Source organism: Castanea sativa, chromosome 5 (assembly GCF_040712315.1).
Source record: "Castanea sativa cultivar Marrone di Chiusa Pesio chromosome 5, ASM4071231v1".
Lineage (NCBI taxonomy): Eukaryota > Viridiplantae > Streptophyta > Magnoliopsida > Fagales > Fagaceae > Castanea > Castanea sativa.
Window position 1 is genome coordinate 76,691,983 of NC_134017.1, and position 71,053 is coordinate 76,763,035.

Sequence of the window (71,053 nt, forward strand, 5' to 3'; positions counted from 1 at the left end):
GAGGCAGAATAGATCCTACTTTTCTCCTATGTCAAGTCTAGAATTAAAATGTATTTCCATGTGAAATACTACTCTTAAATAGGTTCATATTGATCCCAAGTGCCATGCTTTTACCACATATTGTCTCAGCTTTTTGTTTGTCTATTTTTTCCTCTCTCTTTTTTCTGACTTCTTTTTTGTTGACTTTTAAATATGTACTATCACAGTTCAATGCCATGAAAGGAGTAGATAATGTTGGAAGAAAGTAGTTTCTAAAACTTTATCTAATTAGGCGTGCAACATGTGAGTGATGGCTGCAAATGCTTGGTTTAGAAACAGATCACCCTGTTGTTTATTATCACTCTTTATGTAGAACTGAATCCTGTTTTAGTTTAATAAAAATTAATAATAAAAAATCAGTAACTAATCCAAAAAAGAGATCTGCATAAGAAATTTTCAGCAGAGTTTTAACATAGAATGCCAAGTTTTTTAAAGGAGGATTTGATAGGAATTTGATAAGGATTATAAAAGCGCCAAGTTTTCCTGATTTTTAGGCTCTTATTCTTACCTATATGGTTACTGGGGTTTCGGATAGCCAACTTTATATGCACTAGGGACAGATTTGGTTTTAAGTTCTTCAGATTCTAGTCTTATCTTGTGGGTAAGAATTTCAAGGACATAGTTGAAGGGTAGGTTTATCTTCATCAGCAGGTCCAAGTTAGAGACATACACTGTGATATGAAGTCCAGAAATGTTATCCTCGGCAACGACATGACAGCTTTAGTTTCTTATTTTGAGATTGCAAGGTTAGTTATGACAGCCGGAGATAGAAATGTTGCAGCTCTTGAGAACACAGGAAACTCTAGTGCAATATGTTAGGTGGATTTATTGGATACATTACAGATTGGACTAAGTACAAGTTTCTCCCTTACCTTTGCATATGGATAAATTTGATGGTGCAAGAAGAATTCTTTGAGACAACATTTTAATGTATAATATTAGGAGATGGTTACTTTCTTTGATTGTAGCACACATATATTGATGCGTTCCTCACAATAATTTAAAAAATTAAATAAGGGCATATTGCTTCATGTATTTAAAATTTTGAAGTCATTTGCATAATTAATGCATATTAAAAAGCTCCATTCAGCCAATGTCATGCATACACAAGATTAACAACAATAACAATCACAAGCATAATAATATTGACAATCCTTAAGCTAGTTCTTCCAAGCCTTAATACCGTATATATGAACCGTATATGCCATCAATCCATTACCGTTGACAACCTATAATTAAAGCTTATACCTTTCTAGTGCAGACACAAGGTTAGGATTATCGAATCGTTCCCGAAGTCACGTTACAGGTCAAAAAGTCATAGTCCTCAAAGAAGGTAACTTTCATTTTCTTTTCAATCTCTTTTTAGAACACTTCTCCATGCTTACTTGCAAGAATTTCAACTGAGATTCATTCTTAATATGGTTTAGATCTTGATATTGTAGTGTGGCCATATAATCTTTTATACACAGCATTATTTTAGCAAAAGCTGGGTTGTGATCATGGAAGGGAGAAAAACACTGACATTGGTATATAGACTAATTTAGTCTTTGGAGATGCATGGTATTATGAAGATTGATGCAAAATGATCTTTTCAGAAACAAGTGTTGATTGCAATATTATCATACATGTAAAAACAGTTGGTGCTGTACCAGTTATCTTTCTTTTCTTTCTCTTTCCCCTAGCTTAGCTGTCCCAGTTATCTTTCTTTTCTTTTTCTCTTTCCCCTAGCTTGTTTTCCTTTTTTCTATCAGATATGTCTCAGTTTCAATATCAAGAAAGCATGGATTATATTGGAAGAAAAAAGTTATTGAAGTTTTTTCTAATTAGGCAGCTTGAGACTGATTGCCGCAATTGCCTAGTTTAGACTCTCTCTTCTGGTTTTTTGTTTTCTTTTCCTAAATTTATTTGGGAGCTCCTAATTTATCAACACAGCAACTCACAGCAGAGGTCTTAATTGTTAAATCATCCATGACAGCACATACAATTTGCAGTTGTTGGAATTGTTGCTATCCAAAATTAGGTATAAATATAATTAACTAAATATACAAATCTTCTTTGCTAAAGCAATCAGGAGTAAAAAAAATAAAAACACCACCAAAAAAAAAAAAGAAACAAAGACATACATAGTTAAGGGAAACAAATCCAACTTGGAAAATTGAATGCTGCTGTGAATAACTACAATTGAATGCACTTACTATCTATAGCATATAAGGACTATTCTACTCTAAATCTATCAAAATCTGTAAATATATATGATTAAGCTCCAACTGGTACAAATGAAGCAGGAAACTTCAAATTAGCCTGTGTTGCTGCCTTAAATTTATGGTCACCAAATGCAACCCGTTTCCTTTTCTGACGTACAACAGACGCTTCATCATCTAAAATCACAATGAATCCTACTCCAAAATCTTCATCATCCTCTGAACATGAACAAGCGATCAAATCATCATCATCCGAAACTGAAGAACAACTAAGCTGAAAATCATCCTCAGTCCAAGTAGAACTAGGAACAACAGCCAGAAAGGGATGATCCATCAACATCTCAGCCGTGAACCTGAACATGGGATTCCTCACAAGACAAACCTTCAAGAAATCCCTCACCTCGCTCAAAATTTCACTTAGAATTTTAGGAATCCGTGCTCATTGCCTATAAGTCGCAAAAGCTCCTCTGTATCCAACTCTTCCTCTTTATCCCAGATTTCCCAGTAAGCATTTCACACCCCACACACCCTAAAGCCCAAGTATCAGATTTAGGGTCTTGCACATTCTCTATCACAGATTCAGGCGCCATACACAATGCCGTGCCTTTCAAGTAATCCAACCTCCCCTTCTTTCTCTGCCCTGATCTCTTAGCCAACCCTAAAAATCCTGTCTTTGCCACAAAACCTTCATTGGTACTACTCACAAGCAACATGTTCTCAGACTTTAAATCATAGTGCACATAACCACAATCATATATACCATATGTATTTTGCAGTAGGATAATATTTAATCAAAGAGAATATAAAAGATAACAACTTAAAACACAAAACTAAATTGCATCAACCCAAAGTAGAATTTTATTTAACACAAAAATTCATCAACCTAAACAATTGATGCAATAAAAAAAAATCAAACAAAAAACGAAAAACAAATTGAGAGAGAGAGAGAGAGAGAGAGAAGTAACAGTTTTTGTGTGAGAAAACTATACATAGAATGAAAAAGAAAATATCAAATTTATAGTAAGATGTTAAGAATTAGAAAAGTCAAAATAAAGGAAAATAAAAAAGTAGAGAAAGAATGATATTAAGGTAGAAAGTAGCAGGGAGATAAAAAGGTAAAAGGGAGGGAGAGTTTTGGAAAATTAATAATAAAAATAATGGTTAAAATATATTTTAAATTTTAAATTTTAAATAAAGAAGTTTTAAGTCATCTTAAATGATAAAATGTAAAAAAAAATAAGAAAATTTGGAAAAAATAAAATGATGACGTGACTGTTGATGTGGCACAACGTGAACGTAACAATATTAAATGTTACACTTCAGCTTTCAGTAATAAATATATAGATTATTATATATTGTTTGCATAAATTAACTATTCTCCTATAAATCAAGTGAAATAAATCCAATAATCAATTATTTAATAATACATCCGTTCACTTTTTAGTCAATCTCTCATGCATAGTAATCAGTTTGATGAGTTATATTCTTTTTTGATAAAACAAAGTCAACCATCTCAACCATTGGCTTACAACAAACCATGTTAGGAACAAACAAACAACCACTATAATTAGACAACTATAAAAATAAAAATTTATATTCAATCAAAAAAATAATGATCCCTCTTTTAACATATGTATTAAAAATATAAGTTGTATCCCAAACTTATGGAAAGCAGTCTTTAAAAAATCGTCCAATTTTCGTTCACCCCTCAAATTTTGATACCAATTGTATTGGAGCACTCTCCATGATATGGGGAGTGATATACATGAAGGGAGAAAAAAGAGCGTGGAGGAAGAACCTCAACCTACTATAGGTTGATGGATGTAAATGATAACTGGATGATAAAATTTAGGTTTGGATTTTTAATTTGAAATGATGAAGAGTTTAAATCATTTTTATTTTATTTTATGCATGTTTCTCAATGAAAAATATTATCATACACAAGAATGATAAAATATTTCTCAATGATAAAAAATGTTTATCAATGAAAAATGTTATCATATGATGAAAAATGTTTCTCAATGATGAAAAATGTTTCTCAATGATGAAAAATGTTTCTCAATGATGAAAAATGTTTCTCAATGATAAAATATTATCATACACAAGAATGAAATCAGGGCCTTCCCATCATTAAGTGACTGGTGTGAGTGAAGAAGTTCCCCTTCTTGTCTTGAAAGAAAAATAGATGGCTGTTCTTTTTTAGCGTAGCAAGGAAAAAGGTAAAAAATAATTTCTTTTTGAAGGTTCTCCTCTATTCCCAAAAAACCAGGTGTATTAGTACAATGCCAATGTTAGTTAAAGGTTATGCTCTCGATGTAATTATAACTTTATCTTTATCTTCTTTTTCTTTTTCTAAACCTTTTCTACATGCAATTTTCTTCCCACATGTACTCCCCTCAAATCATACACACCTATGAGGTGCTGATTTCTAGACCTCTGCCTATACAAGGTCGCTTAACATTAAATTATTAAATCGAAGAAGGATCTACCATATTTTTCCACCCTTCCATGGCAGTGGCTTAGCCTGCCATCATTTGATCTATTGGCTTATTATACCTCGGGTATTCACATAACAGACCCTTTGCATTAAGGCTAAGAAGATCTAGATTGTGTATTGTTGTTATTATTGGCAGTTAGTATTTAGGTTTAGAAGAGCTAGCTTGAGTATTGTCATTATTATTGTCCATGTCATTGCTGTTGTTGCTTGTCTTGTGTCTGCATAACATTGCTATATTGGACGAATGGAGCTTATAATCTGCTTAAAATGAAAGAATCCATATTCCCTTATTTAATTTTTAAAAATGTTGTGAGGAGCAAATCAATATATGCGTGGTACAATCAAATTAAGTAACAATAATTTTTTTTTTTTTGAGAAGTAACCATTACCGTGGTTTACTATTAATGTTACTTTTATCATGCATCAATCATTACTTATCAAATTTTTTTTTTTTTTTTTTAAAAACTCACAATTTTTTTCCTATTAATAGTTGTGAAAATAATTGGAAAAAAAATTAGGTCTTCTAATCAAAGCGTAAAAAAATTAAATATAAGAAATGAAAAATAAAATCCATAAAAGCATGCACTTTGGTTTGTTTGGCTTAAAATATAGAATTAGTCTAATAGTCCATGAATTTGACCTCAAAAAAATTAAAGAAATGTAGCTTTTTATTTATTTATTGAAAAGTGTTATATCCACAACATTTTTATAATACTTTCACAACAAATAATAGACAGTATGTTATTATTGATTTTAATTTGAATTCAAAATTTAAATTATTTTTTTGGCCAATTATAATAACCAATATCAACTTGACATTTGATATTTGTTATGAAAATGTTGTGAACCATAACATTTTTTTTCCTATTTTTTTAGATAAAAATAAATGAAGTAATCAGTGCAGCCAATTCCGAGTCCAAAGTGAACAAAGCAACGTAAGTGCAGCCAATTCCAAGTCCAAAGTGAACAAAGCAATGTAAGACCGTCAAAACGCATTAGGTACGAATTTAAGTGAGAACTTCGTTTGTACCGCCTTTGCTTCATTTGATAATCAATTGTTTTATAAAAACAACCTCAAAACCCTAGTTGATTCTTTGAAATGTGATGTCTCTAAATTCATACAAAAACCTTTCTTGTGATCAAAGAAACTAACATAAGAATAGAGAGTCAGTGGCAGAGTCAGAGGCAAGTTTGTATGGCAATGGAGACACTTGAGTAAGAGGCCCATGGCTAGGCAAAGGAGCGTTTGGGTCTGTACTTCTTGCCACTTCCAAGAAACCCAATTCACGCTTTCATTGTTTCCCTTCAACCATGGCTATCAAATCCGCCGAGGTTTCCCTTTCTACTTTGCTTCAAAAGGAAAAAGAGGTTCACAACAATGTTCAAGTAAATGAACTAAGCCGATCATGAACAACTCAAACTTGGCTAAATAAAAAACTCATTCATGTTTGTTTTTTTAAAAATAAGTCAAGTTTGAGCCTTTGTTTTAAGCTCGTTTAATGAACAAGCCAATCCCAAGCAAAAAAATTTGTTCACGAACAAGCTTGTAAGCTATCAGGCTTAATACAAAATAATTCAAGTATAAAGTCATTTATAAGTTTATACGTGTTAACTAAATATACTCATTACACATATCTTAATAATGACATGACTAATATAAGATCATTACCTATTACCTTAATTTTTTTCATTCCCTCTAAACTGACCAAAAACCACTTTAGATTATAGTTGCATTTAAAAATAAATTAAGTGGGCCACATATGATCCTTTCTCGTTAGTCATCTAAAGTAAAGTTATGTAACATGTTAGTATTTTTTCATTCATAATAATTACAAACAAGTATTTTTCTAGTTCACTATCTAAAGTGAATGTATAAATTGTATTTTGAATAATTGCCGAAGTAGTAGACAAGGAATGATAAAAGAATAAATTTAATTACATAAAATTTTAATTTGAATAATGAATAATCGAAAGTAGGACTAGACGAATGATAAAATGAGTATACTATTCTTTTTTTCTTCTTAATTTTAGAGATTTAAGTATTTGATAATGTAATTTTTTTAGATTTCAAGCTCAAAATCTTGACCTGAGCTTGAGTTTGAGCTTATTATTAAACTTAAGCTTGACTTGACTAATTAATTAAGTCAGGCCAGGCCAAGCTCAAACTTTTTGGCTTTTCCACGAGCTCAAGCTCAAATCTTATTTTTAGGCTTATCACGAGCTCAAGCTAAGCTTGAGCTTTTGACTTTTCTTAACGAGCTAAACTTGAACATGCACTACTCGACAAAACTCGGCTCGTTTACAACACTACATTCAAGGCTGACCTTTTGTTATTCACTGCATTGGCGAAGAAATCACAACCCAACAAAACGGTGAGAATATGATTTATAACTTGTTGCTTGAGTATGCTTCTGGAGGAACCATATGTGATTTGATCAAGAAATATGGTGGGTCTGGAGTTCCCGAGTCTGATGTTAAAAGGTACACAAAATCGATGTTAAAAGGGCTTAGTTCTCATCTTATTTTATTCAACATTTAAATTACAGTCACATCCTCCATACTATTAAATTATGCAGCACAAATCAAGAAAATGACTAAACACAAACCTATCTTTCTTTACCATTCATCTATTTTCATTTATATATATATATATATATATATATATATATATATATATATATATATATATATATATATATATATTTTAAACTTTAGTTTAGATATTTATAAGTAAAAAATGAAATAAAGATTCATGAATAATACAAAAATATATATTATCTATACATATTTATCTTGTGCGGTTGTAACTTTACATATAATTTTGCATTGATATATTTGTCTACTTTAACTTAGATGTTTATAACTTAATCATGAAATCTATAAACAATATAATTAAAACAACTATATTTCTACAATTCAAATGTCAAAAAAAAATTTTCAAAAAAAGGCCTTTTACATTTCCTTGGAATTTTTAAAAATTTTTTTTTATAAAAACTTTGACATACTACTAACCTAACCACTTCATACATTATAAAGAAAATCAAAAGCTCATTATTACTTCCGTTAATATATTATGGATATCTTAATTGATTGAGACCAAACTAGAGAAATGTCTTTTATATTTCCTTGAAAATCAAAAAAAAAAAAAAAAAAAAAACCTTTGACATAACACTAGCATAACTACATCTATACCTATTTAAGCCATCCATGATATCTATTTCTTATTGATAACCATAAAATTTACAACTATCAAGGAAATATACAAAGTAATAAAGAATAAATGAAGGAATAAAAAAAAAAGAAATGAAATCAAAAGTCAATTAATAACCATTCTTTGGAAAATAAAAAGGTGGTCAAGAGAAGTAAGAAATAAAATAAAGATGGCTACATAGTGGACATTGAAAACTTTATAGTGCAATAGAATCAACCATTACATTCACTTAATTAAATCAATAATCAACAATTAAATATAATAATACAAAATTTAAACTTAAAACTGATCAAACTCTAACTAGGGAATTATATTATCTATCATAACTAAAAATGAGATGTTCTTCAATAATTTAGAAATTATATTAGAAATAAAGTTGGAAAATTTTATAATTAATCTCATTTTTTTGACATTTCATTTAACATTATATATATATATATATATATATAATCATAATCTTCACACATATTACTTAAAAAAATCTAATGAATAGTTCTTCCTCTAATTTAATGTCTATGTTATGCAAATCATCAACTAATAAATATATAATAATGATAAAAAAAAGAAGTTATAGACAAGATTATGAAAAATATGATAAAACTACTTTTTTAAAAAGAAACTTTTTTAAAGTCTAAGGACTAAAATAGTATTTTACCTAAAAAATTATCACGTGCAACACGTGAGTCTACAACTAGTGATCATAATATCAACAAAAATAACATCATTTTAGAATTCTAATGGCATTAGTGAGTATAACCTCATATTTTCTCAATGTTTATATTTAAATAAGAAATAACATATATTTTTTTGTAGAAAATAATACAAAAACATATAAACTCTTGTTTATGTTTATGTTGAAGTTGATTTTATTTATTGTAAAAAAATTATCATCCTTCATAAAAGATGCTATTACTATGCTCATCATTTTGTCTCAAACTAGGAGCGTCATCTAGACTATGGATATCAACACGCTCCTTGGTTCTACATGGAGAATGTTCAATTAAGTTGGAAGTATCCTTTGAATGGAGGATCAGGTTATTGCATATGCTTCTTCTAGAATGCAAGTAGTGTGTGCATTTTTTAGAGCTCAAGGACTTTGTGTCAAATATTGTCCGTGTATCCTCTATTAGCATTCCATTCCTTTAAAAAATAATGAATATAAGGTATGACAAAAATGGAGATAATAATGAAAGAGGAAATGTGATAGCCTTCACATTAATTATTTCGATGAGTTGATTAATTGTATGATTGGACTGCCAATTTTCAATAGTGTCAATACTGCCATCAATACACTTATCTAAATGCATACACATATAACTCAATAATTGGAAGGCCTCGAGTAACGCTGCCACGAAAGTTACCACCGTTGGAGTGTAAAGATATACCTCCATTAATTTGGAACAACTTTCAATTTCAAAATTTTGGACTTTTTCGAATCTAAATAGAAATACACCAATCATTAATGAGGAAGATGAGATTAGACTTAAACGACTTCTGCCTAACCGATCTATGAATAAAACTTCACCAAAGTGCCCACACCATCCAAAGTAGGCAATAGAGATCATTAAGAGAACTACTTATCCAACCTTACCTAAAACAACCAAACATAAATGTATATGAAAGAGAGCATATTATAAAAAAGAACGTAACATTATACAAAGCAAAGACGATAAAATACTTTATGTGATATGATCATATTTAATATTTAATTATTTCCTTTAACAACCTTTACACTTTGAAAATCGAAGGAATATATTACATACTATCAAGATCGAAAATTATAATCTCTTTCTCTCATTTATCCTGGTAACCAATTAGTGGAAATTTTTTTAAAATTTGTATGTTTACGAGTATGTTTATGTTCATTTTCATGTTTATTTCCATATATAGTTATATACTCTTGTGATAATGAATCCAATTCTTAAGATAGTATATTGCCACTTTTTCTGAGACAGTACTCTAAGTGAACATTTTACTATACTGTTTTTGAATTCTAAAAACCTGACATATTTACCAAATAATTATATGCTCCAAGTAATTTAGAGTATATATGTTCCAAACTAGACTAATATTACTTATATGCTCTAGCTTGAGGGAGAGCGTTAGAGGCATAGGAAAAATATTGTAATGGGTTGTAAACTCGTGTTGTGTGGGTAGTGTCCCTCTAGAAAGGGTGAAGAATGTTATAGGAAGTTTCTAAGGGGTCAATTGTCCCAATCTCGATAAATCCTTATTTAATTATAATAAAAATAAATAAATAAATAAAACTCCCTCTATATAATAATAGATAGTAAGGCGGCTAAAACTCAAGCTTTTACCATTTATCTTTTTTTATATAATTATTTATTCTTTTTCCTTTTTCAACATTGATGTTGTTCAAGGATACTAATATTAAGATTCTATCAACAAGAGACACTTCTAACAGGTCCAATTTATCTATTTGATTTGCAAGTGTATAAATTAATTTTAGAAAATGAATTTTATATTGATCCTCCCTCCAAAATGTAATCAGGCTCCCTTTATATAACACGATCCAAAAAATTTCTTCTTAAAAAAAAAATCCCTCTATATAATAATAGATAGTAAGGGGGCTAAAACCCAAGCTTTTACCGTTCATTTTTTTTTTATAATTATTTATTCCTTTTCCTTTTCCTTTTGCAAGTGTATAAATTAATTTTATAAAAAAATGAATTTTGTATTGATCCTCCCTCCAAAACTTAATAATGAGCAATAATTTATAATTTATTTTTTAATATATGCTATTTTTGTTGTTATAAAACTTAAGAAAATTTAAATAATGACCGTATTTTACTATTTCTGATATCTTTAAAAATTAATTAAAGATAAAAATCAAATAAATTTAATAAAATTCTTTAAAAAATTAATAACATATTACCCACACATAGTACTAGTTAAAATAATAATAATAATCATCATCATCATCGAATCATTTATCTTAATGAAGTCAATAGTTATAAAATATGAACATAAAAAACCAGAAGACATGGAGACACCATATAGACTCATCAATGAATCCCTTATTGTTGATGAGACGTTCTCTCCACACAAAGTGGGCAAGAGACAAATTAATACCCAGCCAATTCATGTTCCAACAAAAAATCAGCCTAGTAAAGCAACCAAGAAAAAAGGTCACACCAATATTATGACACCAATAAAATATATGACAATAGTAACCAGTATTTTCAACCTCCTTCCAAACTAGTAGGAAAGGTTTCCGTTAAGGTTAGTACCAATGCATATTAATATTAGCGCATAAGGAAGAGGACCTTTTACAATTTTTTTTTTTTTTGTTTTTGGAAGATAATATAGATAGAAGACATAAGGGATGGAGGAGGAGGGAGTGAGAAGATGAGACTTACAACACTAGTACTTACAAAAGGGCCTAATCTTTATAAGTAATAACGAGGCTGATAAACCAAAAACTCACTCATTAACTAACCCATGTTGTACTTTAGATTACTTATCTTTCTTCTTCTTCTTTTTTTCTTTTTTTGAGATAATATAGACAAAAGACATTGGGAATGGAAAAGGAGAGAGTAGAATGACAAGATTTACAACACTAGTACTTACAAAAGGGTCTAACCTTTATAAGTACTAGTGAGACTTATAAATCGAAGACTTACTAACTAACCGATTAGTACTTTAGACAATTTATCTTTTTTTTTTTTTTAGATAATAGATATATAAGAGGAATACTAAATGGAAGCTATATTTATTATTTATTGTTTATGTTTGTGTTCATGATGCTTTTATTAAATGCTATTTAAAAAAAAAAATAACCATCCTTCATCAAACTCCTCAAGTTCTTGATCTTGTATTGCATCATATGCTGAGTACATAATTCATACCACAACTTCACATCACCTCTATTAATGACTTTGCCAAAATTGAATCCTAATTGGTGAAAATAAATTAGGTCTCTTACTCTTGTGTGGATTTTAAAAATCTTTCAAAAATCCACTTAAATGATTATGCTGTCTCATATATATATATATATATATAAAAGCAGAGACCTCATATGGGAAAGAATAAGGTTCTACCAAATGGCACATTGTATGACATTATTTTCATTTAGGCTTTCACCTCATCTAAATTTAGCATTTATGTTAAACTATTAAGTAATGACAAATGCATTTATTTCAATGTATTAATATAATTCGAAGAATTTGTATGCATTTATATCTTCACATGCTTTGAATAAATACGGACGGATCTAAAAAGTCATGGGAAATGTAAGAATTAAGAAAACATTTCAATTTTCTTGCATAAGACTAACTTCTAATACAGAATTGCAAGAGTCAAATTCAATGAATTGGGTAAATATTATTTGTCTCCATATTTGTCCAATATAAATATTCATTTCTAATGGACTTAAAAATTAAATTTCCATAAGTTTTCTCACAATATCTTTGTTTTTCTTTCTGAGAGGTATGTTAATTTTCAAAAAAATATTATGTTCATCTTAAATATTTTATTTAGAGTTTATGTATATGTTTTTAATTATGTAGCATTGTAATGTATTTAGGCTTATTTTTTCATATTATGTGTCAATTTATATTTTTGGTTTTCTGTATGATGCATATACTTGGTATGAAAGACACGTAGGAACCAACAAGTTTGTAGATGACTATGTGAACTATGATCTGATAACATTTCTTGGTTGCATGAATTAGAGAAATTTTCCCCTAATATATTTAAATTGAATTCAATTTTAGTAGAAAACTGCATAGATTAAGTGTAACTAACAATAATAGTATTCATGAAATCAATGAATCATAAATAATTTCTTACAAAATTTATCAAAATACACCGCGCATCGCGTGAGATATCAACTAGTTATACAAAAGTGCAGCCCCAAAATTCACTATTTTTCAAGAAAAATTTAAGGGGCGTCTAAAATCATTATTAGTTTCTTATAATAGAATTTCAAATTATACAAGTCCATGTTTTTATTGAATTTATTTAGTGACAAATTTATATGTATTTTCTTCCCATTTTAATGTATATTCCTAAGCTTAATTGTATTTGGGGTAGAAAGTATTTGAACCCTATGATCTTTGTGAAAGCTGCATTCTAGGCCAACTCGTGACCATAGATGACCTACTTAGCTCACAAGTGACACATGACAAAAGAACAAGATCAATGTGCTGACTAGGCAAGTTGTGACCATTTCACAACCAGCTAGGTCACCACAAGGCCGTGAACTACACGATTTGACTACTTTATTTTCTGATTTTTCTTTTCCACTGTGATTATGCCAATACACACATTCTCTGAGCATGGAAATAGAGAATAATCTGAGTATAACCAAATATCTATGCATCATTCTTATCCATCCTTGAAGTCACCCTCGTAATAAAAGAGAGAAAGCTTTTAGTTTTGAGCTAAGAAACTCTCCTCCTCTCTTCTCTTTCCCTCTAATCCTTTGAGAGTGATTTTTATTCCCTTCATCTCATACGCACACAAAGATCATTGTGAGATATGAGTGAAGTTGTGGAAATATAGGAAACTATCTCAAATACAATCTTAATGGTGGTTATTTGTTGGTATTGCAATGGAGGTGTCTCCAGCAAGATAGGTGGAGAAAAGACTCAGAGTAGTTTGTTGTTAGCTGGAACTTGGAGGGCTCAAGTACCTTAGGTGTATGGACTTGGAGGGTTCATGATGTCTATTGTACTACAACTGTTTACCTAGTGGAGATTTCTAATGATGTGGTCAAGTGAGAGGTTTTTCCATCCGGGTCTTAGGTTTTCTTCTTCCTAAACACTTCCTTGTATTTGGCCTTAGTTTTCTTTCATTTTCCTTATTTCCATATTGCTAATTACTTGCTTGGTTCACAATAGCTCCGTGTTGGTTAATCACTTATATTTGGCTAATTTGTAGTTTAAGACTAAAAGTGATTAAGCCATAAAAATGAGGTATAATGTTCTAAATATACGCTCGGGTGCTATTAGCATTTTTGCACACATCATGGTAAAAACCAGGGAATGCAACTTGCAAACTCGATATATAGATGTGAGCAGTAGGATATAGATTGGAGCACATGATCCTATGAAGACATCTACAAACTAGTGAAATTATCTGCTACATTTATTGTTAGAGCACCAACACTCGCAAGAAGAAAAAAAATAACTTCGAGTTAATTTTTGTAATTCCTCCATAAAAAGTTTGTGTATAACACATTCATCATATGCTATAATTAGCCAATAACTTTATAGCTAAATTGGCACTTCTGCATACACTAAGTGCTTAGAGGTTTATGGGGGAAAGGATTCGAGATGCAGAGTTAGTAACATATTATCATTATCTCTAAGAAAAACATATGCGATAATTAGCATCCTTTGTGTTTGGAAGCACCAATAGAAACTATTCTTCCTTCACTCTCACCTCACCCCAAATTTATCCACTTTTGTGATTCATTAATATAACTAACTAAATCATTTAGCAAATCTCTATATCACTAAAATTGGTTGGGATCTTGCTCTCACCTCGAGTTGCCTTTATCACCTTCTGTGTTGATGCAAGTAATGGACTTTGCTCCCCTTTTTTTTATAGGTTAGAACTTTATTCCACAATCAAAACAAAGGCAGTAGCCTTAGTAACATCCCGTAGACAATGAGAAAAGACAAAACTACACTGAAATTAACCAATGCAAAAACCCAACCCCACACTACACTAAAACTAGTACTGTAGGCAATATACTGGATTGGAAAGCCTTAATTTCACATAATATGTACAATCCCTAAAAACTCCATTTTGTTAGATCTTTTCAGCCCGGTCATAATCTGGACAAATTGAAAATTCAAAACTTTAATTAGGACCCTTTAACTGCCAAAGCACAAAAGCGCCAACGTAGGTACCCTAATCTTGAAACATAAAAATCTTTAATAGTTTGTCAACCATTTACTATTCTGATTTAATGGTGTTTTAAATATTTAATTTTGGTATTAGATTTCATGGTTTATTGATCAACTGAAAGAAAATATGACTTTAACATAAAAACCCCCAAATGAAGCCCTAAACATATCCTTAACTTTAGTGTTTGTCCTATTTCCAATTAAAACAATAAGATATAAGTAAGATTGAACCTCTAATCAAGAAAAAACATACTTGATTACTTATTATGGAGTGTTTGATTGAATTAAATGTGCGAAGGAACTGAGCTTGGTCTGAAAATGATGAGCTTGGTTAATTCTAGTGGTGGCAACACTGTGGAGGATGGGGAAAAGGTTGATTTGAGTGCAATGGAGGACGAATATCCCTTTTTAGTTCAGAGTCTTATGGATTATAAGCTATGGAGAATGATTCAAGTTACTTACTATTAAAACAGTTATTGAATTGTATCCAGTAACATTCTGGACATGTTTATTTGTCATTAGTGTTATTATGTTTGGAATTTATATTATTGTATGTTTTCCTCTTTGTTGTTGTCTGCATTTATAACATAAAATTTGGGTTAGAAATATAAATGTCAACATTATATATGTTGTATTATTTACTACATGCCTTGTCATAATCACTGTTGTTGGTCATACTCATATAATCGTATGTTGCGTATTCATTATTAGCATTATTCACAAGTATTATTCGACTGCAAAGAATATTGAAGTATGTTCTATTATTTGTTACTTCCATAGTTGAATTATGATGTGATGGAAGTAGAATTGTTTATTTCTTCTGTGAGATTGCAGGTATTGAGCTCAATAAGCTGGTTTTTAAATTTGAATGGACACCAAGGGGTTCTTCCAATTGGTTGAGAAGAAAAAGAAGAGAGCTTCAGAGGAGAAAGAAGATTCTTTAAATTGGGAGCTGAAGCTAGAAGCTGCTTCCAAGGCAAAGGCTTTGGTTTCTTATTTTGAGATTGCAAGGTTAGTTATGACAGCCAGAGATGGAAATGTTGCAGCTCTTGAGAACACAGTATTGCAATATGTTAGGTGGATATAGTGGATACATTGCAGAGTGGACAAAGTACAGGTTTCTCCCTTACCTTTTGTCTGGAAAAATTTGATGGTGCAAGAAGAATTCTTTGAGACAATTAGCAAATATAGTATATTGATGCGTTCCTCACAATAATTTAAAAAATTAAATAAGGGGACATTGCTTCATTTATTTAAAATTTTGAAGTCTTCTGCATATTTAATGCAGATTAAAAAGCTCGGTTAAGCCAATGCCATGATGCATACACAAGATAAACAACAATGACAATGACGAGCATAATAATAATGACAATCCTTAAGCTATCTCTTCTAAGCCTTAATACCATATATATGAATTGTATATGCCATCAATCTATTACTGTTTACAACCTAAAATTAAAGTTTATATCTTTCTATTGCAGACACAAAGGTAGGATTATTGAATCATTTCCAAAGTCAAGTTACAGCTCAAAAAGTCAGAGTCCACAAAGAAGGTAACTTTCATTTCTTTTCCATTTCTTTTTAGAACACTTCTTGCTTACAAGAATTTCAACTGAGATTTGGTCTTAATATGGTTTAGATCTCAATATTTTAGTGTGGCCATATAATTTTTTATAAACAGCATTATTTTAGCAAAACCTTGGTTGAGATCAATGATCATGGAAAGGAGAAAAACACTTACACTTGTATCTGGACTAATATTGTCTTTGGAGATGCATGGTATTATGAAGATTGATGAAAACTTTCTTTTCAGGAACAATTATTGATTGCAATATTATCATACATTTAAAAGCAGTTGTGTGTAGTAAGTCCAGGTATGTATTTGATGCTTGAACCCGTGGCTCTACATCCTTCTGTCTCAGTTATCTTTCTTTTCTTTTTCTCTGTCCCCGTGTTTTCCTTTTTTCTATCAGATATGTCTCAGTTTCAATATCAAGAAAGCATAGATTATATTGGAAGAAAGTAGTAACTGAAGCTTTTTCTAGAGGCAACTTGAGACTGATTGCCACAATTACCTAGTTTAAAAACAGGACCCTTAAGATAAGAAAATAGTGCCCTCTAATACTCCCTCTCTCTCTTGTGTTTTTTCCTTTTACTTTTCCTAAACTTATTTGGAAGCTCCTAATTTAGCAAACAGTAACTCACAGCAGAGATCTTAATTGTTAAATCATCCAAGACAGCACATACAATTTGCAGTTTTTGGAATTGTTGCTATCCAAAATTAGGTATAATTAGCTAAATATTCAAATCCTCTTTACTATCAGGAGTCAAACACCACAAAATAAAAAATAAAAATAAAAAAGAAACAAAACATACATAGTTAAGGAAAAAAATCCGACTTGGAAAATTGGATGCTGATGTATTGAATTATATATCATGAATAAGTACAATTGGATGTGCTTACTTCCTATAGCATGTAAGGACTATTCTACTCTAAATCTATCAAAATCTGTAACAATACACAATTAAGCTCCAACTGGTACTAATGACGCAGGAAACTTCAAATTAGCCTGTGCTGCTGCCCTAAATTTATAGTCATCATCAAATGCAACCCGCTTCCTTTTCTGACCTACAACAGACGCTTCATCATCTGAGATCACAACTAATCCTACTCCAAAATCTTCATCATTTTCTGAACACGAACAAGCGATCAAATCATCATCGTCTGAAAATGAAGAACCACTAAGCTGAAAATTAGCCTCAGTCCAGGTAGGACTAGGAACAACAGCAGGTAGTTCAGCTTCATCCACATCAGCCAGAAAGGGATGATCCATCAACATCTCAGCCGTGAACCTGAACATGGGCTTCCTCACAAGACACGCCTTCAAAAAATCCCTCGCCTCCCTCGAAATCCCACTAGGAATTTTAGGCAACTCTCGCTCATCTCCAATAAGATGCAAAAGCTCCTCTGTATCCAACTCTTCCTCCTTATCCCAAGGAGATTTCCCTGTAAGCATTTCACACACCACACACCCTAAAGCCCAAATATCAGATTTCACGTCTTGCACATTCTCAATCACAGTTTCTGGTGCCATATACAATGCCGTTCCCCTCAAGTAATCCAACCTCCCCTTCTTCCTCTGCCCTGACCTCTTAGCCAACCCTAAATCCCCTATCTTTGCCACAAAATTTTCATCAGTACTGCTCACAAGCAACACGTTCTCAGGCTTCAAATCGCAGTGTACATAACCACGATCATGAACATGACTAAGCCCTTTTAACATCGATTTTGTGTACCTTTTAACATTGGACTCAGGCAATCCAGACCCACCGGAATTCTTGATCAAATCGCTTAAGGTTCCTCCAGAAGCATATTCAAGCAACAAGTTATAAACCATATTCTCACCGTTTTGTTGGGTAGTGATTTCTTCGCCAAAGCAGTGAATAACAAAAGGGGAGCCCTGAACGTTGTTGTGAACCTCTTTTTCCTTTTGAAGCGAAGCAGAAAGAGAAAATTCAGCGGATTTGACAGCCATGGTTGAAGGGAAACAGGGAAAGCGTGATTTGGGTTTCTTGGAATTGGCGAGAAATACAGACCCAAAACCTCCTTTGCCCAGCAATGGCCCTCTGACCCAGGTTTCTCCATTGCCATACAAGCTTGCCTCTGACTCTGTTTTCCTCATGTTTCTTGGATGGCAAGAAAGAAAGATTTCGTGTTTGTTCTCAGAAAAAACACATTACATTTCAAGAACTAGGGTAAAGAAAAGACGTAGGGTTTTGTGGTTTTTATATGGAAGATTTGATAGGGTCTCAGTTCACAACTGAACCTAAGGCGGCACAACAAAAGTGTTACCTGTTATGTATCTCTACTATCAAAACTGACGCGTTTTAACGGTAATATGTTAATGTTGTTGTTTCCAGTTTTCGAGAAAGATTTAGAGTTGAAAATTGGGATCTAATTCGTTTTACTATTGGTGCATTGCAAGTTGCAAACCCAAACAAACCATTTCAAGCACCGGTCAGGATTTCTCACAAACAATTTTATTAAAGTATTTCGTGGACCTGACAAGATTTCAGTTGCTTTTAGAGGTGTGTAAAACGGTTTGTGTAATAAAAAAAATACTCTTAACAATAATGAGGTTAGAAGTTGGAACATATCTCTCAAACAAATTATGACCCATTTTTTAATATAATTTGTGTAATTATTTTTCTAGTGTTAGTTCCTCTATAACATTATTTTGTTTAAAACTCTTTTAACTTCTTAAATTACTTTAACTAAACAAATGCTACCTAAAATTTGTAATTTTAGTTATCATTTTGTTAACTTTAATTCATATTTTAAATAACATAATATGTGCACTTGAAATTTAGTTTTAGAGAAATGTTATGTCTGCAACAATAACAACAAATCCTAAGTACTGATAGGTTATTAATGGCTGTTACTAATGGATAAAAAAATAATTTTAATTGTGAGTTCAAATTAAAACTAATAATAACTTATCTCATAGAATTTGTTATGAAAATGTTGTGCATGTAACACTTCTCTTATTCTTTTTTCCTTTTTTTTTTTGTGATTTATTAGAGTTGGATGATAAAATTAAATTTTTTTTAGTCCAACTCGTTTTTTATCCAAATTTGGTCTTACTCATACCCAATTGGATTGAATCCAAACCCACCCGACCCCAACCAATCTTCCATGTTTAATTACAAGCCAAAGAATTTAGGCCTCTTTTACTGCATCATCATATCATACGATAAGTAATTGGAGCTTAGTATAACCATGAACTAACCCAAGATGAACAAGAAATACTCTAAGTAAACCATTATTGTCCATGGAACTTCTGAACTAATCAATGACAAGAATGTAAAGTAGTATGTCAGAAGAGGCAGATTGACAACACGTTAATACTTAATAGTCGAGACTCGAGAGTATATTGCAAGTTTTAAAAGAGGGACCAATTTAAAAGCGACCTCAAAGTTAAAGATGTAAACAGTAAAGTGCATATTAGCCTAAGTTTTAAGTGTTCTGTACCTTGCGTGTGCATGCGGAAACATGATTAGTATGAGGAATTGTATATAACCATTATTATAGTGACTTATAATCTTTTTCCTTTTTCTTTTTTTGAAAAGATGGTGACTTATAATCACTTTTTGAAAAGTAGGTAACAGATTATATTAACGAAGTAATAATAACTTAATAAGAAAAGTATGCATGAGATACAGCACCACCTCAAAAGTCATATTCATCAAACAAATACGTACCATTCAGGCATTCATCACAAACACTATTAAGCAATTTATGCTGCAAAGTAATCCATTCATTGGGGTACTTAGTAAACAATGGTGTCCCAAACAAGTCATGAATGCAATAGATGTCTCATGCACCAAAAACTAATGATCTTCCATACAAATAATAAATACATGTCTACAAAAGAAGATGAAGTGGGTGGAGGAACAAAAACCAAACAAATGAGAAGCCTAGATGTGTCATGTTTCTTCTCTTCCACTTTTCTTTCGGTAGAAATCTAGTAATATACAATTGTTAAAGCAACTCTTTTTTGAAACTGCCTTCTGTGTTCCTTTTTGTTTAACCAAATAAAGCTTCAATGACATTATATAGACAATTCTGGTAATGATGATTCTGCCCTCCAACAAAAAATATTCTGGCAAGAATTCACTGACAACACCAAATCTAGACTGCAATAGAGCCCTGCAGTTATAGTTACAATTAGCACACGTGATGGAACGAAAGAAATTCAAATGCAACATTTGATACCAAATAAGTATGGTTAATTAGAGAAGATACAAAATCCAATTCATGTTTCCAAATTGTGCATTTGGTTGAACACCTATATCATTAGGGCATGACAAAAAATATAATAGATCAGAACCCTACATGAAAATAGACTTGCAAAGAAATAAAAGCTATCTGCCCATAAATAAGAAGCCTAGGTTTGTCATATGGGTGGACGATAGCCTAAAAGCCCAGAAATACACAAGCACTAAACTCGATCCAACACATTAAGGAAGGCCCTGAATTCATCCACCTGGGAAAAGCACTGAAGTAAAAATTATATACCAAAACTCAGGACTAAATCAAGCTATCACAATAGTCAAATGTATGTACGTAACTACCCCATTCTATTACTGACTCGTACAATGCTCCAAATATAAGGGAGTTGATGTTTCAAACCAACGCTTCATGACCTAGACCTCTTTTATGTGAAGCGGATGGACACATGTAGTACCTCTCGTAAAAGTCTATGATATATACTATGCATAATCCTCAACATGAAAGCAAGCAAATGGAAACTAAAAGACTAATGCAGAACTTGCACTACACATCCCCTGCTACTCAGGGAAACTCATACACGAACATGTTCTTATTTTAAGACCATGAATGCTTGTAATTAAAATTGCAGGTACTGGTTGTAGCAATTAGTAAAGTACCTGTACAAGATATGCACCCAAACAGTTGAACTTTAACCGCTTTGGAGTACCACTTGTGGGTCAAGTTGTCCGCTACAATAACTGGAAGGAACAGCAGATAGCTCCTGCCTTCCTTTCCATTCTTCACCTGGTTTCAATGTAATTGGCGTCTCCACACAAGCAGCTTCAACACACAGCATATGCTTGTACTCATCATCCCCAAAATCAGGAATTGCCTTTGCTTTCTTATCCCATGGATTCCAAACCACTGCAGAGGAAAAGGATTGTGTTAATGACACTAAAATCAATTCCTTTTACATTTGCTTCCTTCAAGACTAGCTGTAGTCTAACTTGATTGTAAGTTAGTGGTTGGATGAATTCATCCATTGTCATCAATAGGACTCCACCCATTTTTCCATGTAAAAAAGGTGAGGATTACATAGCATACAAGAAAGGTATCTAATTTGCACACAGAATCTGGTCATGCAGCACTTCCAAAAGGCATTATAACAAATGCGATATTTTTAGCTAGAAGCCTACTATGTTTATCTATTATCCTGTGTGCTTATTAGTGGAAAACCTCCATTTTCACGTGGGACTTTCTTTATCTCTTTTTTTAAAGAGAGAGAGAGAGAAGGGGTGATGGGGGAGATGGATGAGGCAGCTCAACCAAATAACAGAGATTAAAGCCATTTTCCTTAAATGCTTGACGTTCTATATAATAAGACACAGCCTGAGCTGAATAAAAATACAGCATTACAGATCCAAACTTAGATCTTCTGCAGTTAAATGAAGCAGTAGTAGGTCAACTCTAAGATTTATCAGTTAAAAAAAAAATTCATAAATAGGTATCCTAACAGTAATAAAACATGCCTACCAACCAAAGCTGGCTCATAATTTCAGAACAGTAGCTTGGAGGTATGCATAAAAAGTTCGTACTGATAGCTAGTCTATTTTTCATGATCTGCCCCACCCCTAACTATATTCTCTCTATATTATGTTATCATAGGAAAAATGGCAAAATCAAGGCCTAACAGCCCATTTGGGAGATGGGAAATTGTGGGTGGGGAGTAGAAAGGATCTTAAGGCATATCTATTAATCTATCTTGTTTGGGGTCAAGTACGAAGGAATGGAATTGCTACAAGGGAGTGTCCATTTCATTCCATTCCCCCCCCCCCCCCCTTTAACAACAATCAGTGAAGATGAAATATGTTTTAGTTCTATTTTGAGAAAATACATATAAATGGTGAAGGGTATGCTAGCAAACTTATTATTTATTTCCTTTCCGTTCTTTCTTTTACAAACTACCAAATGCACTAGAAAAGATACAACCATATTCCTTTCCATTTCATTCCATTCCTTTATGATCTATCCATTCCATTCTATTCTATTCTTCATAAACTTCCAAAAATAGTGTAAGTAAACATGTGGATGGGACTCAACTCACCAGCATCTGGAAGTCCATCTTTTCGCAATACAAATGTTCTCTTCCTTTCATGGTCAATAATAGCAATTTTTGTTGGTGTACTGAGATATGTTTTGTCCACCTTTACCAAAAAATAATAAATAACAATAATAATAAATAAAATAAGTAGTTGAAGGAGCAACTAATATATATTTGAACAAAACGAAAGTGAACAATCCAAAGCATTTCCATTCAAAAAGTACTAACTTCTGATTCGAATGTTATTGCATCCCCTTGTTCTGTAACTCGCTCTTTATTCTTCAGGTTATCCAAATAATCAAGGGTCTCTAGTCCTTCTACCCGCACTTCACTAAACAGAAGAACATGAGAGTTAATTCACAAACAATACAAAATGCACATTGTTCTGAACTCTTTTTAGTGCATCAATTTAGCAAGTAATTAACAGCTGATCTACAGTGATATATAATGAATCAAACAAAACTTGCTTCTGAAAACATCTTGTATTATAATAAAGCATGTATATCAAAATCCATAATGAATATATCTAAAAGAAGAAAAGCCATTCTGCAAGCAGTTAAACAAAAAAGACAGAAATGAAGCCATTTGACAATGTTACTGCGTTATTGTTTTGTTTCATCTCCAGACATTAATTGTCCTGTCATCATGAGGAGACAAATATAATTGGTGTTTTATGTAAGTGGATATAAAATTATGAATGCAAGAAGCTTATAATTAGACTTCATGTGAGAGACACAGTTAGCATGAATAATGGCAAACCATATTTGTTCCAAATTAATTCAGATACAATCTGAAGCATGGATTAGGTTTGTCTATCTCAGAAAATACCAGCAATGCACCATTGCTTACAGATAAAAAGAAGTGCCTGAGTCATGTGTCATAGTATCAGTATTGATAAGGTGAAGTCTTGTTCTCCAATAAACAAGGATTGAACAATAATCCTCAGCATAATACACAAATTAATACATCTACAAAATTCATAGGATGTATATGAAAGCTCAAAACCACAGAATCAATTTTTTTTATTTTTTTAAATATAAGAAAAAACCACAGAATCAATATTTTGCATGAAACCAATAGCACAGAGGATTCCTTAGATTACATAGATAAATTCATTACTAAACATTAAATATTGCAACGCAGTCAAACTTCATAATATTTCAGAGGATGCATACGACACTCAAAACCACAAATTGACATTTTGCATGAAACCAATAGTGCACAGCATTCCTTAGATTACATAGATAGGATTTTATTAAACATAAATACTGCAATGCATTCAACTTTATAATACCATAAAGGAGGATTTCTGCTGGACATATTTTTCTGTGTAATATACAAATTTCATAACATTCAGCTCACAGAAAAGATGCTCCCAGATAATTTCATCAAATCTTTATCCACAATGTAATTCTAGGTAATGAGAATTTATAAAACCAAACAGGAGAGTGAATCTAGATGCAGAAGAGAAATGCAAAATATGCATAATGCATGCCAACCCAGGGGGTGGAGGCATAAACTACTTAATGTAATAACTCAAATAAACAAGAATTAGTATCACTATAAAACCTGATGTCCGTGACAGAAAAATATGTGTGATAGGCAAATGTGAACGTAAACGACTTTCCATCAATATTTGTATTGCGAATACGGGATGTCAACATCAAATCTCCTCCAGGTCCCAAAGTTATCCTTAGGCGAAACTCATATCTGCACACAACAGAGATGTATTATATATTAGTTCAATACTTCATTCAATAGAAAGATCAGATTGCCAAGGGAATTCAAATGCACAGGTTACATACTTTTAGGAGTTCTGAGAACACTCCATAAAGAATTAGAACATTTAATCTAATAAAATAAATAGTTTTTTACACAAATAAAGGAGAAAATTCTTGCTCAACCTCACTATAATTTATTCCCTCCCCTTTCCCAACCCCACATTTATATTAAAGAAGAAGAAGAAAAAAAAAAAAAGAGGTAAGCATGGAGCAGAAATAACTTGCTCCAAATGAGTGATTGCACAATAGCATCAATAGAATTAAACTCGTAATTAACATGGCCAGTCTCACATTTGCATAAACACCCAAAAATAAAAGGAGGGGAAGAGAGAACAGACTTTCTCCCAGTGCCGTGTAAGTGATTACATGGTATCTTCAAGAATTAAACATGTTACAAAAATAGAGTCATGCACCTGTGAGGCCAGATCTTTGCATCTTCTTCAGAGGGCTTAAGGATTAAATCAATGAAAGCCTTATTGTGGCTAATTGTTGCAAAAGGTGGGGGATCAGGATCTACAGTCCAAGTCCTATTCCTAGCAAATCCATGTTGTTCAAGAGAACCATGATTTCCAAACTGCATAAGCAGAAGATACTTGTTTATTGTTCTTTATAAACGGAAAGCAATTATAAGGGAGTAATAAGCTGAAGAAGATAACTACATACTTGAGGAAAACATATTGGAATACCTCCACGGATAGCCTTTGGAGGTTTAAAAATAGCCTGCAAGAGGCACAAGGATATTAAAAAAAAAGTGTCTGCAGCTATCTCTTACTCTTAGCAGATTTAATGCATAATAGAATTTAAAGCAAAAAGGTGGACTGAAATTTAATAAGGAATAAATGATCACCACAATGATAATAAGTTCTTGAATTTATAAAATCATTAATCCTAGTTTAAGTGTTTAATTATCCACTCAAAAGTTGAGCATGCAGATTACATATCAAATAACAAGGAGACAAAGCCATAACCCATAACCGCGACTCTTACAGGCTTGAAGGATCATGATTAAACTGCTCAAGCATATTCTGTTCTATTGGGTTGGTTGTGCATATACAGACAATGGTTTTGATTTACTCGTTACTTCCTCCTCTGTTTCTGAATAATAGTCCACACTTCCTTTTGTGACCGTCTAAATATATTTGTTATCTTAAAGGCTTCTTGAATAGGGCTTGATGTTTAAGGGTTTAGGTAATAAAAAGATTGGATCTTGAAAATGCTTGGTGTTAAAAGAGTAAATAGAAATAACGAAAAATAAACACTAGGCAATCAGCCCTGTTTCATAGGCAATCACCTCTGTTTCGTAGGCAATCACACCCAGATAGGAGAAGGCAAACACACCCTTAAACTTTAACATAAGTTGTAGGAATTAATTAATATCAATCTCACTAACAATGTTATTAACAGCCTTTATATAGGTTACTGCTAAATCATTTCCTAGAAGGATTCAGACGCCTAAATAACCTATTCCTGGGAAGACTATGATTACTAATAGCAAAGAAGTACTTAGAACTTCTAAACCAAATAGGAAAAGGATTGAAAACACAAAATAAGACTCATGGAACTTTGGTACAGCCAAGGACAACCCATTCAAGAAAACATAGAAAGTACCAAATTGCCCTTATTCTAGTAAACTTAATTAAAACTGAACCTGCAACTTTCTAACATAAAAAAACTAATACCAAGACTCAATAATGAATCAAGTAAGCTTATGAAGGTGCCGATGGTCCTGCATCAAAACAAGACCAAAGTGGTAGCAACATTTTTGCTGATACATTTGAAGCTAATCATTAAAACTTTGCTCAAATCGATGCACTAATAAAAGAGCAACTATGCTGCAAAAACAGTTTCTAACTACTATTAGTACATAGTACAGCCAAATTAAAAGAAGATTTTGTTGTCGTTTAGGATCCCAGCTAAACAGCTTTTGAACAAACAATCATAACACATTGCAGTACCTTGCTACTCAGAAAAAGCAATTCTTCCCCATGTTCATTCTTCCAAGACGTAACTTGAGCTCCATGCAGATACACCTGCTCCAAAAAGGAAAACTCCAAACATAAAAAAGTGCAGTTGGGTCTGAATGAACAAACAAACAAACAAACAAAAAAATCAGAAAAATTCTGTTGTATAAAGCAAGGTAGTGCATAAAAGTATGCATCTGTATATCTACACTTCCAAGCATAATGTGCAGATTGCATAAAGGAAACACACACTAAATAGTTCCCGAAAGTATGCAAGTGAAGGAATACATGAGATCACAAAAAATGTTATAGATAGAACGCAATATTTACTAATGAATATTACCCAAGAAAATTACACAAGCACTTAAATACGGTTCTGCAGTTTTGTTAATAGAGACAACCATAACAACCCTCAAAGTCCTCGGCCATATAAGAAACGTGTATTTATCTCACAAAGGTTAAATCATCCCATTTAACTCACCATCTCCATCAAGTCCTCACATACGCATGTAACGACAACTTCTAGTCTAGTGCATTAAAGGCCAATATGAAATCTTTCTCAAGGCAGTAATACTAATGACATAATAATCAAAATTTAAGATTTTTTGGTTTCAATTAGTCAATTTTTTTCTTTTTTTTTTTCGAAAATTTTCATTTCATAAAAATTTAATCTCTTTGTTTTCTTGCAGAAACATAGAGAGCAAAACGTCAAAACCTTTCACATAAAACTTCGCTTCAAGATTGTTGATCGCGAATATCATAAAAACATTACACACACAAAACAAAGAAAAATTTGGCAGCATTACACACACAAAACAAAGTTCTAAACGATAAAAGGTATAGGATTTTGGTTTCAATCAGTCAAAAATATAATCCAAGAACCAAGATAACAGCAATTACATCCTAATCTCTTCGTTTCTCATCTATGTGAATTGCGGACCATTGCATTAATCAACCGAATTTCGGTTCACAATTTGCAAAATTTAGGCGAAAACTCATCGAAGATCATCGAACAAACGAAGATTCATAACGCATTGAAAGATTTAACAGTAACAAACAATCAGAGCGAAAGATTTACAGAAGAAAAAAACAGCAAAGATCGCAACGTACCTCTGCGGAGAAACCGCGAACCTCGCGGAGAATGACCTTAGGGAAGCCATTGATGTCCTTTTTGTGCTCCACGTACACCATTTCTCCAGACGACGACGTATTCGTCATCTTCTCTGTCTCTCTGTATCTCTCTCTCTCTCTCTTTCGCTTTCGCTTTCTCTCTTCTCTTTTTTCTTTTCTGTTTGTGGAATAGTTTTTTGGAAGCTCTTGGTTTTTGGTTTTTGGCTTTTGGCTTCGATTCGCTTCGCGGTGGATCGGGAAAAATATTGATATCGTTATCTTCTATATATAGGAGATAGGGACTCGGAGAGAGAAATGTTAAAGCGCAACGGCAAGGCCAACCAAAAACCGCTTTATTTTATTTTTTCCCTTTTTTGCTTCCCTATTATCTTCTTTCTTTATTATTATTATATTTTGGTTTAATATATAAATTGTATGTTTCTCAAAACAAAAACAAAAAAAAAAATATATATATATATATATATATATATATATCTAACTGTCATGTTTGATTTTGTTTTTATAACCATGTGTGACCATTTGTAATAAGGATGGGTTACAATAATGAAAATCTTATAGTATTTCATGAAATAATTTAATGATTTACTAGTATTCTTCAGAGAGTTTCAACCTATGGCATTCGTTCTTAATAATAATTTTTTATTATTAGACCAAGATACTAATTGATTTCTGGTGTAGGTGGGGATTAAACCACATATCTCTTATCCAACCATAAATTTTTTTTTACAAGTTGAGCTAATTGAAACTCACACGATTTAACAGTTTGTTATATTTTGATCTATCTATAATAATGAAATTCATGAGTTTTACCACATTTTAAAATAAATGGAAATTAACAATCACGTTATGGAGCGACAATTAATAGTCATATTATAGAATGGGCAACAAAATTAATATAAAAATGGAATTAAATATGAAATATATTAAAATAAAAATTTTAAATATAATAGCTAAAATGAAAACAAAACCTAAAAAAGTCTAAGGGCCATCTGTACTTATAGTCATTATATTAAATTTTATATATATATATATATATATATATATATATATATATATTGCTTTCTTTTTCTTTTTCTCTTTTTTTTATCTTTATTTTTATAGAAAATTTCATATCTTGTCTAATTCCCTTTCTTTATATATATATATATATATATATATATATATATATATATATATATATATATATTGCTTTCTTTTTCTTTTTCTCTTTTTTTTTATCTTTATTTTTATAGAAAATTTCATATCTTGTCTAATTCCCTTTCTTTATCCATTCTTTAACTAATGACGACCCACATTAGCCTAATATATATGATGTCTTGCTACTTTTTAGTTTTTATTATTATTATTGTTATTATTATTATTATTTCAAGTCTGTTTCTAGATGAACATAATAAATCCAATTTATGTTTACATATTAATATACAGTTTTTGAAGATTTTACATTTTAATTTGATCCTTGAATATTTTATTTAATTTAAACAATTTACCCCTTGAAAATTACATTTTTGACAACTCAAACACTATATTAGTATTTTTTTTAATTAAAGCACTAATGAATTCAAAATATATGATGTGCAAGACTGCAAGGTGTTGATTAAACCATTTTATTGCTTCTCAAATTATGATATGATGACAGAAATTATAAATGCATGTCACGTGAATAATTCCATTAAACTTTAAAAGAAAATTTTTAATAGAAATATAGTTTAATTTGTTAATTTTTCATATTTTTTTTGTACATCTCAAATTATGAAAGTTTTGTAATTCTATGTCAAAGATTCTTAATCTTTTCTCTTTCATCGATGTTAACATAATAACATGTACTATGTGTTGGTAATGATTCCTTAAAATTAAATTATTGGTAATGTGTTGGATTACTATTTACTAGTGCCTAATAAGATGGTAATAATTCAGAGATGTTGAAACTAACCCCAATAGTATTCCTAAAATCTTTAATGCTTAAGAAAAAGATACATGTGTGTATTTTTTTAAGGAAAAGATACATGTGTATTATACTTTTAGGCATTTTAATAATCTTTTATATCATTATCATATGATGTGAAAGAATATATTGTATAGAACACTAGTTCTTAATTTGAACCTTTTTTGAATTGGAAGCATTGGGAGTTTATTAGTGTCTTTCAATACTGGCAAGGAGTGGTATAACATTGGTTGCTTCTTTTCTTGGTATCGCATAGGCCTACCTCCGGTCAATATGATTTTATCAATTGGTAACTCTCTCTCTCTCTCTCTCTCTCTCTCTCTCTCTATATATATATATATATACACACACACATATATATATATATATATATATATATATATATATATATATATATATTACATCATGAGTAATAGCTAACTTAATCAGTGGAGGATTTTCCTCAATTGTGATTACTCTATATTTTAGGAAGGAAATCACACTAACTTTGAGATCAATATTGGGGTTAAAGCTTAGGGGCACTATTGTGTTGTTAAAACCTTTAATAAAAAAATGGTTGGGTTGAAATTACATTTAGTATAATTTTAAACAATATTACACCCCTCAATATTTTTTAATTAGATGCGAATTTTGACAAACTCATTAGTGGATTATATTATTTTCGTATATTCTCTATGGTTGCAAAATTTCAAGGTGATCAAATATCAATAACTATGTCATCAATCGATTATTTAAGTTTAAGATTTTGTAATTTAAAATAATGCATAAAAATGAGTTTATAAATCGAATGATAAATAATATTCAATTGGTATGTATGTTAAAACATATAAAACACGTAATCCAACGATAGGATTTTCAAAATATGAATTTAATAACAAATTATTTAGTAGTATGACATTACTTCAAGTTACACTAAGCGTAACTTTAACTCAACCCATAAAAAAAGATGTTAAAACTTTTTTATTTTTTATTTTTTATATAACAGATATTTAAACTCTTGAATATCTCTATTAAAAACACCAAGAGGTGTCAACCAATTAAGTTATAAGATTCTTGGAAAAACTTAAATGCTCTATTGCTGGCCAATACTTGCCAAATATTACTTTTAGGGTAGTGTTAATGAGTACCATAAAGTGTCCGTTAAGAAACAATTTTATGTCAATAAAGTCAACTTTTTGTCATATTTTTTACCAATTTTATAGGGCGTAGAATTAATAAAGTCAATTTTTTTTTGAGTTTCACTTATAACTTCAGTACTATTTTTAGTCATTTCATCAATTTATACCAATTTTTTATTAGGTGAACCTCACAATAAATCATCCTTAACAGACGCTTCATGGTGCCTATTAATATTTCCCTTTATATACGATACTATTTTAATTTATGACATCCACTTCAAAATAATTGTTCTTTATCATTAGGCCAATATATCAATTAGTTGTTGGTGTAAGACGGATTCAAAGTCCAAATCTCTTATTTGATAATAAAAGACTTTTTCAGTTAAATTAATTGGAACAACAATACTTGCCAATATTGAATACTCTAGTATAAGATAGGCAAAGAAATCTATTTTGCTAAAGAATTTTCCATTTAGTAAAAAATTATCTCAAAAAGTTTCTTTTTAAAATTTTTATAATTGATTGGGATTGGGACAGTAAGGGAACAAGGTGAGGTTGGGTTGGAATAGGAGTGCCTATCATTTTTTTCAAGGCAAGAAAAAACCTAAATGAGGCATAAATGTGGCAGGTCGAGGTTGGGATGGGTTAGAAATATTTTAGAGTAAATTCTATTCACATCTTCTGAGGTTTGAGCTAAGGCCAACTAAGTCCAAGACTTTTCAAAACTAAACAATTCGGTTCTTAAAGCCAATTGAGTCCTAAAATTAGTTGAGGAAAAATAATTAATTTTTTAGGGATTAAGTTGGATTTAGGGACCAAATTAACCAGTTTTGAAAAGTCTTTAACCTAATTAGCATTAGCTCAAACCTCATATTGTATTAGTAGAATTTACCCAATATTTTATATGTTACAGACACAAACTATTTTACAACATTTTTACAAATTGCTGATATGAAAAATTCTTACTAGTTCTAATATGGATCATTATTAACATTACATTTTTACTTACAATAACTATTTAGAAAATACTACCACCGCTCTCCCTTAGTGCGGTGATCATTCTACAAGTATAAATGCTTGTGGGGTGTGGGGGCAAGGGCCAGGATTTAAGTCTTTAAGAGGAAGTTTCATACACTTAGATTAGACTAGAGTAAAAATTCTATCTTGTATAAAAAAAATATATATTTAGAAAATACTAAGGCCTCGTTTGGAATGAGGGAATGAAATGGAATAGAAATGAATGAAAATAATAATTTTAGAATATTCTTCCTTTTCTTGTTTAGAAGTTTAAGTAGGAAGGAATGGAATAGGTAGGAGAGAACACTCATTTCTCTCTATTCCCTTAAAACCTCAAATTTTTATTCCCTCGAAAATTTGGAGGAATGAGAGGGAATGAAATTAGATTTAATGAATTTTTTACTAAAACTCCCAAAATACCCCTATATATTCAACCATTTATTTTAAAATAGGGGTCTAATTGTAATATTGTCATAAAATAATTTCATTACATTCCCTTCATGTTACTTCTAAACAAGGTTACTTACATTTTATTCATTTTCATTCTTTTATTTTAAAACATCCAATCAAGGTTATTTAATTCCATTTTATTCCATTCTTTTCTATTTTTCTCCCGTACTTAAATACATTCTATTTCTTTCTATTCCCTTATGATCACTCTATTCCATTCTCTTATAAACTCCTGAATGCAACCTAAAGTCATATCATCAGCTTGTAAAAATGTTATAAAATAATATGTGTCTATAACATTACTCTTATTTTATGATTGAGGTTACTTTAACATTAATGAGATATTCCTTAAAAAAACATTAATGAGGTTTTTTATGGTATTAATGAGGTTTTTCTTAACCATTAATGTGGTAGGTTTTCTTTTATATTTATATTTAGTTTTTAATTGTGAACTCTTGCATTTCTTTGAAGCGAAAAGATAATAAATGAAAGCGACCCGTGCAAGCGTGGATGATGCGCACTTGAAATCTTTATCGTTCACATTCAGTGAGTGAGTGACGCGTTGTACCAGATCAGCAAACCTATTAATTGCCTTTTTTAAAAAATTATAGCAGTTATTAATTGCCTATTAAATTCAAACAGATTTTAACACTTTTGGACACACAATCTTGTAGTAAAAGAGCATTCAATTTTTAAATTATCATACAAAATCTTTGTCAACAGCTCTCTCTACCATTTACTTTCACCCCCTACTTATTATAATCTCTCCAATTTTTCAACATTCCTTTTCTCATTCATGTAAATAGAGCTTTTTTTTTTTTTTTTGTAGCAAAAATAACTATCTTTAGGACAAAATTTAATATAGTCACTTTAACTTTTACATCCATTATCAAATTTGTTCTTAAGATTTAATTTTTGTCTATTTAGTCCCTCAATTTGTAAGAATGAGTCAATATGATTCTTCGGACCAAATTTATTACCATTTAACCATTAGTGTTGTTTGAATAATCTTTTTTATTAAAAATATAATTGAAAACATTCATCAAATACCTTATGGTCTGATCAGTATATTTTAAAGTAAAAAAAAAATGTTTTAAGTGGCTTTATATACTAACAAATTTGGATAAAATGATCAGATTAACTCTATTGACAAAGCAATGAACGGAATTGACAAAATTAAATTTAAAAGTATCAATTTGAAATTTGAAGTAAAAAATCATGGGACAAAATTGAATTTTAGCATAATCTTTATTAAACTAATATTAATATAGCTTATTTTAGTCTAGGGTATGTTTGGTAAAGGGATTTTAAACCACACTTTTTTAAAATACAGTTTATTCAATGTCTTTTTTTTTTTTTTTTAGGTACAAACTTTTCAAATAATCTCATTTCCATCAAAGGTCTTGCAATTTAATGTGGTAATGACATTGCCTGCTATTTTAAAAGGAGGGGTCTAGGGTTCATGTCTCCCTCCCCAATGAAAATGTATAAAAATAAATAAAAACCTCAATTCAAACAGTTGAAAAATAATTTGTACCATGAGACATCTATGCTATTATGCATATGTATCCCATCCCATGTGCCCCACGTTTTAGATTAGTTCATTAAATATATTTTTTTGTGGGGATAAATAATTGGATAGATTAACTATATAAAAGGTAAGTTGGAGACAAAAATTTACTGCATTATTAAAAGGAACAATTTTTTTATTTTATTTTATTTTTATAATTCGATAGTTATAATGGGAGAAGAGATTTGTATTTTTTTTCTTCCTATAATAGCCAAGGCATGAACACAACTATATGACTCAAGCTAGAAAGAGATTTGAACTTCTTGTTAAACTAATCTTTGAACTCTAGTGAAACTAAGCTCATGAGTCACTTATCATATGATATGATAATAGTTTGCACCAATACAAATTACCCATGAATTATCATTGCGAGTTATAAGAGTTCTCGTATCACTTCACATGAAATTTTGTCAAACTTGAACTATTCGAATAGTAACGCCTCAACAAATATATTATACCTATAATGATTAGCCTCGTCAAGACCCCAGCTCGTATTACCAACACATGGTGCCAAAGACCCCTTCTTTGATTTAAAAAAAGAAAAAGAAAAACACCACTAATCCCAAATTGACACATTCCGACTCCAAATTCCAAAGTGGAACGAGCAACATACGACCGTTAAAACGCGTTATATTGATAACACACCAACACATGAACTTACGCTATACTTTCGTTTGTGCCGCCTTTGGTCTCTTTTTTGAAACCTCGTCAATACTTTTGTATATATATAAAAAAAAAACCTAACCACCGAACCCTACCTTATATACTTTTCTTTCCAATTTCCAAACCCTAAAAGTTTTGAAGGAAATTTCTATGTTTCAGAGATCAAACAAAAAACCTTTCTTCTTGATCAAAGAAACATGAAGAAAGCAGAGTCAGTAGCAAAGGCAATGGCAGAGGCAAGCTCGTATGGCAATGGAGAAACCTGGGTGAGAGGCCCATTGCTGGGCAAAGGAGCTTTTGGGTCTGTATTTCTTGCCAATTCCAAGAAACCCAAGTCGCGTTTTCACTGTTTCCCTTCAACCATGGCTGTCAAATCCGCCGAGGTTTCACTTTCCGCTTCGCTTCAGAAAGAGAAGGAGGTTCACAACAATGTTCAAGGCTGCCCTTTTGTTATTCACTGCTTTGGGGAGGAGATCACTACTCAAGAAAATGGCGAGAACATGGTTTACAACTTGCTGTTCGAGTACGCTTCTGGAGGAACTTTGTGTGATTTGATCGAGAAATCTGGTGGGTCTGGATTGCCTGAGTCCGATGTTAAGCGCTACGCGAAATCGATACTACAAGGGCTTAATCATGTTCATGATTGTGGCTACGTGCACTGCGATTTGAAGCCTGAGAATGTGTTGCTTGTGAGTGCTGCTACTGGTGAAAGTTTTGTGGCGAAGATAGGGGATTTAGGGTTGGCTAGGAGGTCAGAGCAGAGAAAGAAGGGGAGGTTGGATTACTTGAGGGGCACGGCATTGTATATGGCACCTGAAACTGTGATTGAGAGTGTGCAAGACCCGAAGTCTGATATTTGGGCTTTTGGGTGTGTGGTGTGTGAAATGCTTACTGGGAAATCTCCTTGGGATAGAGAGGAAGAGTTGAATACAGAGGAGCTTTTGGGGGTTATAGGCAATGAGCGCGTATTGCCTAAAATTCCAAGTGGGATTTCGAAGGAGGCAAGGGATTTCTTGAAGGCTTGTCTTGTGAGGAAACCCATGTTCAGGTTCACGGCTGAGATGCTTTTGGATCATCCCTTTCTTGCCGGTGTGGATGAACCTGAACTACCCGCTGTTCCTGGTTCTTCTTGGACTGAGGCTGATTTTGAGCTTGGTGGTTATTCTTTTTCGGACGATGATGATGATGATGATTCGACCTCTTGTTCATTTTCAGGAGACGATGAAGATTTTGGAGTAGAATTTGTTGTGAGCTCAGATGATGAAGATTTTGAAGTAGAATTTTTTGTGACCTCAGATGATGAAGCGGGTGGTGTTGGTCAGAAGAGGAAAAGGGCTGCATTTGATGATGACCATAAATTTAGGACAGTAGCACAGTCTAATTTGAAGTTTCCAACTTCATTCGTACCTGTTGGAGCTTAATTCTATATTGTTACAGATTTTGATAGAGTAGTCGTTGTATGCTATAGATAGTAGGCATTCAATTGTACTTATTCTTAGAAATATAATTGAATACATCTGCATCCATTTTTTGCTAAAACAAGGTTGGAGTTTTGTTTTTTCCTTTACTGTGTATGTTTTGTTTCTCTTTCTATTTCTGGCGTTGTTTGACTCCTGATAGTTAAGAGAATTGTGTATACTTGGATACCCAATCTTGGATAGCAACACTTCCAACAACTGCAAACTGCATGCTGTCTTGTATGATTTAACAAGTAAGATCTCTGCTGTTAGTTGCTGTTTTGGTAAATTAGGAGCTCCCACACATAAAAGGGGGCGGGGGGGAAGGTAACAAGAGTGGCCTACTTTTTGTTTTTTTATCTGAAGTGAGCACGCTTTTTGTCAAGATCATAAATCTAGGAACCTTCAGCCTGAGGAGAATGGTTTCTCCAGCAACCCAGGATTTTGTGGAGGGAAAGCATTTAGCAGCTTCCAATGTTTATCTGAAAACTTCCCAAAAGCAATGTTTTTTTCATCAACTTTCAAAGCATTCCCTGAGGTTTTCTGTTGGGCAGTTCTGGCAACTTCAACCTCTAAAACTGCAGCAATGCTAAAATCATGACTAGAGCCCGGCTGCGCAGGATGTAACTTCTCACACACCACAAAGAAAGATTCTGTGTATGGTAAGTTATTCTAAGAGCCCGCAGGAAGTGGCATTATTATACTAGAGGGTTCAAAGCTGAAGTTGATAAGTGGCATTATTATGCCCCTTACCTGAGAAATACCAGCTGTATACTCCTTTTCAGGAAGAATTTGTGGATCATTCTCTTTCTTATTCAGTGATGCAACAAAAGAGCTTAATGCCTGCAGAACCCTTAAGATTGCGGCTCATCAGAAGGTGATGTACTGAGGAGTGCCTCCACAGCTTCACTACAAGCCTAACTCATCCATGTTAGATGTAGCCAAATCTTGAACAGCTCCTGCTGGCTCAGTAATAAAAAAATTACAATGAGTTGGAGCATTTGCCACCTATTTCTTTATCACCTCCACCACTAGAGCATATGCATTATCTGACAGCCCCCCTCATGCAAGCAATGAGCAAAGAAGTCAAAGTTCTGCTTGTGGCAGGTTAAGCAATAAATTTTGAGTATCTACTTTCGTACGTGCACCAGAAGTGAAATCACTTGATGTTTTGTCTGGCTACATCTTTTTAGTTTACACTTGTTTACTTATCATATCCCACAGATGGAATGGGAATGTAATTGTTCATGAATATTTCTGTTTTTGGAAACAGAAAAGGAAGAAAGCTTTGGGAAGTTGCAGTGGAGTTGAAAAATTGCAGTTAGGATCTTTTTCTAGATGTGACTGAACTGCAGAAGAGGGAATTTAGTATTACCTTAATTAAGTATCATTTACTCTCTTTGACTTTGAAATTGAGACTTAATGTAAAATTTTATATTCACATTTCTTTTTTCAAATTGGTTATTGAACTTTGTATTTTTTATTTTATTAACCTTAAATTTGAATACAGTTCATAATAAATAAGGATTATAAACAACAGAGTAATCTGTTTCTAAACCAAGCATTTGCACCATCAGTCACACTTTACTGGCTCAGCAAACGTTTTAGCAACAACTTCCTTTCAACATTATCTACTGCTTTTCTGGCATTGAACTGTGATAGTATCTATCTTAAAAGGGATAAAAAGCATTTGTAAATCCACTTTAGCTGCAATCTCTTTAGGATCTCTGCTGTGAGTTGCTATTTCAATAAATTAGGAGCTCCCACATCAGTTCCTGAGTGGCTGAGTATGTATTGCATGTTCTGAGTTACAGGATTTTAGTTTCTGTTTGCTTGCTTTCATGTTGAGGATTATGCATATTACATGTGTCCATCAGCTTCACTTGGCAAAAAGAGGTGTGAGTCATGAAGCATGGGTTTGAAGCATTGAGCTCCCTCATATTTGGAGAATGATTTTACGTAAGTGCATTGTTTGAGTCACGATTCTTCATACTTACATTTGAGTATTGTGATAGCTTGATTTGGTCCTGAGTTGTGGGTATTTAATTTCTAGTTCAATGCTTTTCCTGGGTGGATAAATTCAGAGTTTCCCTTGATGTGCCGGTTGAGTTTAGTTCTTGGGGACTTTTGTTTTGGGCTTTTAGGCTATCATTCACCCAATGGTAGAGTTTCCTTAATTATTATTTATGGACATGGCATTTTTATTTCTTTGCTTATTTTCATGTAGGACTTTGAGCTATTATATTTTTTGGCATGCCCTATGGTATAGGTATTCAGCCAAATGCACAATCTGGATTCATCAATTGGATTTTGCACCTTTCTCAAATGAACCATGATAATTTTGTTCCATTGAGTGTTGCAATGCTGCTTACTGTAACTATAACTACGGGCCTCTGTTGCAGTCTAGATTTGGTGTTGTCAGTGAATTCTTGCCAGGATACCTTTTTTGTTGGAGGGCAGATTCATCATTAGCAGAATTTTCTATAAGGATAATGTCATTGAAGCACTATTCAGTTAAAGAAAAAGGTGGAGAAGGCAGTTTTTGAAAAGGGTTCCTTTAATAATTGTATATTACTGGTAGATTTCTGTTAACACATCTAGCCTTCTCATTTCTTTGGTGCTAGTCTCCACTCTCTCCCCCCCACCCCCCCTTTTCTGACTTTTTCTATGGAAGATTGTTACTGGAGCATGAGACCATCTCTTGCATTCATATGATGTGTGGGACACCATTGTTTACTAAGCACCCCAATGAATGGATTCCTTTCCAGGATTTAAATGCTCAATAGTTTTTGTGATGAATAGGTATTTGTGTCATGAGTATGGCTTTTGTATTGGAAATGTACTTCATATATAATTCCTGTGTACTTGATTTACTTCCCTTTGTAGCTCTTTGTTAATGAAATCTTTACCTACTAATTAAAAGTGATTATAATACATTAAAATAATGGGTGCATTCAATTCTGGGGAGATACTGAGATGTTTCCACATGCACTCGCAAGTACATAACACTTCTAATCTTTTCTGTTTTTCCTAGTTCGGTTAAGGGAGCAGTCTTTCTATGTCATAAATTTATGTTTGGTCAAAAAAACTGTCCTATATCTAGTCAACCAAATTTATTTATCCATGAAGATGTGTGGATTTTTAACTTATACCATTGTCCCTAATATATATTTGAAGTTCTCCTCTAATGAAAACTTTCAACACATTATTGGTCTAGGATCATGTGAGAATTTTGAACTTATACAATTGTCCAGTATCTATTCAAGGTTTTCCTCTGATGAAAATTTTTAAACTTTTTGTGAAGTGCATAGAACTGATAGAAGCTTGCCAAAGAAATTTGATTTTGGTTATGGGCATCATTTACGTTTGTTTTTTTATGGTTTATTTCTTTTTCCCTTCATTAGCTGTACCTAGTGAAGTTAAATTTATTCTAAATTTTGCTTGAGCTTCTTTGGTAGACTTAGGTGGAAAGGTTAATTTTTATTGAATACTAACAGTACATGTAATTTGATTTTTCTTTCATGAGAATTTTTAACTTTTAGTGAAGTTCATAAAAGCTAGCTAAAAAATTTATTTATCCAAGATGATGTGTAGATTTTTAACTTATACCATTTTTCTGTGTATGAAAAATTTCAACGTCAATTGTATATTCAAGATGATGTGTGGATTTTGAATTTATTCAATTTGCCCGTATCTATTTGAAGTTTTCCTCTAATTATTATCCTGCAAAACAACATTGATTTATTATTATTTTTTTCTTGTCAATATTGCTTGACTCTGCACTTAGAAGACTTCCAGTTATTATCTATGTACGTATTGATTCATATTACCATCTGCAATATCTCTTGGCCAACCTCACTTGAAAGTTCCAATCATGGTGGTATACAACTTCAAGATTGAACATTTCCTGTTTCCACAGCTTATAAACCTCTGTTATCTTTATGATCACCTATTTCTTTTCCATATTACCCCATTTACAAGTGCTATTTCCTTCAACTGCTAGTTTTAGTTCTTATGACTCTAACATAACATATGAGCGAGCTTTTGCTGTAACCAAGTCATCCAACTCACAGGCAATCAGATCACATTAGAGTATGTTGGTCAAGCCACATATTTCAAACTAATGCAACTGTGGGACAAGTACTCGCAGATTTCACCACCCATTTTTCCTTTGCTATTGACTCACAAAATAGAAGTGCATATGGAGACAGGCTTGCCTTCATCCTTGCACCTGGCAGTTCAAAGATTATATTCCTAAAACAAAAGGTGGCAGTACTATTGGTCTTACTCGCGATGACCAGGCATTAGACTCAAAGGATAATCCTTTTGCTGTAGTGGAGTTTGATAGCTATAGCAACGTGTATTTGGATCCCCCTGGGGAACATGTAGGTATTGATCTCAACTCCTTGAAGTCCGTTGCTAATATTTCATGGTATATTTATATTGCTATTAAGGAAGGGAAAAGAAATGAAGCTTGGATTAGTTACAATTCTAGTTCTCATAATTTGAGTGTTTTCATCAGTGGTTTTAGATACAATGTTCCTATAAGGCAGTTCCTTTCCACAAATGTTGATTTGAGCCATTTCTTACATGAATTGGTTACTTTTGGATTATCAGCCTCAACAGGAAATTCTTCTGCAATACATACCATTTATTCATTGGATTTTAGTTCAAGTTTGGAAATTGACGATAACATAACCATCACAAAAGATCCGGTATCAAGCCCCAATATTCCAGCTCCCAACCAAAGGAAAAACAACGCATTGGGGTTAGCTGTGGAGCTTGGTTCAGGTGGATTTGTTTTGGTTGGTGGGTTGGCATTGGTTTTGTTTGCCTTGTGGAAAAGGAGTAGGAGGAATAAAGAAGAAGATTATGTCCTTGATGACTGCATTGATGAGGAATTTGAAAGGGGTAGAGGACCTAGGAAGTTTTCATACAATGAATTGGTTCACGCAACAAATGATTTTGATGATAAAGAAAAGCTAGGCCAGGGAGGATTTGGTGCAGTTTATAGAGGACTTTTAAGGGACTCAAACACCTTTGTAACTGTTAAGAGGGTGGCAAAAGGGTCTAAACAAGGATTAAAGGAGTATGCTCAGAAGTAAAAATCATTAGTCAATTGAGACATAGGAATTTGGTGAAACTTATTGGTTGGTGCCACAAAAAAAAGAGAACTTCTGCTTGTTTACGATTTCATGCCCAATGGAAGCATAGATTCACATTTTTTTAAAGAACAAAGTGCATTGATTTGGGCAGTGAGGTACAAAATTGCTCAAGGCTTGGCCTCGTCCTTGCTTTACTTGCACGAAGAATGGAAAAAAGCGTTTTGCATAGGGATATAAAATCAAGCAACATTATGCTTGATTCAAATTTAAATGTGAAACTTGGGAATTTTGGGCTGGCTAGGCTTGTGGACAATGTCAAAGGGTCACAAACCACTGATTTGGCAGGCACAATGGGTTATATGGCTCTAGAATATTTCACAACTAGTAAGGTTACCAAGGAATCAGATGTCTATATAGTTTTGGAATTGTTGCACTGGAGATAGCTTGTGGCAGAAAAGGAATCAACCCCATGGCCATAGAAGAGCAGGTAGTCACGTTGGAGTGGGTTTGGGAGCTCTATGGAAAAGGACAGGTACTTGAAGCTGCTGACCAAAGGCTAGGTGGAAATTTTGATGAGCAACGAATGGAGTGCTTGATTATTGTTGGCCTTTGGTGTGCTCATCCTGATTACAACCTCAGACCTTCAATAAGGCAAGTAGTTCATCATGTGCTCAATTTTGAAGCTCCATTGCCTATTCTCCCATCAGAAATGTCTGTGCCAACATATGTTGCTCCAGCAGTGAATAGACTATTTTTGCTTACAGCATTTAGTGATACTATTGATTCTTGGGGAGGACAAAACTAATCTTTAAGCTATAGTTACAACGCCGATTCCTCACAATTACCTCTTCCTTTGTTGTTTCTCTATTTGCATTGCTATTGCTGTTAGAAATTAGACTTGTTTTAATAAATTTTCATTAATAAATACAGGTTTTTTTATAATATTTTTTATTGAATGTGTGAAGAGTACATGTGGCGAGTATAATAAAGTTATGCAATAAATATACTGGAAGTTAATGTGACATGATCTACTAAATATAACTATTATCCATCAATTTATAACCAAAGGTAAAAGAAGAGAAAAAGAAAAAAAAAAGTTCTTATCTTTCCAGTTGCATGGTATAGAATATAAATTCCTATGAATCAGTGTATTTGTAACCAATAGTGAAAAACAATCTCTAGGATTTTTGGTTGGCAATTTCCATAACAATGTAATCTTTAAATGAGTCTATATTGAGTTCATTCAAGATCATGATCATTTGTACAAGTAGTAGCTTAAGAGAAGCAGCTTATACAGATTTCAATTGCCCTTCAATCGCCCTTTGATTGATCAAACATTATGTCAACAATGTGAGATGTTAAAAGTGTGGGATGGAAATGATGAGTTATGTGAGGCTCTTTCTTTGATAATGCGGTGGCTGGATCAGCTTTTGGTTGAGTTTTTCATTCTGATGAGTAACACATCTTCTCATTAATATGCTAAACAAGAAAGACATCATGGTCCAAGGCTTCAAATTTGCAAGCAAAGGGATGAAAAGTTGGAGTTATGGACTTATGGGAGGGTACATAGTGTAGTATATAGGATCCTCGCTATACTGGAAGGAAAGAAGGGAACTATGGAGGAGACAGATTTTAATGGCAAATATGAGAAGGAAATCCTTTATAGAGAAAGCAGATTTATCGCTTATTTAAACTACCATATGTCTGCCCAATCTGGAGATGAATGTGATGGGATTATTAAGTTTACATGAAGACATTTTTAAACAATCTGAGAAGGTATTAAATAAAATGCAATTGAAGATCTCTGTAATCACAAATTCTCAAAAAAAGGGAACAACAATGGTTAAGAAAGACAGAATTGACAGTGATCACAAATTCTCAAAAAAAGGGACCTGAGGATGAACAAATGGCTCATGCAAGAAAACAACACAGAAAATGATAATCAAATCAAGCTTCTAAAGACTGGTATCAAAGTAGCAAGGGATTTGAGGTAAGTAGTTCAAGAAAGAAGGAGATAATGTGGAGACAAGACTCATTGAATTGTTGGTTAAAACTGAAGGACTTCAGCAAGTGATATGTGAAAATTGGTGCATGAAGATGAAAGAATGGAAGAGGTGAGAGAAGAATTCAAGGAAGAACAAGATAATGTGAATAATAACTTTAGTGAAACTAAGATGGAGATTTCTTATAATAGTGTTGAATGGTTCAGGAGATAAACTGATGAAGCAGAGTGGGGCTTGAGTAAGGTCATGATCAAGATGTATTAATTTATGCACAGTACAGAACATGAAAGGAATATATAAGGCGTTTAACGGTAGGATATAAAGCATGGAAGAATGATCAAGATGATGTGAAGAAAGGTTAGAATATGATGCCTCTCACATCTGATTGACTGGATGATGATGATTTTGACGTTCTCATCAACAATATTGAGGAATTGAAAGAAGATTCTTCTGTGCAGGAACAAGATATAATATATTGCTAGGCAAAGGAAAGAGAAACTTGAGGCTTTAACTCGGAGGCTGAAGGGATTCAACACTGATCAACATGATGTCAACAGGTGTTTGTGTGAGATACAGATACTAAAAGTGTGGGACGGAAATGATGAGTTTTGTGAGGCTCTTTCTTTGATAATGCAATGGCTGCAGGATCAGCATTTGATTGAGTTTTTTATTCTGGTAAGTAACCGATCTTCTCATTAATATGCTAAACAAGAAAGACATCATGGTCCAAGAAATTAGCACACAAAGGTCTGTACATAGGGTAGTCTATTGGATCCTTGTTGGCTGGAAGGAGAGATTGGAACTATGGAGGAGACAGATTTTAATGACAGATATGAGAAGGGAATCCTTTATAGAGTAAGCCACATTTATTGCTTATTTAAAGTACTACATGTCTCAGATGTCTGCCCAATCTGGAGATGAATGTGATGGGATTATTAAGTTTATGTGAAGACATTTTTAAACAATCTGACAAGGTATTGAATTACATACAATTGAAGATCTGTAGACATAGGGTGTCAAAGATTAATAAACGTCTGAATGATTATGAGGAAACTAAAAAAATGGGATCATGAAAAATAGGATTAGAACAGTCAGGGAAAGATTACATAGAACCAGAAATAACAATTTATAATGCAATAAAGGAGGAGGATACGGAGACAGAAAAAATAAAGACTGAACTGGTTAGAGTTCCATGTTTAGTGGTGACCCTTCTGTACTTATAATTGCATCAACTTTAAGAAATTTGTTTAGCTTTCCTTAATGATCCACCCATCTTTGGGCAAAGATATTGAGAAGAATTGCCATCATAAAAATGAGAGAAAAAGAATTCACTGGACTTGATAATGGTAGACACTAAAATTTTTTTTGTAAATTGTGGTGATAGTTACACCCGTATGAACATAAAGCTGAAATCATGTTTTCAAAACATGATTTTATTATAGGTTGTGTAGTGAAGTGTGTAACAAGCTGTGTACATCAATAATTAGCCTCTTGTAAAATTCTTTGAGTGCTTATTTTGTGCCCTCTAATTCCTCTTCTGGTCAAACCATGCGCTACCCACTGACATCTCATTTCTTTGGTACTCCGACTTCAACTTTCTTTTGTGCAAAATGTATTTTTTTCTATGGAAGATCATTATTTTTGGAGTTCATAGAGAGAGAGAATACATATGGAATAGGAGTTGAGAGAAAGAGAGAGAAGAAGAAAAAGAGTAGCTAAGGGGAGCAAAATTATTGTGGTTGTAAAACCAAAGAGTATAACTATCATCATCGTCAAGGAGAACTCATAACCATAATATTTATCTTGGTACCATTTTTACAGGAAAAAATGAAATTTGGAATTACTTTTATTGAATAGGTTGAATGAGTTACAAATTTGAATTCTTAGTGATTTTTATCTTTTTTGTTTTATAATAGTCTTTTTTTGTTGAATAATTTGTTCACTTCTTGTTGTTGGGTATTGTCTTGTTTTTGTTTGGTTAATATTTGTTGTTATTTGGACTAGTATTTATTGTTGTTATTTAAGTTTTTCAAGGAAAAAAAAAAGATTAAGGATTATGTTTGGGGGGCATAATTTTGGATTAATGCTATATCCATAACATTTTTATAATAAATCTTATGCAAAAAGCTGTTATTGGTAGGTCAAAAAATAGGCGAAACTACGGTCTCCCAAGTTTACCCTCTATGCGCACTTGTTTCCCCAAGTTTGAAGTAAGTACAATTAGTCCCCCAAGTCTTAAACTGAGTTGTACTAGTCATTTTACTAACTATCATTAGTAGTATTACTTACGTGGCTAACGGAACAATAACTTTGCATGTTTTTAATGACGTGACATGTTTTTCATTAAAAAATTACAGAATATATTTTCACAAACAATATTTACAATCAGGTACCAAATTAAAAAAAGTATTTTCTACTAAATGTATAAAGCCCTAGCCACCACCATCGGTGGAAACCCAAGCCCTAGCTACCCATGGCTCCTTATTTCTTCAAGTTTGATATGCTTGGTGTTCGTGTGCCAACAATTATCGTCTCCCCTTTCTAGATCAAGAAAGGGACTGGTAAGGGTTTGTTTGGAATTCGCTTATTTTACAGAAACTAAAAATTTTTTGTTGAAAGTATTATAGATAAAAGTAAAATTTAGCTGAAATAGTAAAGTGAGACCCATGAATAGTACCAAAAAGTGTAGTAAGATCCATAAATAGTAGCAAAAATAAGTTAAATAGTAAAATAAACTACCTTTTTAATCTGGAGCCAAACGCACACTAAGTTTTAGCTTGGTTTGTGAATCAATATAGTCTTTCTATATAGATTTGTTGTTCTTTGTGATGCATGACCTTTGTTTATTTAAAAAAGAAAGTCTTTTTATTAGTATCTTTGTGATTAAAATATAGCTTAAAAGGTGGTGGAGTCCTCCTTTCTCATCGGTACCAATTCGATTACAGAAAGTTAACATTTTCTTTGCTGGTGGGCGGAATAGATTAAAAGCTTTGAGAATTGAATTCTGGATTTGCTTCTTGCTGAACTTTGTTTTGTCAGGATTTGGAGCCGACGACAGCTAGGGCTTGGAATCCTGTTTCTCGAACCCTTTTAGAATTGAATTTTGTTTTTTTATTTTGTAATTTTTTAATAAAAAAATGTTAAATTATTGTTTCGTTAGTCACGTAAGTAACATTGCTAACAGCAGTTAGTGAAAGAACTAATACAACTCAATTTTAAAACTTAAAAGACCAATTGTGCTCGCTTCATACTTGAGAGACTAATTACGCACACATAGTAAACTAGAGGGACTAATATTGTAGTTTCACCAAAAATATAATATCAGTATCTAAATTTTTGTAATTTTCAAATCAGAGTATTGCACATTTTTATTAGGGTGGTCATTGTAAATTAATTTAGCATATAATATTTTTTTTAGCAAGTCAATGTATACATTTCTCGGCAAGTAAATATGTACATTTTTTGGCCTTGCATGTGGAGCCGCCACTTCATAAAAGATAAAACATGGGTCGTTGGCTGCCCTTTGTTGAAGAGAATCTAATTCAAAGTCCTGTGTTCCTCTTCATTCTCTCTCCTATCAAGAAATATTATATTCGTTTTTTTAAAAAAATACTGACTTTTTTCTAAGAAGACTTCCAGTTATTATAAGTTTATTGATTCATATTAAGATCTGCACTGCAAAAATTTCTTGGCTAATCTCATTTGAAAGCTCCAATCATGGTAATGTACAATTTCAAGATCGAACATTTCCTTTTTCCACAGCTTTCTACCCAGTGGCGGAGCCAGAATTTCAACTCAGGGGGCAAGATTAAATGACACTTCGATACTCATTATTATGATCATGTTTCTTCGTAAGCTCAATTAACTACATGTGTGTGTATGTATTTCATATCATTAAAATAAAGAAAACAAAAATAATCAAATTATAGTAAATAAAAAAAAAAATCTAAATACATAATGTTGAAATTAAAATAAATTGAGAAAATAAATTAATGTAGGATTGTTAGGAATATAATAATATACCTATAAAGTTGTATTAATGTTTAAGTGCCTTACATTCTTTTAAAAAAAAATTGTAGAATTAAGCATATGTTTCTTTATTTGTTTAAGTAGTTAAAATTAAGATTTATAGAAAGAGTATGAAACTGTGAAAAAATTAGAAGAAAATATAAGTCATGTCAAGGATACAATAAAAATTCACAGCAATTTCACAACATTCCTCAACGTAGCACATCATCTCATACATGTGAGTCATTAGAAAAAAAATTAAATCATATATTGTGATTTACATCTTGAATGGAAAGAACACAAAGCAGATTTTTTTAATGCTCTATACACAAAAAGAAGGTGATTTCAATTTTTTCATCATTGACTTTTTTTATGTCTAAAAAATACCAGTTTGTAATTTGTAGTTTGTATTATATACTGTGACCTTATGAGAAGCAAAAAAATTCTATAATAGTGAATTTAACTATTTAAATGACCCATTAGGAAAAGACGAAAACTAGTATAGTGATTGTTTTTTTCTCTTATAGTAACATACTTTCTGATATATGTAAGAGCAATTTAGACTTTCTAGCATCAAACTCTATTATTATTCTGTTATATAAGCTTCTCAAAAAAAAAAAAAAAAATTACTACTATATACAAATTCTGGGGCAGGTCAGGGGCAGCTCGCCCCCCCCCCCCCCCTGGCTCCGCCCCTGTTTCTACCCTCTGTTATCTCATCTGATCACCTATTTCTTTTCAATATTAAACCCAATGACATTTACGAGTGCAATATCCTTCAACTTCACTAGTTTTAGTTCTTCTGACTCTAACATAACATATGAGAGCGATTTCGTTGAAAACCAAGCCATCCAACTCACAAGCAACAGGCTCACGTTCGAGTTGGTGGGTCGAGCCACGTATTTCAAACCAACGCAACTGTGGGACAAGGACTCTGGGAACCTCACAGATTTCACCACCCATTTTTTCTTTGCCATTGACTCGCAGAATAGAAGTGTATATGGAGATGGGATTGCCTTCTTCCTTGCACCTGTGGGTTCAAAGATTCCTAAAACAAAAGGTGGCAGTACTATTGGTCTTACTCGCGGTGACCAGGCATTAGACTCAAAGGATAATCCTTTTGTCGCAGTGGAGTTTGATATCTATAGCAACGCATATTTGGATCCCCCTGGGGAACATGTAGGTATTGATCTCAACTCCTTGAAATCTGTTGCTAATATTTCATGGTATACTAATATTGCTATTAAGGGAAAAGAAATGAAGCTTGGATCAGTTACAATTCTAGTTCTCATAATTTGAGTGTTTTCTTCACTGGTTTTAGAAACGATGTTCCTATAAGGCAGTTCCTTTCCACAAATGTTGATTTGAGCCATTTCTTACCTGAATTGGTTACTTTTGGATTCTCAGCCTCAACAGGAAATTCTTCTGCAATACATACCATTTATTCATGGGATTTTAGTTCAAGTTTGGAAATCGATGATAACATAACCATCACAAAAGATCCGGTATCAAGCCCCAATATTCCAGCCCCAAACCAAAGGAAACAACGCATTGGGGTTAGCCGTGGGGCTTGGTTCAGGTGGATTTGTTTTGGTTGGTGGGTTGGCATTGGTTCTATTTGCCTTGTGGAAAAAGAGTAGGAGGAATGAAGAAGAAGATTATGTCCTTGATGACTGCATTGATGAAGAATTTTTGAAAGGGCCAGAGGACCTAGGAAGTTTTCATACAATGAATTGGTTTCAACAAATGATTTTGATGATAATGAAAAGCTACGCCAAGGAGGATTTGGTGCGGTTATAGAGGACTTTTAAGGGACTCAAACACCTTTGTAGCTGTTAAGAGGGTGGCAAAAGGGTCAAAACAAGGATTAAAAGAGTATAAATCAGAAGTAGAAATCATCGGTCAATTGAGACATAAGAATTTGGTGAAACTTATGGTTCGTTTGGATAGAACTTATTGCTGAAAATTGAAAATTGAAAACATAGTAGCAAAATAATTTATAAATGTGTAAATAGTACCGTAAGACCTATTTTTAATGAAAAATTGCTAAAAGTGATATTTGTGGGTTCTGTAAACAATACACGGATGCATTGTTCACACAAAAAAGTCAAAAGTTACGGCTACTTTTCATGAACAGTAGCCGTAACTGACAAAGTTGTCGTGCCAAAAAAATAAAGAAAAAAGAAAGAAAGAAGGAAATATGAAAACGTGAAACGCAACCAAATTTAATCCGTATCCAAACGGATACTTATTGGTTGGTGCCACGAAAAAACAGAACTTCTGCTTGTTTATGATTTCATGCCCAATGGAAGCTTAGATTCACATATTTTTAAAGAAGAAAGTGCATTGATGTGGGCAGTGAGGTACAAAATTGCTCTAAGGCTTGGCCTCGTCCTTGCTTTACTTGCATGAAGAATGGGAACAATGCGTTTTGTGTAGGGATATAAAATCAAGCAACATTATACTTGATTCAAATTTTAATGCTAAACTTGGAGACTTTGGGCTAGCTAGGCTTGTGGACCATGTCAAAGGGTCACAAACCACTATTTTGGCAAGCACTAGGGGTTATATGGCTCCAGAATATTTCACAACTAGTAAGGCTATCAAGGAATCATATGTCTATAGTTTTGGAATTGTTGCACTGGAGATAGCTTTTGGCAGAAAAGCAATCAACCACATGGCCATAGAAGAGCAGGTAGTCATGGTGGAGTGGGTTCAGGAGCTCTATAGAAAAGGACAGGTACTTGAAGTAGTTGACCAAAGGCTAGGTGGAAATTTTGACGAGCAACAAATGGAGTGCTTGATTATTGTTGGCCTTCGGTGTGCTCATCCTGATTACAACCTCAGACCTTCAATAAGGCAAGTAGTTCATCATTTACTCAATTTTGAAGCTCCAGTGCCTATTCTCCCATCAGAAATGTCTGTTCCAACAGATGTTGCTCCAGGATTGATTCTTGGAGAGGACAAAACTGATCTTTAAGCTATAGTTACAACAACAATTCCTCACAAATTAGCTCTTCCTTTGTTGTTTCTCCATTTGCATTGCTATTGCTGTTAGAAATTAGACTTGTTTTAATAAATTTTCATTAATAAATAGAGGTTTTTTTTTTCTTTCTATTGAATGTGTGTGGAGTAAGGGAGTATAATAAAGTTATGCAATAAATATATTGGAAGTTAATGTGACATGATCTATATATAACTATTATCCATCAATTTATAACCAAAGGTAAAAGAAGAGAAAAAGAAAAAAAAAAGTTCTTATCTTTCCAGTTGCATGGTATAGAATATATATTCCTATGAATCCATGTATTTGTAACCAATAGTGAAAAACAATCATTAGGATTTTTGGTTGGCAATTTACATAACAATGTAATCGTTAAATGAGTCTATATTGAGTTCATTCAAGATCATGATCATTTGTACAAGAAGTATCTTAAGAGAAGCAGGTTATACAGATTTCGACTGCCCTTCAATCGCCTTTTGATTGATCAAACATGATGTCAACAGGAGCTTGTGTGAGATGTTAAAAGCTGGGTTGCACCGACACGCCATTTTTGGCATCGTGTCAGTGTCCGACACATATCGGACATCGGAACCGGTACGATTCGCTGGACTCCAGTGTCCAAGCAGTGTCTTTTTTTTCTTTTTTCTTTTTCTGCTTCTTCGACATGGCTCCGATGCGGCACCGACACGTCCGACACGCTAGGAGTGGAAAAAAAAAAAAAAAAAAGAGAGAAGAAAATCATAGATTGGCGATTGGCGCTGCCGCTGCGGTGCCCTGTCCATCGCCGCTGCCGTGCCCTCTGCCTGCTGCCGCTCCGCTGCTGTTGCCCTCTGTCCATTGTCGGAGCTAGATCGGGCCGATCAGCGAGCTCCATTGATGTCGCCGATGTGCCCTGTCCCTTCCGATCTCTCTCTCTCTCTCTCGGCATGGACGACAGGTCCGATCTCTTTTCTTTAAGCTTCTCTTTGTGTGTTTTTTTTTTCTTTCTTTTAGATATTTGGCCATTTGGAAATGGGTGAGTGGGTTACTTATAAACACTCACTTGTCATAAGGACAACGTCCCCTTTTTTTTTTTTAATCCCACTCTCACTATCACTGTGTGAGAGTGGGATATAATATAACCTTTACGTTGTTACTATCATTATGTGCCAAATATAATGTTGTTAATTGTTACTGCCATATAATATAATATTGTTATTGCTATAGTTTTATTAATTTATTAAAGTTAAACTTAAATATTGTAGATGATTTTATTAAAATGAATATCGAAAGTATAAATTGAAAATGAATATTGTAGCTTTTGAATGTACCCTATTTAAACTTTTGGTTTGTACTCTAAACATTTTATGTGTATTATTGTACTATTTTGAGTGTTAGTTTACTTATTTGTAGTTCTTACATAATTTAAATTCTAGACATAAACTTATTTTATGTCTAAAAATATTTAAAAATATGCCTAAATATAAAATTTAATTAATTATTTAATTGCCATGTCCACGCTGTGTCGTGTCCTTGTTTTTCAAAAATTGCCGTATCACCGTATCAGTGTCCGTGTCGTGTCCGTGTCCATGCATCATAGGTTAAAAGTGTGGGATGGAATTGATGAGTTATGTGAGGCTCTTTCGTTGATAATGCAGTGGCTGGATCAGCTTTTGGTTTAGTTTTTCATACTGGTGAGTAACAGATCTTCTCATTAATATGCTAAACAAGAAATACATCATGGTCCAAGGCTTCAAATTTGCACGCAAAGGGATGAAAAGTTGGAGTTATGGACTAATGAGAGGGTACATAGGGTAGTCCATAGGATCCTTTCTGTACTGGAAGGAAAGAAGGGAACTATATATGAAGGAGACAGATTTTAATGGCAGATATGAGAAGGAAATCCTTTATAAAGAAAGTCAGATTTATTGCTTATTTAAAGTACTACATGTCTGCCCAATCTGGAGATGAATGTGATGGGATTATTAAGTTTATGTGAAGACATTTTTAAACAATCTGAGAAGGTATTGAATAACATGCAATTGAAGATCTCTGGAAATATAGGGTGTCAAAGATGAATAATCGTCCAAATGATTATGAGAAAACTATGAAAATGAGTTTGTGGAAAATAGGATTAGAACAGTCAGGGAAAGATTACATATAACCAAAAAAATAAAGACAGAACTGGTTAGAGTTCCATGTTTAGTGGTGGGTCTGGTGACTCTTTTGTACACATAATTGCATCAACTTTTGAGTAATTTGTTTAGCTTTCCCTAATGATCCACCCATATTTGGCAAAGAGAAGAATTGCCATCATAAAAATGAGAGAAAAAGAACTTCATTGTACTTGATAATTGTAGATACAAAACAAATATTTGTAAATAATGGTGATAGTTACATCCTTTGTATACAAAACATAAAGCTAATATTGTGTTTTCAAAACATGATTTTATTATAGATCGTGTGTTGCATCGACTATTAGCCTTTTGAAAAAAATAAAAGTTGTTCCCCACTACTTAGTGTATGTTTGGATGGGGTTGAAACCCAGGCCCAAATTTGTTTGTTTTTTTTTTTTTGGCTGGACATGCTACTCTCACTGTTCATTGGCCATGAACAGTGATTTTAGGCCCATGAACAGTGATTTTTCAAGTGAACAATTTTTTTACACATTAAAAAATTATTTTGCTACAATACTTTTCAGTTTTCAGTTTCAGTTTTCAGTTTTCAGTTTTCAGCTGTATCCAAACGGACCTTTAGCATGAGCTTAAAAGGTTGAAGCTTATCACTACACAAAATAGGCTTAGAAGCCCAACCTTGTCCACTACTCAAAAGCCCAAATATCTACTATCTTACAAGTTGGGCTTGAAATGCCCAGATATTCTTCACCTAAAGTCCACAACACTCATCAACAAAGTTCAAGGCCCACTTCACAACTTTACTTCAAAATAAAAGCTTTATTTACACAAAATGAGTCATGGAGGGGAAATTTTTTTTCATTCAAGGCCGCTAGTTTTATGAGGCACATGCTCAAGTGTGAGAAACTCAACCGAAGATGTTATTTGGATAAAATTTAGTTACAAAATTGATTATAACTTTAGTCTATAACCTTACTCAATAAAATAAACATTATTACATATTTTGAAAATCTAATTGTTAAATTGCATTTTCTTTATACTTTTAATACATATGTCAAATTTTGTATCAATTGAATATTATATACTATATGATCTATAAGCTTAAATTTTATGTATAATTTTAAACTACAAAAATTAGCAATTTAAACAATTTATTGACGGTATAGCTATTGATCTTTAATTTTCTAAAAATTTTGCAAGTATGAAGAATATAAGAAGAAGATGTAATCCAATGGTGGAATTATCAAAATTCACTTCCAATAAGAAGATATTAAATAAGGATGTAGCATTAGGGTACAACCAATTTTGTAGCTAAACTTTGTTTATATTATATATATATATATATATATATATATATTTTTTTTTTTTTTTCTTTTCATGAACCTTAATGTTATATTCTACTCTTTAACGGGTAAAGAGAATGAATCAATCTAAAGGTGTGTATTCAACTATCAATATCATTCCTATGATCTAGTGACTTACATAGAGTCACTAGTAAATTAGTTTACAATAGAAAAATTAAGAAAACCTCAAGAAATACATTTTATTTGATGAATAATTTGAAATTTATTATATGTTGAAAGAAACAAAAGTTAGAAGGCTAATAATAGACATCCTCCAAATAGAACACCTTGCATTGCTCAATCATTTTCAAATGCACATCATACATTTATAGATATTGCATTGGTATTGCATATTAGTCCTATTTATAGCTTAGCCAATCTAATGAGCTATAGAGAGAGAAGGATTGCGGCCATTGAAGACTTTGTAGTTGTAGACATTAATTCAATTTCACTGCTTATCCTTTTTGGCCCAAGGTATAAAACAACCCTTTATATAAAACCACCGATCGAAGAGAGTAACATATTAGTATTACTACTAGAAAACCAAAAGACTGTGAGAGAAGATTGCGTTTCAATCCAACCAACAAGTCTGGTAGTAGTAGTTGTATGGCCGTATAGGCACTCTCACAATAATCCAAACCTGAATACACCTAAATAGCTCTTTCAAAAATCAATACTTTATCTAATATGTAAAAGCAAAAACAAAGAGAACAAAGAAGTTACATTGTTTCAGGAAATGTTAAGACATCGTTTATTCATTTAACTTAATTCATTTCAAAAAACCATTTAAAAAAAAAAAAAAACACAACTGTTTAAAAAATATCAAGAGACAATTGAGAGAGAGAGAGAGAGAGAGAGAGAGAGAGAGATATTTTATAAAAGTAAAGACCTCATGTGAGAGAGTATGAGGTTTTGTAATGTAACGCATGTCTTATTCTCTTTATGTAGGCTTATACCTTAATAAAGTTTGCATTAATATCAAAATATTGGCTCATTGAATTAACCAATAGAAGAAATACATATTTTAATTACCTATAGTTATGCATTAAATATTTATATTGAAGGAATTTATATGATTATTTTTATAATTTTATATAAGAATTTTTTTTAAAGAAATATAGAAGAAACTATTTTTTGCTTAGAATAATAATAACAATAATAATCACATAAAAGCAGAGATCTCATGTTGCTATGTGGGAGAGCATGAGGTTTTTCCATGTAACTTATGCCTTGAGATTCTTTTTTATTTATTTTTGAGAAGAAGATTCTATTGATTTGGACTTTCACCTCGACAAAGTTTGCATTTATATCAGAGTATTGGTTTATTGAATTAACCATTAGAGTAAATGCATATATTACTTATCTATAGTTGTGCATTAATTATTTACATTAAAGAAATTTATATGAATATTTTATAAATTATATATAAGAAACTATTTTTATTAGGAATAATAATAATAATAATAATAATAATAATAATAATAATAATAAATTTAGAATATGATAGTCTTCCTCATGTTTAATTTCTTTGACAACAAATGACACAAAAAAAACTACCACGATTTAATAGTTGTGAATTCACTAACTTTAATCTTAAACAATTATATTTCATTATTCTTTTCACTGATTTCATATATATATATAACCAACATTATAGTAATTATTCATTGTAATTAAAAAGATTACTAAAAGGATAAATTTATTTATTTTGTTATATTAATTAATTTAAGTGGTACATTAATTATTTAAGTATAATGAAATTTTGATGTCATTTTTCTAAGATTTTTATAAGAAAAAATTGATTTTTAATATGGTATTCTTACTCAAATTTAGTTGCTCTTGTAACATTTGAAACAAAGTCCAAATAAATAAATTTGATAACATACCATCAAGAATAAAAAAAGAAAAAGAAAAAAAAGAAGAAGAATATTTGCATTTTTATTTTACCCATGATATTTACATTCTTGATAGGCATGAAACATGCCTATCCATATTAGTCACTATGTCATGCAATTTTCAAACATTTATAATCTTTCTATTTTGTCTATAAATAGAACACTAAATATTATAATTTTTTACAATGAAAAATATTGAAATATTGGAGAAAAAAAATTATTAAAATATTGGAGGAAACTAATAACAAGTTACTGATAGTATAAAAATGTGTCATCATCTCCACCTAACATTCTTCATGCCTAGCCTCAAGATCTCCAATACTATTGGTGTGTGGGTGTAGGAGTTGGACCAAGTGATGATATCGCAGAATTATCTTGCTGATGGACTGAGAAAGATTGTTTGGGATAATAATATGGCTTGTATATAATTGCAAACGAGTAAGAGAGAATCATAAATATAAATAAGCAAGCAATTATTCTTTTAAGAGAACAATAATTTGAATCTTTTGCTTTCATGGTTGAGTTCAAAGGTTTTGATTCTTGGAACAAGGAAGGAGAGGAGGAAAAAAAATAGGCTATATAGAAAACTTCTGGTTACAAGGAGATTCTAGTTTATCTATGAAACAAATGCGTAGAATTATATATGTCTAAACCAATATCAATGTATCATATTAGTGACTCTCTAAATTTACTCAAATTTTAAAAACCTTATTTAGGTTTAAATATTGTCATATACTATTAGAGCTAACGTTTTTTTCGTTGAATCTGTTTCATTCATTTTACCACCACCCAATCTGGGGTTTTGGGTTTTATGTATTTTTATAACTCCTAAATCGGATACCGTCATTGTTTTGTTGAATGTCTGCTAGCTAAAAATGATTTGAGATTTGATATAGCTAATTGGTAGAACAATGTGTTCTTAAACTCCTCTGAAGTACTAATAAGTTTCTGCAATAGTTGGAGCTCGGATTTCCCTTTTAAGATTGCTGCATAATTCAGTCAATCAGTTTTTAAAAATACCATTTTTTTATTTATTTATCATACAACAACTCTGATATGAAACTTTCTTCATCATTGCATGCTTTTGAGAACATTAATCAATATGGTATGTTCTTTGTTTCAATTTCATATATGATGATCTGCAAGATCTTATTGTGAATATAAAAATGGGTAAAAAATATACTTCAGTCCTCAGGTTTTGTTACCATAACCTTTAAGTCTCTTATACTTGATCGATTGTTGTTTTGGAAATGCTACAGCTTGCTAATATGCACATTATAATCTTCTGTCTCTGATGTATAACAAGCATTACTGCACTGTAATTGGCTAGATTACTTCTTGTCAGATGTGCCTCCTCTTATGCGTTTCTCTATTGTAATATTTAGCAGTTAATAACTTATAGTCCATCAATTTTGGAAAAGAAATCCTTTTTTTTTTGGTATGGTCGTAGTTTTGCAGCTTTTTTTATTTTTTTTATTTATTTTTAATATAGATATTATAAAATAAAACTTCTTTCAGATCTTGCAAGTATTGCTTTAAATTTTATTTCCTTACAATTATGTTGGAGTTACTACTGCTTCTGCTAACAGAGATATCCTTGTCTGGACTTGAGAATGTATTCAGTGGGTTTTCTTTGTAGTTTTCAAAGCCATTTTCACTTGGAGATATGAAAAATATATATATTTATTAATCTTCTATTCTTCTTCAGTGCACATAGAACTCATTTATTCAAATTCTTTCATATGCCAATACTGCTCTCTCAAGCACACCATTTCCATAATTTTATTAAGAAAACCTGCCCCAACTCCAATCAAACTTTCTTAATTTGCAGAACTGAATGGAACAAAGGACTTAATTCTAGTTTATGTGCCAACATATGTTGCTCCAGTAATAAATAGATTATTTTCGCTCACATCGTTCAATGATACTATTGATTCTTGGGGAGGACAAAACTAACCTTTAAGCTATAGTTACAACACCAATTCCTCACAAATTACCTCATCCATTGTTGTTTCTCCATTTGCATTGCTATTGCTGTTAGAAATTAGACTTGTTTTAATAAATTTTCATTAATAAATAGAGGTTTTTATTTTTAATTTTTTTTTATTGAGTGTGTGTGGAGTAAATGTGGGGAGTATTATAAAGTTATGCAATAAATATACTGGAAGTTAATGTGACATGATCTAGTATATATAACTATATCCATCAATTTATAACCAAATTAAAGTAAAAGAACAGAAAAACTAAAAAAAAAAAAAAAAGTTCTTATCTTTCCAGTTGCATTATATAGAATATATATTCCTACGAATCCATGTATTTGTAAGTTTGTAACCAATTGTGAAAAACAATCATTAGGATTTTTGGTTGGCAATTTCCATAACAATGTAATCGTTAAAGAAATATTGAGTTCATTCAAGATCATGATCATTTGAACAAGAAATATCTTAAGAGAAGCAGGTTATACAGATTTTAATTGCCCTTAAATTGCCCTTTGATTGATCAAACATGATGTCAACAGGAGTTTGTGCGAGATACTGAAAGTATGGGATGGAAATGATGAGTTATGTGAGGCTCTTTCTTTGATAATGCAGTGGCTGGATCAGCTTTTGGTTGAGTTTTGCATTCTGGCGAGTAATAGATCTTCTTATTAATATGCTAAACAAAAAAGCTGAAGATGGAGTTATGGGAGGATACATAGGGTAGTCTATTTTCTCTCATTTTTATGATGGCAACTCCTCTCTCAAAACAACGGGGAAATTACACTTTCCCACCCTAAACTATATCCTAGATTACACTTTGTACCATAAACTATTCGATTGCATGCTTTGCATCCTAAACTATGACATTTGTTACACTTTACACCCTAAAGTTAGTTTTACTGTTAAGTTAGATGGAAATTTATAACACATGACTTGCATGTGATTTTTACTTAAGTGGCACATAGTTTAAAGGCGAAAACACCCTCTTTCCAATCAATTAAAAACAAAAGCTCTCTCTCATGTGCTAGCATCTTCTCCTCCCCAAATCAATATCTGTCTAAATTCCCAACAGCTCTCATGCGTCAACTCCTCTCCTTTCTCTCATCATTCAGTTGCTCCACTAAGTAAAATAATACTAAGCTGCAAAAAAATGGAAATCTACATCAAGTTTTAAAAAATAATAATAATAAAAAAAAAAAGAGAAAACTATTTAAAACATGAAGTCCAGATACAGTTTGGGGAATAATATAAGGTAGACAAGACTAATATGAGCTTTTAAAAATGTATGTAAAGATTGAATCCATTCAAATTTTTATTTTAATATTGATTATTATAGATTTTTACTGTGTTATATGTATGCTTTGACCCATCACTAAAGAAAGCCATACATATATCTCATATGGTAGGCCCAGACTTTTTTTTTTTTTTCTTCAGATGTTGGTTGTATGTGTTTGCATTAATTATCTCTCAGATTTTATTATAATTATCTGTATTCAAAACAAACAAAAATACGTCAAGATGATGACCATCATGTTTTAGAGGAGCAATTGAAGAATTTCAAAAGAAGAGAAGAGCTGTTGGCGGAGAGAGAGGGGGAGAGCTGCTGCTGGGCACGCATGAGAACTATTGGGGATTTAGAGTAAGACAGAATTTGATTTGGTGAGAAGAAGATGCTATCACATGAGAGAGAGCTTTTGTTTTTAATTGATTGGAAAGATGGTGTTTTCGTCTTTAAACTATGTGCCATCTAGGTAAAAATCACATACAAGTCATGTGTTATAAATTTCTATTTAACTTAACAATAAAACTAACATTGGGGTGCAAAGTGTAACAAAGGTTATAGTTTAGGGTGCAAAACGTGTAATCAAACAGTTTAGGATGCAAAGTGTAATCTAAGATATAGTTTAGGGTGGTAAAGTGTAGTTTTCTCCAAAACAATAACAATAAACCCTAATCACAAAAAATAGCGTTTTCTACATCTATCTTTGGCAAAGAGAGGAGTTGCCATCATAAAAATGAGAGAAAAGGAACTTCATTGTACTTGATCATAATGGTAGATACTAAACAAATTTCATAAATAATGGTAATACTTAAACCATATGTTTACAAAATACAAAGTTGAAATCGTATTTTCAAAACATGATTTTATTATAGACGGTGTTTAGTGAAATGTGTAACAAGTTATATGCATCAATAATTATCCATTTTTGTAAAATTCTTTGAGGGCTTATTTTATGCCCTCTAATTCCTCTTCTGGACAAACAATGAACTACCACTGACTAGTATCCACTACGAACTTACATTTTTGGAAAAATTAGAAGTTGATTTGTTCTTCACTACTGAAGCACGACGTTAAAAGCCTGAAGCTTATTACTACAACAAATAGGCTTAGAAGCCCAATCCTTGTCCACTACACGAAAGCCCAAATATCTACTAACTCACAGGTTGGGCTTGAAATGCCCAGATATTCTTCACCTCACGAACTAGGTATAAAGTCCACAACACTCCTCAACAAAGTTGAAGGCCCACTTCACAGCTTTACTTCAAAATAAAAGCTTTATTTACACAAAATGATTCATGGAGGGGAAAAAAATTTTCTTTCAAGGCAACCCAAGCGGACTGTTAATGTCATGTTATATTCTTTTTTTTCTTTCCTTTTTTATTTTTTATTTTATTTTATGAACGTTAGTGTTATGTTCTACTCTTTAATGGGCAAAGAGAATGAATCAATCTAAAGGTGCATATTCAACTATCAATATCATTCCTCTAATCTAGTGACTTACCTCACTAGTAAATCAGTTTACAATAGAAATATTAAGAAAACCTCAAGAAATACGTTTTATTTGATGAATAATTTGAAAACTATTATATGTTGAAAGAAGCACAAGTTAGAAGGCTAATAGACATCCTCCAAATAGAACATCTTGCGTTGCTCAATCATACATATTTGAGCATACATATGTGTAAAGACATGATATTCTAAGTTCTTACAAAGTGGGTGGGCCCCATGGTGAGACCCACATGTTGGGCCCACCCTCTTTGTGATAGTCTAGAGCACGTACCTAGATTTTTTCCGAGAGAGAGAGAGAGAGAGAGAGAGAGAGGTATTTGTCATTGTGACAACAAAGAGAAGATATGTTGAATCCATGGGCATGACATCATATCGTGGAGAGATCCCAATTTAAGGATTTTGAGATGATGAGATGAGTTTTGATTTAATTATATATATTTTTCCTTTCATAGCCTCCAAAGCACCTTAAATGCGGCCATTGAAGACTTTGTAGTTGTTGACATTAATTCAATTTCACTGCTTATCCTTTTTGTCCAAGGTATAAAACATCTCTTTATATAAAACCACCGATCAAAAAGGGTAACATATTACTACCAGCAAACCAAAAGACTGAGAGAAGATTGAGTTTCAATCCAACCAACAAGTTTGGTAGTAGCAGTTGTAGGAAAGCACATCCAGATAGTACTCCCACCGAAAATTGGAGATATAAGAGATGGTGTATAGCCACTCTCCCAATAACCCAAATCCCAATACACCCAAATAGGTCTCTCAAAAATCAATATTTATTCTAACATACGATATGTAAAAGCAAAAACTGAGAGAACAGAGAAGTAAAATGTTAAAACATTGTTTAACTTAATTCGTTTTGAAAGAACATTTTAAATAAAAAACACAAATGGTTTTAAAAAAATCAAGAGACAATTGAGAGAGAGAGAGAGAGAGAGAGAGAGAGAGAGAGAGAGAGAGAGAGAGAGAGAGAGAGAGAGAGAGAGATTCTGCAATGTAGTGCATGTCTTATTCTCTTTACATAGGCTTCCTCCTTAATAAAGTTTGCAATGATATCAAAGTATTAATTCATTGAATTAACGGATGGAGTAAATACATATATTAATTATTTATAGTTGTGCATCAAATATTTATATTGAAGGAATTTATATGATTATTTATAAAAAAATTATAAAAGAAACAATTTTTTTTAAAGAAATATAGAAGAAACTATTTTTTGCTTAGAATAATAATAAGAATAATAATCGTATAAAAGGAGAGATCTCATGTGGTTATGTGGGAGAATATGAGGTTTTTCCATGTAACTCATGCCTTGAGATTCTCTTTATTATTATTATTATTATTATTATTATTAGAAGAAGAAAATTCTATTTATTTGGGATTTCAAAGTTTGCATTTATATCAAAGTATTAATTATTGAATTAGATAATAGAGTAAATGCATATATTACTTATCTATAGTTGTGCATTAATTATTTATATTAAAGTAATCTATATGAATATTTTATATAATTTATATAAGAAACTATTTTTATTGGGAATGGAAATAATAATAATAAATTTAGAATATGACAGTCTTCCTCATATTTAATTGCTTTGATAACAATTGACATAAAAAACCACCAAAATTTAATATTTGTGAATTCGCTAAAATTAATCTTAAGCATTTAGATTTCATAATTCCTTTCAATAATTTCACACACACACACACACACACACACACACACACATACACACATATATAAACCAACATTGTAGTAATTATTCATTGTAATTAAAAAGATTACTAAAAGGATAAATATATTTATTTTGTTATATTAATTAATTTAAGTGGTGCATTAATTATTTTAGTTTCATGAAATTTTGATGTCATTTTTCTAAGATTTATATAAGAAAAAATTGATTTTAAATATAGCATTCTTGCTCAAATTTAGTTGCTTTTATAACATTTGAAATAAATTCCAACAAAATAAATAAATAAATTTAATAACATTCAATCAAGAATATAAAAATAAATAAATAAATAAAGAAGAAGAATATTTCATTTTTATTTTACCAAAACGTTTTTTTTTCCAGTGATAAGATAGAACAATATTTGCATTCTTGATAGGCATGAAGCATGTCTATCCATATTAGCCCATATATCATGCAATTTTGAACTTTGTAAACATATATATTATGATGAAATCACTATACCACATTTATCATCTTTCTATTTTGTCTATAAAATAAAACACTAAATATTATAATTTTTTACAATGAGAATTATTGAAATATTTGAGAAAAAAAGGAAAAATTATTAAAATATTGGAGGAAACTAATAACAAGTTATCAATATTATAAAAATATATGGAGATAGAAAATCCATGATAAAATCTTGAAAAAGAGAAAAATATCTAGAAAAGTAAAGAGAATTTTGGAATGTGAGAATAGGAAAAAGCTTCTGAATAATCCAAACCTTCTTCCTGTGTGTACCCTTTAGCTACTAGCCTAGCTTTATATGTCTCTACATACCTCTCTACAGAACCATTAGGATTGTATTTAATTCTGTAAACTCATTGGGGTTTTGCCACTAGATAAACGAGCAACATTCAAGTGTGATTGAATTCCAAGATAGTGATCTCCTTGTCCATGACATCTTGCCAAGCATTGGAAGTAACATCTTGGTGAAAAAATTCAAATTTAAGACTCAATACTAGTGGCAAGAACAAATGATTCTAGAGCAAATACCTCTCAACCTTTGACCACCTTTGTATTGTTTTCAGATGACAAACATATTATTTAGTAGAAAGTAAATTTGTACTGAATATTTGCGTACACAAGGAACATGTTATTTTAGTAGAGATTAAACTTGTGTGGAATGTTTGAATAAAGTATGATGACAACAGTGTTTAATTGATACCCAAAAGCACTTAAGAGCCCTTCGATCACAATAGCAACGATTGCAGCCCTATTACACTATACAAACCTATGATAAATACAGGTTTATCAAGAATACGCAGAATAGCACTTCAAATTATTGATTTATCGCTAGATGATTTATTGCCAGTTTTATGGATACTCCATCCAAGACTTATCAGTATTTATCAAATTTGTTCCTATTTAACGGAACGCTATTGGATCAAACAACAAAAACATTGTTAAAAAAAATAAAAAAAAGATGGCTTTTCCCAAGATGATACGAAAATTGAATTCATGTAGCAAGAGAAAGTTTTGTCATTTCTTAACTAGAAAGATATGTGGCTATGAGATAGCGATTAAGTGGAACAAAATTGACTGGATAGTAGATATGTTTCCCATGATAATGACCAATTATGATAAAAGAAACATTAACAATAGTTTTATAATCGATAAACATACCTGAAAAAAGCGAGAAGAAATTCACAAATTATTGTATATTGTAAAAACTAAGACAATTGAACCAATTTAAGAACAATATTTTACTTGGAAGCCCATTATGGTTCTAGACCTGCCATAGGTGAAATGCATGATCAGTTATACCTCCATTGAAGGTTGTCAATTGTAATTATTCAAACGAGTTTGAGATCTATATTTTTTAATAAATTCGAATTTAGAATAGACTCCCATCTTTTTTCATTCTTTTAGTAAGTGCACCGAAGTCGGCTGGACCAAATCGACCAAATTTGACTGCTGCTTTGCTGATGTGGTTTAATAGGAGCGTAACAACAATAAATGATATGCTTTAGATTTTAGATTAAGTAGAAACTATTTGCACCAATTGAGGACTATATTAAACATAATAATGATGATGATAATTACAATTTCTTTCTTTTCCTTTAAAACCAAATGCATTGGTACAATCCGGTAATTATATCTCGTATACCTTGTCTACATTTATTCTTCCTCATTCCTTTCCAAATTGCAACAATAGAATACTGCTTAATCACCTAAATCCTGCATCTATGAGCTATTGAATCACTCCCACCCTTCATGGTAGTGACTCTTCACCAATTTGGGCAAGCCTGTTAACAGTGATATATCTGTCATTCTATATCTGCTAGTTCCACCTCAAGAACTAGACTGCCAAAGGTGTAAACATTTTCTTTAGTAAATGTTCTTTATCCTAACACATACTTAGCAACAGTAAATATGGAGTGTAATAAATCAAAAAAGGTGCAGTAGGTAAATTATACACTAAATTTTGTATCAAAGAACAGGACACCAGGTATCTTGGTGACAAGCATGAGAAAAATACGAGTATTCTTGTTATTATTGGCTACGTTCTTACTATTAATTGCAGTTATTGTCTTTGCATGAAATAGGCTGAATGGAGGTCTCTTCTAGAAGTCCAAATCTTCTGTCTCACTTTTCCTGCTCCACTCTATACTCCACCAATAAAGACTTGCCACGTGTTCACCTAATTAATTAAATATTATCATTATTGACTTATTAAATGCTACCGTTATTAATTAATAGTAGTATTTAATTAATTAGGTGAACATGTGACAAATTTTTATTGGTGGTGTATAGAGTGGAGCAGGAAAAGTGGGACAGAAGATTTGGACTTCTCTTCTAGACGTGTGTCTTCCAAAAATTTAATGAAGGAAGCCATATTACCTTTTTAATATTTGAGTTTTTGTTAAGTATGCATCAATTTAACTGTCACCACTATCAACATTTATTCATTATGAGTGCCATGACATAATTCCTATCTTTTATCATCTGTACAGAACTTGCTTGATGAATTTTCAGATTGTGATTCTTTTTTTTGTAGAGTGGTCTGCTTTTAAGCTAGTAATTTGCAGCAATGAGTCACAAGCTGCTTAATTGAAAAAGTTTCAGTAACTACTTTCTTCCAATATTATCCATGCTTTCTTGATACTAAAAGTTAGACTTACAGTAGGAAAAGGAAACAATGAAAAAAAGGCAAAGAAAGACAGATAAATGTGACAGCATATTGTAGACGCATGAGTTTAAGACTACTCAATAAATGTGACAGTATACATTAGGATAAATATATGCATGCTACAATCAAACGAAGTGACCATTTAGTCATTTACTCATATACATTAGGCTGTCTCAAAGAAATTCTTCTTGCATCTTCAAATATGTCCAGAAACAAAGGCAAGGAAGAAATCTGTACTCAGTACAATTCATCCAATAAATCCACCAACATTATGCAGTAGAGTTCCTAGTGTTCTCAAGAGCTGCAATATTTCTGCCTCTCTTCTGCTCTCATTTTAAAGGAATTTCTTTCTTCTCTAAAGCGCTCCTTTTCTTCTTCTCAATCAATTGGATGAACCTCTTGGAGTCCATTCAAACTTAAAAAGTCAGCTCAAAACCTGCATGTTGGTGTGATGATGACTGGAAGTAAATCTCACAGAAGAAAAAAAACAGTGTTTGTTCTTCCATCATATCATTAATCAACTAAGCAAGTAACAAATAATAGAACGTACTCCAATATTCTTTTTGATCAGGTTTATAAATAATACTTGGACTCACCTGTAATTGTGATGTAATACACAAGATTGGCAATGAACGTGCAACGTACAATGATATAACTATGACCAACAACAGTGATTATGACAAATGCAAATAATGAACAATACAGCATACATAACGTTGACAATTATACTTCTAAGTTCTAACTAGTATTTTGGCATGATACATCTAGACATCAACAAGGAGGAAAGCATGCAAACATAATCGATTAAAGAATAGTTCATGCCAAGCACGGGTCAATAACTAGTAATTATTACATTCTTCTCCACTAATGTATGAGTCCAAATCTTCTGTATCATTTTTTATGTACCACTCTATGTTCCACCAATCACTATTTGTCATGTTTTCATTTTACTTTCTTTATAAAATAACTGGAGTTTAAAATAGAAAGTAATCATATACATGGTAAGTAGTGATTAGTGGAACATAGAGAGATACACAAAAAGTGGTACAGAGGATTTGCATTCCTAATGTATTCTCCCATCATCTCCCTCTATCCTTAAAAACCCAATTTATCATGAGACTTGACTTTGAAAATTTACACGAACAAAAGAACCAAAAAGAAAAAGAGAGGTCTTAAACAATACTAATCAATTCATAAGAAAATTTCGGCTTTCCGACATTCACATCAGGCTTGGTGGGGTTTTAGTCAAATTTATTTGGTCTAAAAACCCATTTTAAACAACCCATTACATATGTGAGCCGATCCTCATAACTCAACTAGTTGACACTTCTTAGCGTGTTTCTAACCTACAATGTTCAAATCATCGTTTCTCATTATAACTATTCAATTTTAAAAAATAAAATTAAAAAATAAAAACCTAATTTTTTTTTCATTCTTTATACTTTTTTTTCTCTCTCCTCTTTTTTGTTTTTGTTTTTTCCTTTCCCCCCTCTCTCTCTCTCTCTCTCACAGCTTAGAAAGAAAGGAAACAAAATGAAAACCTCTCATTGAGTTATAGTGGTCGTCAGGCCGAAAATCAATGACTTGTAACAGTGCTGGTAGATTTTGTTTGTCTCTCATAGAAAATGATAGAGTAGTATCCAAAAACTCCAAGCACTTCAATCAAATTCTGTCCCATTCCATTGCTTCAGGTCTCTTCCAAGACCCATTTGTATCAAGCAAACTCCTGCTTCTCTCTCTTTCTCTTTCTCACTCCAATGCCAACAATCTCCACTTCCCTCACACCCTTTTCTCTCAAATCCAGAACCCCAATATCTTCGCCTGGAATTTCATGTTCAAAGCTTACTCACACAGTAACACTAACAGTAACAGTAACACTACTGCTTCACCACAACAATGCATCTCTCTTTACAATCTCATGCGCCGCCGTTTCGGGCTTTTCCCGGACCGCCATTCTTTCCCTTTCCTCTTCAAAGCTTGTGCCCGTCTCTCAATTTCCCACAAAGGTCAAGAGCTTCACTCCCTCACGTTCAAACTCGGTCTCCAACACGATGTCTTCGTCCAAAACGCTTTGCTTTCCATGTACTCCTTCTGCTGCTTGCTTCACAATTCTCGCCAAGTCTTCGATGAAATACCACTCTCTGTTCGCGATGTGGTGTCTTGGAACAGTATGGTTTCTGGGTGTATACAAGGACGTTGTTATTGGGATGCCTTGAAGGTGTTTGATGAAATGCTCAAGTGTGATGTTAATGCAAGGCCGGACGGGGTTACTCTTATCAATGCTCTCACCGCTTGTGCAAGGATTGGATTTCTCGACATGGGTCGTAAAATCCATGGATTACTTGTACGAAATGAATTTGTTTTAGATGTGATACTAGGTTCCTCCTTAGTAGACATGTACGCAAAATGTGGGCAAATGGAACATGCTAGAAAGGTGTTTGATACAATTCCGGACAAAAACGTAGTTTGTTGGACTTGTTTGATAGCCGGTTATGCACATTCGCATTTGTTCAAGGAATCCATTGAATTGTTCAGGGAAATGCAAGCACGCGGAGTTACAGCAGATGCTGCTACCATTGCTTGCGTAATTTCTTCATGTGGGCATTCTGGTGCCTTGGATCAGGGAAGGTGGGTGCACACTCACTGTGAAAGGTCAGGCTTTCACTTCAATCTCTCTGTCAAGAATGCTTTGATTGATATGTATTCTAAATGCGGAGATATCCAACGTGCCCTCAAGATTTTTCATGCTTTGCATTTGACCGAGAGAGACGTGTTTTCTTGGACTGCTATGATTACTGGGCTTGCCATGAATGGGCTGTCTGATGAAGCATTGAACTTGTTTTCACAAATGGAAATGTCAGGTGGTATTGTTAGGCCAAATGAGGTTACATTTCTAGGAGTCTTGTCTGCTTGTAGCCATGCTGGACTTGTAGATAAAGGGTTTCACTATTTCAATCACATGACTCAAAGCTACAATCTCAAGCCTCGTATTGAACATTATGGTTCCATGGTTGATCTTCTTGGCCGCGCTAACCTCTTGGCTGAGGCAGAAAGGTTTATCAGTGCAATGCCCATTCAACCTGATGTTGTTATATGGCGATCCTTGCTTTTTGCCTCCGGGAGTCATGGGAATATCGAATTGGCAGAGTTTTCAGCCAAAAGGATTGAAGAATTGGAGCCAAAAAAGTGTGGGGCACGTGTTTTATTATCCAATGTATATGCTTCAGCATCGAGGTGGTCTGATGTAAAAAACATGCGGAAAAGTATGGCTCTTCAGAGAATCCAAAAGCTTCCTGGATGCTCTTTCATTGAAATAGATGGTGTAGTTCATGAATTCTTTGTTGCTGATGATTCACATTGTGAAATGGATTCTATATATGAGACGATTATTCGAATCAATAAAGTTATACAAGCTGAAGGTTTTGACCCAGAGATCTAGGATTGTCAATCAGTGAAATAAATCTTGATTTAAATTCTAGTAAACTTACTAATCTTTGTAATTACAATATGAAATTCTTAAATGCTAGTGAAATTGAAAGGTAGCACTGAAATTTGGCAGTCAGCAAACTTTAACAAGGCAAAGAACTCCTTAAGAATATCCAAAATGTGCTTTGAGTTTGAGTCAAAACCAAAGTATACAAAAAGAAATAAAATGGGAGGCTGCTATGATATGCCACCTTACAAAAGCAATATTGGAACTTTTCATCCTGAGTATGGAATGGATACCATAATTTGAAGGCTGTAATGCAGCACGAGAACTGCATTATGTGAATGTAGAATGGCCAATTTATTGCTTTTTGATGTTTAGTAGTAGTGATGGCCTTGGGTAGAGAGGACCAATCATCATGTATACGGTCTTCCTTGGTTCTAGACTTGCCATAAGTGAAAAAGCAAGATCAGTTATGCCATCATAGAAGGTTGCCGACAATAATTCTTCAAATAAATGCTCTTAGCTAATTGAAATTTGCAACTGATTCTCCTCCAAGTAGAAACTATTTTCACCATTTGAGGATTATATTCCTTTTTGGTTCTAGGAAAGACAAATTAAATCAACTTCAGAATATTCAGAGTAGTGATGGCGATGATAAAAAATTCTGTTTCTAAACTAGTTATTTGCAGCAATGAGTCACAAAGATGCTTAATTGGAAAAAAAATTGGTAATCACTTTCTTCCAATATTATCCATGCTTTCTTGATATTGAAACTGAGACATATCAGTAGGAAAAGGAAACAATGCTAAGAAAAACAAAGAACAGATTTCAATGACAGTATATTGTAGTGGCATGAGTTTTAAGGATCAGTATGGACCAATCGTAGACTCGTATTTTATTATTGGAAGCTCTCTCGTGACATTGTTTCTGGACTTGACATGGGTGAAAACAGAATATATTCTTCCTCCACAGAAAATTGTGAGCAGTAATAGATTGATGGATATAATTTAGATTTGGCTCTTTAAATTGAAATTTTGAAGAATTTAAATCATTATTCTAATAAAGACTATCATACACGATTGTAATTATGGCCTTCCCATAATGATATGATTTCTGTGAGTAAATTAAGTTCCTCTTCTTTCCATGGTAATGACTTTTCAAACATTTGTGCAGGCTTAGTCGACTGCCAACATTTCATTGGTTGGTCTATTATACAATTTGTAGATGTGTTTGATCCCAAGCCATGCTTGGCATAAAAAACTTTAAAATTCAAAGGTGTGTGAAGTAAACAAAAAAACAATAATGATAATTTAGAAGGTTAAACCATAAAAATAATTTTTTACTGATAAACAGGACTGGAGGGATCCTGATAATTATAAAGATATGATCTACAGCGTTTAGGGTATTCACATAGCAGGCCCATTGCAGTTGGTAGTAAGGCTTAGAAGAGCTAGCTTATATCATTATCATTTTCATTGTTACTGTAAATATCTTGTGTACACATGACATTAGCTGACCGGAGCTTATAATCTGCATTAGACATGTAAAAGACTTCAAGGATTTTAAATAAAATTAAAGAAGCCGTATTCCCTTATTTTATTTATGGAATTTTTGTTAGGATAAGCATATGCATGCTACAATCATACGAAGTAACCATTTACTAATATACATTAAATGCTATCCAAAGAAATTATTCTTGCACCAATAAATTTGTCCAGGTGCAAAGGCAAGGGAGAAATCTTTACTTAGTATAATCTATCCAATAAATCCACCAAACATCATGCAGTAGAGTTTCTTGTATTCTCAAGAGCTGCAACATTTCTGCCTCAGGCTGTCATCATAAATCACAACCTTTGCCTTGGCATCAGCCAGCAGCTTCTAGCTTCTGCTCCCATTTTAAAGGAGCTTCTTTCTTCTCCAATGCACTCTTCTTTTTCTTGCCAACCAATCATTTGGTGTCCATTCAAATTTAAAAACGAGATCAATACCTGCAGGTTGGTATGATGATGACTGGAAGTTCATCTCACAGGAGGAAAAAACAATGTTAGTGCTTCCAACATATCATAATGCAAGTAACAAATAACATAACATACTTCAATATTCTTTTTAATCAGGTCTACAAACAATACTTGTGACTGACAAAAAACATGCAACATTCAATAATATGACTATGACTAACAACAGTGATTATGACAAGTGCATGTAATGAATAATACTTCTAACCAGTACTATTATACATAAGATTGACAATTATACTTCTAACCAGTATTTTACATGATACATCCAGACAACGACAAAGAGGAAAGCTTGCAGTAATATAACTTTCACGGACTTTCATGAAATGCCAGTAGTCACCATCTTAGCTTCCATGTTTTTCAGTAAGGTTGTTAATTATTTTTGTAAAGGTGTTTTTAATATTTAAGCTTGTGATGGCATTTAAGAAATTTTGGAATGGGCCAAGTGTAAAATGGGAGTGGCCTTCCTTTCTCTCTCACTTTCACGTACACATCTCTCCCCTCTCTTTTCCATGTGCCGCCAATCCCCTCCCCCTCTTTCTCACTTGATCTCCCTTAACCTCTTGGTCTCTTGGTTAACTATCACTAGATTTTTGGCCGCCAAATCACTCCCCATGGTTTGTGCCATTTCTCAACAAGAATCTAAGGTAAAAATCTCCAAGACCCATCTTCTATTGCAATGTGTATTTATCCTATTTTGTTTT

The 71,053-nt window shown here is 32.4% G+C and overlaps 4 protein-coding genes and 3 pseudogenes across 4 annotated transcripts; 4 read left to right on the top strand and 3 right to left on the bottom strand.

The window, feature by feature from the left end:
• Positions 1–2,295: 2,295 nt before the first annotated feature.
• LOC142635842 (mitogen-activated protein kinase kinase kinase 20-like) lies at positions 2,296–2,995 on the bottom strand (annotated as a pseudogene).
• Positions 2,996–17,288: 14,293 nt separating this feature from the next.
• Positions 17,289–18,668, bottom strand: LOC142637350 (mitogen-activated protein kinase kinase kinase 20-like). Its single transcript, XM_075811626.1, has one exon. The coding sequence runs from the start codon at positions 18,507–18,509 to the stop codon at positions 17,352–17,354; it is 1,158 nt and encodes a 385-aa protein (XP_075667741.1). The 5' UTR covers positions 18,510–18,668; the 3' UTR covers positions 17,289–17,351.
• A 1,538-nt stretch (positions 18,669–20,206) lies between these two features.
• Positions 20,207–27,882, bottom strand: LOC142633530 (putative glucose-6-phosphate 1-epimerase). The gene is made up of 9 exons (XM_075807765.1): positions 27,553–27,882; positions 26,437–26,511; positions 25,145–25,201; positions 24,895–25,055; positions 24,270–24,410; positions 22,929–23,031; positions 22,704–22,803; positions 21,277–21,523; positions 20,207–20,536 (listed from the first exon to the last, which is right to left on the bottom strand). Exons 1-8 carry the CDS (start codon positions 27,658–27,660, stop codon positions 21,309–21,311), a joined length of 960 nt encoding a protein of 319 aa, XP_075663880.1. The 5' UTR covers positions 27,661–27,882; the 3' UTR covers positions 20,207–20,536; positions 21,277–21,308.
• Positions 27,883–34,359: 6,477 nt separating this feature from the next.
• LOC142634083 (mitogen-activated protein kinase kinase kinase 20-like) lies at positions 34,360–35,872 on the top strand. Its single transcript, XM_075808358.1, has one exon. It carries the CDS (start codon positions 34,531–34,533, stop codon positions 35,752–35,754), a length of 1,224 nt encoding a protein of 407 aa, XP_075664473.1. The 5' UTR covers positions 34,360–34,530; the 3' UTR covers positions 35,755–35,872.
• A 3,792-nt stretch (positions 35,873–39,664) lies between these two features.
• LOC142635843 (L-type lectin-domain containing receptor kinase IX.1-like) lies at positions 39,665–41,700 on the top strand (annotated as a pseudogene).
• A 5,924-nt stretch (positions 41,701–47,624) lies between these two features.
• LOC142635844 (L-type lectin-domain containing receptor kinase IX.1-like) lies at positions 47,625–49,886 on the top strand (annotated as a pseudogene).
• A 16,542-nt stretch (positions 49,887–66,428) lies between these two features.
• LOC142636904 (pentatricopeptide repeat-containing protein At1g08070, chloroplastic-like) lies at positions 66,429–68,349 on the top strand. Its single transcript, XM_075811192.1, has one exon. The coding sequence runs from the start codon at positions 66,484–66,486 to the stop codon at positions 68,341–68,343; it is 1,860 nt and encodes a 619-aa protein (XP_075667307.1). The 5' UTR covers positions 66,429–66,483; the 3' UTR covers positions 68,344–68,349.
• The last annotated feature ends 2,704 nt before the right edge of the window (positions 68,350–71,053 follow it).

Bases quoted from the DNA above. Each gene is read 5' to 3' on its own strand.
- LOC142637350 (XM_075811626.1), bottom strand. From the start codon at position 18,509: ATGAGGAAAACAGAGTCAGAGGCAAGCTTGTATGGCAATGGAGAAACC.
- LOC142633530 (XM_075807765.1), bottom strand. From the start codon at position 27,660: ATGACGAATACGTCGTCGTCTGGAGAAATGGTGTACGTGGAGCACAAA. The intron at 24,411-24,894 runs GTGCATGACTCT...TGTTGTGTGCAG, and splicing joins GCAAAGATCTGGCCTCACAG to ATATGAGTTTCGCCTAAGGA. The intron at 22,804-22,928 runs GTTAGTACTTTT...TTTTTGGTAAAG, and splicing joins CAATAACATTCGAATCAGAA to GTGGACAAAACATATCTCAG.
- LOC142634083 (XM_075808358.1), top strand. From the start codon at position 34,531: ATGAAGAAAGCAGAGTCAGTAGCAAAGGCAATGGCAGAGGCAAGCTCG.
- LOC142636904 (XM_075811192.1), top strand. From the start codon at position 66,484: ATGACTTGTAACAGTGCTGGTAGATTTTGTTTGTCTCTCATAGAAAAT.